The sequence below is a fragment of the Bombus flavifrons genome, chromosome 4 (genome assembly GCF_040668555.2).
Source record: "Bombus flavifrons isolate JBK064 chromosome 4, iyBomFlav1_principal, whole genome shotgun sequence".
Classification (NCBI taxonomy): Eukaryota; Metazoa; Arthropoda; class Insecta; order Hymenoptera; family Apidae; genus Bombus; species Bombus flavifrons.
In genome coordinates, this window is record NC_138445.1 from 18,843,011 (window position 1) to 18,915,099 (window position 72,089).

At 33.4% G+C, this 72,089-nt stretch overlaps 5 protein-coding genes across 13 annotated transcripts; 1 reads left to right on the forward strand and 4 right to left on the reverse strand.

Moving 5' to 3' along the window:
- Positions 1–17,225: 17,225 nt before the first annotated feature.
- Positions 17,226–20,824, reverse strand: CAHbeta (carbonic anhydrase beta). Of its 2 annotated transcripts, none has more exons than XM_069112234.1 (5): positions 20,511–20,647; positions 19,853–19,937; positions 19,379–19,566; positions 19,119–19,310; positions 17,226–18,759 (listed from the first exon to the last, which is right to left on the reverse strand). In XM_069112234.1, exons 1-5 carry the CDS (start codon positions 20,550–20,552, stop codon positions 18,550–18,552), a joined length of 717 nt encoding a protein of 238 aa, XP_068968335.1. In that variant the 5' UTR covers positions 20,553–20,647; the 3' UTR covers positions 17,226–18,549. The 2 variants fall into 2 exon arrangements, with proteins under 2 accessions (XP_068968335.1, XP_068968334.1); XM_069112233.1 differs by having other exon boundaries at positions 17,227–18,759; positions 20,625–20,824.
- Positions 20,825–20,898: 74 nt separating this feature from the next.
- On the reverse strand, positions 20,899–25,990 carry RagA-B (Ras-related GTP binding A/B). Of its 5 annotated transcripts, XR_011173054.1 has the most exons (8): positions 23,303–23,594; positions 23,134–23,215; positions 22,932–23,031; positions 22,464–22,848; positions 22,179–22,394; positions 21,994–22,109; positions 21,741–21,928; positions 20,899–21,019 (listed from the first exon to the last, which is right to left on the reverse strand). XR_011173054.1 is itself a non-coding variant. In XM_069112232.1 (7 exons), the coding sequence occupies exons 2-7, from the start codon at positions 23,143–23,145 to the stop codon at positions 21,837–21,839; spliced, it is 921 nt and encodes a 306-aa protein (XP_068968333.1). In that variant the 5' UTR covers positions 23,146–23,215; positions 25,854–25,990; the 3' UTR covers positions 20,899–21,836. The 5 variants fall into 5 exon arrangements, 4 of the variants coding, with proteins under 4 accessions (XP_068968333.1, XP_068968331.1, XP_068968332.1 ...); XM_069112232.1 differs by lacking the exon at positions 23,303–23,594 and adding an exon at positions 25,854–25,990 and having other exon boundaries at positions 20,899–21,928; XM_069112230.1 differs by lacking the exon at positions 23,303–23,594 and adding an exon at positions 25,137–25,289 and having other exon boundaries at positions 20,899–21,928.
- Positions 25,991–26,301: 311 nt separating this feature from the next.
- On the forward strand, positions 26,302–34,350 carry Pak (serine/threonine-protein kinase PAK 3-like protein). 3 transcript variants are annotated; one of them, XM_069112226.1, is made up of 10 exons: positions 26,302–26,443; positions 26,696–26,804; positions 27,568–27,763; positions 28,982–29,150; positions 29,234–29,387; positions 29,458–29,575; positions 29,675–29,958; positions 30,050–30,545; positions 30,653–30,871; positions 30,989–34,350. In XM_069112226.1, exons 2-10 carry the CDS (start codon positions 26,749–26,751, stop codon positions 31,070–31,072), a joined length of 1,776 nt encoding a protein of 591 aa, XP_068968327.1. In that variant the 5' UTR covers positions 26,302–26,443; positions 26,696–26,748; the 3' UTR covers positions 31,073–34,350. The 3 variants fall into 3 exon arrangements, with proteins under 3 accessions (XP_068968327.1, XP_068968326.1, XP_068968329.1); XM_069112225.1 differs by having other exon boundaries at positions 26,306–26,443; positions 26,616–26,804; XM_069112228.1 differs by having other exon boundaries at positions 26,409–26,804; positions 29,255–29,387.
- Positions 34,351–34,509: 159 nt separating this feature from the next.
- SelR (methionine sulfoxide reductase SelR) lies at positions 34,510–38,037 on the reverse strand. 2 transcript variants are annotated; one of them, XM_069112235.1, is made up of 3 exons: positions 37,800–38,037; positions 37,008–37,180; positions 34,510–35,328 (listed from the first exon to the last, which is right to left on the reverse strand). In XM_069112235.1, the coding sequence occupies exons 1-3, from the start codon at positions 37,892–37,894 to the stop codon at positions 35,138–35,140; spliced, it is 459 nt and encodes a 152-aa protein (XP_068968336.1). In that variant the 5' UTR covers positions 37,895–38,037; the 3' UTR covers positions 34,510–35,137. The 2 variants fall into 2 exon arrangements, with proteins under 2 accessions (XP_068968336.1, XP_068968338.1); XM_069112237.1 differs by having other exon boundaries at positions 34,510–35,292; positions 37,800–38,036.
- A 9,769-nt stretch (positions 38,038–47,806) lies between these two features.
- Positions 47,807–49,249, reverse strand: LOC138178731 (alpha-ketoglutarate-dependent dioxygenase alkB homolog 4-like; the record flags this gene model as incomplete). Its single annotated transcript, XM_069110913.1, has 4 exons — positions 47,807–47,985; positions 48,205–48,635; positions 48,751–48,843; positions 49,124–49,249. Coding segments are annotated over 4 exons (801 nt in total), but the record flags the coding sequence as incomplete, so codon positions are not given.
- Positions 49,250–72,089: the final 22,840 nt, after the last annotated feature.

Genomic DNA, 72,089 nt, shown 5'->3' on the forward strand with positions numbered 1-72,089 from the left:
CGCAAGCTCGGTACCTTCGTTGCTGTTAACCGTTGGGAAATTTTATTGTTCGCCGTGATAATCGTTCTACAAGGTCAAGAGATATCGCACGATACCTCCTTCGAAGGAATCGAGCTACCGAAACGAAACGAAACGAAACGAAACGAACAGAAACGAACAATCAGATTATTGTACCTACCATCAATTAATTAATCCTTGTACGAACGATCAGAAAATTTGATGCTTATCCAGCAAGTGTACAAGCGTATATACAAGTTTCAATCGCTTTGATACTTTACATTTTTCCATAACTTTCGATGTAAAATTATCCATAGATACAAAGCGGTTCGCTTTATATCCTCGCTAGAAAATTTAAAAGTTGCTAAAATAAATATGGAAATGGATCTATATTGGAGCTAATGATCGCCGATAACGTAAATTTCTATGAATATTTCATGGAAAGATTAGGTAGAGGGAGGGGGCTTGATTCGTTCACTTACTCGGTAATGATAGAAAAATTCGTTCCTTCTACCAATGAACCCTGACGCACCAACTTCGACCTATCAACTTCCTATAAATACCAACATCGGTATTTATAGGAAACTTTTCTTAATCTTAATCTTAATCTTAATCTTAATCTTAACGTATTTTTCATCCGTTTATATACCTATAAACAATTTTGTCATAAATTGCAAACGTCTAAGATTCCGTACCTTCTTTGCTTTCTACGCGTCGATGGAGTGGAAATAATAACGCTGTAAATGTGTAATTCCGTTTTTACCACAGTCTGTAGTCCCCAGCTCGAGAATTAAATTGGCGTTACTATCAATTTTAACAAAACGTAAAGAATTACGTTTAATAGCAAATTAAAATTTTCACTTCTATCAACTGCGATAAACTATAAACACTACGTAGGAATTTTCTTTTCAAAAATACCGGTTAGTCCGAAACAATGTTTAATTTCATTGAATTTAGTTTAAAAGTAATTAATCGAAATATTTTATTCGATAAATAATTCAGTACTTCTCAGGCACTTCTCCTACTTCTCGTCACGATCAACGATGCATACAAATATTTAACCAAGCCGAAATCAGTCGGAATAGAAATTCGCGCAAAAGAAAAAGTACAGGATAAAAAGAGATTCGAAAGAACGAGGCAATTCGCAAACACACGGCGCGGTCGGAGACGCGTGCATTTGTTCGTAGGAAGTCGGTTGCCGATTACCAGACGTCCGCTAATTGGAAAAAGGTGGCTGGATGATGTCTCGATCGGCCTTGCCAAGGACTTGGCTGGCCATTCTCCGATTAAACGGCCGGTAACACGCGTACGAGCTTCAACGTACGTGTGCTTGCAGGCAGACAGATACACGCAATTTGCAACGTACGTTTACCTATACACGTAATCGAACTTGCCTGCAGGTAACACAATAAGGAACACGCGAATTCGCCGTTCGCGCACACACGTACGCGTTTACGTACGTACACATAATGGGAACACGAAAACTCGCTTACATACTTATACGGCTAACGCATAATACACATATACCCATACGTAGACGTAATTGGAACGCTCGAGTTTTCTTGCACGTATACATATACGTATACGTACACGTATATGTGGGAAAGAATCGTGGAGTCGTGGTGAGCACCAAGTGAAATTTCTTGGTGGTATACTGGAGCATGGAGGATCCTACCCCTACCATACACATTGGCCGATGACTAGAGATAGGCGTTAAGTGTAACGCAGACGCGGACACACGCGTGGCAGGCATACGTGCTGGTGCACAGGTGTACAAGGCAAGAAGTCTGTAGCCTGTAGCCTGTAGCCTGTAGCCTGTAGCCTGTAGCCTGTAGCCTGTAGCCTGTAGCCTGGGTGGCGCGTGCACACATAGGCTGTCGATGCGGATGTTATACACTAGCTCACGAGGAAACTTACTCGCGTTGCCGTTACACGCTCGTGGTCGCTAAGCCTGTGCAGCCGTTACATAAATATGCGCAAGCCGTATTACTTCCTTTTTTAACAATCCGTTTCGTAATTGTTTATCGCGCCGAGACGAGCCGCTGCGCCGCTCTGATCGCCGGTGAACGGCCAACTCGTTGTTTCGAGGCTGACGCCCCGTAATGCACGATTCAAACGTGCACTTACTCCGAATAACAGCGTTTCTCCCATACAAAACCATTTTCTACCTATTTAAGCTTATTTAAGTAATTTTACGTATTTAATAATTCACCGTATTTATTTCTGTTTTCCAAGTCAATATTTGTAGGCTGCGTTCATTTAGCAACGTTTCACGGCTATGATACCAGCCAAAAATGTTGAATCGCTCGATTGTACAGTCGCTAGGAACGAAAGTAGTTGAATACGGATAGACGAACAATTCATTCGCTTTGGTCTACGATTGCCAAGCTGAAATCCTTCGGCTTCGCGACGGAACGGCGGAAGAAAATTCTTTCCAATCCGTCTGCTTGAATTCGCGAAGCGGCATTTGGCCTCGGTACATAACTTTGAAATGCCTCGGAAACGCTTAATCGGCAACTACGTACGATACAAGGCGTAATATTGCTCGTGTTAAGGAACACATTTAATTTATCGTTTTCAAGAAATTCGCTCAACGTAGCATCGGCAAACGAACCTCCACCGCTGTTTTTACCATATCTGCCATACATACGCGAGAAACGGACACGATGACTGATTTGGAAGTTGATGGCATCAATTCGAATCAATTGTAAACGAACGTGACGATACGAACGACCAGACAGGCGATAAGAGCGATCGAGGATGCAGACAAGCAGAGAAAGCGAGAAACGAAGAAGAATATTTATGAATAAAACGGATAGGTATAGGGGGAGTAAAAGGCAAAGATATCACCAGTGTTGAAACATTTGCTTTGAAAAGAGTCCGCTTCCGCGAATAAATAACCCAATACAACGATGGAAAACATTTTTCTCGAGTATCGCAACAACGGTAAACAATTTTTCACGATACTGCCAAAAAATTGCAAAATCACAAATATCCTCCATCGTCGGTGATCTTGAAACGAAAGAAATTCTACAGTACAAACACTTTCACCGCCTAACGCGTCCAAGCAACCTCGACTGTTCTTCTTCGCTCTGCACCAATATCGGCAATCGATCCGCCACAATTTCGGCAAACACGTCGCACTCCGTCATACAGCGCGCCATGTCTTTCGTTATCGACGATATCATCGTCATCCACGATACCACTATATACCCATATACATACTACGTAAAAGTGTTAGCAAAGTGTCAAAATGTTTCGTATAACAACGCACACGATACATTCACGAAATATATCGTTTATATCGTATATCTTTTTTGTATTAGGTGTACAACTCTTTAACAATGCCTCCAATGACACCACACGTTTGTACGATCCAAAAGAAGCTAGCGCACAGAGTTGTTCGATATGATACCAATAAAACGTTGAAAAAGCTCGTGATATTATCCATTATGGCGAATAAGTCAAATATTCGTATGACTTCTCATCAGTGGATTGCGCGTAGAAATATAGTATATCCAAGTAACGTATAAATGTCGTATTAGGTATTAGATAATTAAACCAATACCCAAGTAATTTAGATGTATTTGTAAGTATTATAACAATTTCTAAACATTATAACGTTATAATATCTGGCAAATGTATAAATCCGAAGGAAGGCGGAATATTTGAATTATCGATGATAATGTTTCAAATCTGGAAAGATATTACCGGGAATAATCCGCTGACGAACAGTAAGAGAAATATCATTTCAAGTAAAAGTAAGCTATTCCGTCATTAGTCGTCACTAGGCTCAAATAAGATGAGTAAAGAAAATGAACCAATGCCTTCCGCATTGGTTATGCGACATATTTACAGAAAGTTTGACGGATAGAGAGATAGCTACCAACATTATTTTAAACACTACTTAAAATTTAACAACAAACAAACCGTACATGCGATTCAAAAGAAAGAAAGAAAGAAAATTCGAAAGAGAAAATGACGATTGTTTAAAAAATTCAAGGAAGAAAAAGGTTTCCTACGATCCGAGACTACCGTTTTACAAGAGAAATTAACACGACACGGAAATATAATACATAGATGGAATGCGTGTGAAATTAACAGAGGAGAAGCCGGCGATCGTCAGATCCAGTTAGGTAAAATCGCACATTTCGTTCATTAATCGCACATATGAAAATAATGACTGTACCAGAGTGTAGTAGAAAACTGAAACAAGACATCGCACATAATCGCATGTTTCTGTGAAAGAAAGCGAAGAAATTTGTTTAACGATATAGCATATTAACAACTAGCTTTTCTACGTAATACGTATCAAACGCGTTAGAAAATATAATAATAGAGCTTTCTGTATCCAAAGTCCCAAATTGTTCGAATACTGTTATCCGGAGCAGAATCCCTACCGATAATAGATGCTTTCTTTCTGTTAGAAACATTATTACTACATACGTGTATCAAAGCATAAACAGCTAACGAAAATGATAAGAAGACACGTTGTCACGTGAAATTACGGTATGAAAACGGTGGTGGTACATATGAAATTCGAAATTGGAGTTGGTAGTTGGAAGAGAAGCTCACCAATTTCCCTCGCTACGTATCTATTGTTTTTCGTTCACGCGATAGGAGCTGCTGTCCGGATATCAATGAATCGAAGCAACAAAGAACGGTAAAATTAGCCGCCAGAGAGATATCACGTTCACGGAATTCGAAGGGACGAATTGGAAGTTCACGCGAGCCTATGTCGCGTCGTAGCTCCCAGTTGTTACGTTGTGGAAGTCACGCGGCCCTCGAGGCCCCAAAAAAAATGAGGACATTCTGTCAAGTGTGTATGGAGGGGGGGGGGGAGGGGGGGCGGTCCCCTGTACGACTAAACCAGGTTCCGAATTTGGGTATGCAGAATCAACGAGAGAGGGAGAAATTTGGGCAACGGAACTCCGGTGTCATCCGAATTCTGCGTTAAGCGTAGCTAGGTAAAGGTTGCTCGCTATCTATTGTCGTGGCATCGCGAAGGAAATGTGACCCGGTTCGATTCGTCGGACGAACGAAAAGAAAAAAAAAAAGAAGCGTAGAAAGGAATCGATAGCTAGTTTGTGTTGCTTCTGGTATGCGCGGTTGGTCGGCACGATCGTAAAAATAAGCCCGATCTCATAAAAATAACAGATCGCGGCTTCTCGTAAAATCTTTTTATCAAGAACCGGCAAAAAATGTCCTAAATTCCAAGATAAAAGAAGGAGACTACCAGGAGGCCATTCTTCATTAATTATAATCCTAACTGGAAGTGGAACGACTCGTTCGAAGGAGAATTAACGATTGACGAGAATCGAGAGTTTTCCATTCTGAAGAGTATATAATAGACGGCGATCTTCATAATATAATTACGAATCATTTAAACATACGAACGTATCATTGAATAGATGGCCATTGTGTTCGTTGTGTATAATCGTAAATTGTGTACAACGATCGTATTATAAGAGACGTTAGGCTTAGTGTTACATTGTATATGACAAAATCTAACTAATTAAGCGAAGCAAGAAATAGCGACAAAAAGATATTTTAAAATATTCTTTAAGCTTCCTCTCTCGATCACGGTGTGTACAACCGTGGAATCGATGGAACTCGATAGCGTAAATGAACTAAAAGAGGAAGAAGAATTGCAAATAATTCATCGTAAAATGTTTCCTGGTTAACGCGACGTTATCCCGTAAAGAATTACTACTACTACTAAACTAACTAATTTTAACCACAATAATTACCAAATAGCCTGAAAACTCAGAGGGTTATCTAAATTAGAAAAAAGAACATGTCTCATCGCTGAATGATCGGGTTATTAATAATTTTTTATAATTATTCTATAATTTAATATAATTATCCTATCTCAAATCGACTTTCGTCGAAATTTAGTTTTTCTAATTGCACCTCTGCTTCGCTAAATCGACCATATATGATCGACGATATGTTAGGTTGTCCGAAAAGTGTCTTTCTTTCTTATTTACGTGTTTCTTATTTGCAACAGTGTGCCTTCATACAAACCAGGTGAAACCAAGTCTGTGAAACCAAGTCGCGGTGTTTATCTCCACATAACAAAATGGATCGCACGTAATACGACAAAATAATATAAAACAAAAAACGTCGTGCGTCTATCGTATAATAGACGGAAAACATCATAAAACGAAAGAAACTCTTCCGACAACCTAATACATATGTATATTTATCGGCTCCACGGTCGAATCGATCGCAGCGCAAAGTCAAATCTGGTCGAAGAGGTATGAAAAAGTTAGAGAACGAAGAAGAAGCAGGAAGCAACGGTGGAGAGGGGATCAGATTGTTTCCATTTTGTTTGGCATCGGAAACCAAGAGTGGGTCGAGGCGTTCAAAGTTGTAACGGCGATAACGAACTGTTCGCGATCTTAACGCGGCTGGTTCGGTTTCCTCTTCCGTCCTGTTGCTTACTTTACTGCCTCCTTCCAACACGGCGACTCTCGTCTCGGATTCGTGACGATGCGATGGTAAAAAGTCGAGCGGATCGACCACCTCTTTCCGCTTTTGCCGCTCTCCGCCACCGGCAGGACCCCAGCCTTGCTCTTCCAGTTTTGTCCTGTTTACCAAGTGGGACAATCGAGATGGAGAGTAAAACGCGGGAGTACGTAGACGCGGATTACACGAGGCTACGTTCCTGCAGACACAGTTGCGCGGGCGGATTCGTACGAATTTTATCATACTTTTCCACGAGTTTATGGTTAAACTCAAACAGTATGCAGTCTCCCATACGTTGTTTACTGGTCGTTCTATCGTCTTACCAACTTATAAGGTTACGAATGCGGCGATTGTCATATTTGTCAACGTAGACCGGCCCTCTAAAGGGGAGAAGCACTCTCGGCATCGCTATTACATATTCTACAAAGACTGAAAAATACGATCGTTGAATTATTCGTTGTAATTATTCGTTTGATAGTCGTTCGATGGCTTATACGATAATGAATATATACAGTTATACGATATGATTGAAAGATCAATTTGTCGTTTATACAATGTCAGATACACGATTTATACAAAGTAGCAAAGATTTATCGACAGTAGGAGGTGTGCGAAGACTTTCAAGCGGAAGTGCTCAAAATGCGAAAATGAAAAAACAGCGAGACTGATTTTACCGATTATGCATGTCTTATAGAAACGAATAACGATACATATTCTGATTGTGAAACGTTTACCGTAAAATTACTGCCCTGGTTGCTCGATACGAAGTTACTTTCGGTTCACGGTAGTGCAGGTTCCGATGAAAAATTCAAGAAGCTCGGCATCGGCAGTACGATCAGGTCCGCGAGTAAATCTTCCAAGGACGACATACACAAACACGTTCCGAGAGACGGAAACGCGGTGTGTATGGGCATTAAGGTATAGCGACAATGGCGCGGCACGGCATAGCAGAACAGTGTATATAGCAGCATAGTACCTATAACATAGGTAAGTGTGTTTGTGGGTCAGTGGCACGAGAGCTGGTCGCTGCCACCGCCACCGCCACCGCCACCGCCACCGCCGCACCATCACAATCACAATCAGCCGGCACCGCCGCCTCGTAAAATCCTATTGTACCTACATTATACAGATCGTGAAGCGCCATTGTTCTTGAACTTGCACGCTCACGCACCGGCGACCTACGCACCGCCACGCGTCCACCGACCGCGATGTACGTTTTATACTACTTATACCTATACTCACAGACGCGACAGCTGCACGGAGAAAACCGCAGCGATCCTTCATAAGGTGAAATTGGCCCTATTACAACTTCTCCAACCGCCCTCTTTTTCTCTTTTTTCCTCGTACTCGTGATCGATCGCTATATCCTTACCAATGATTTACGTTGCGCCCTTACGCTTCTACGATGTTACATATTTTAGCTGATTCGTCGCGATCCCAGGCTCTACTGAACTAAACTAAGCTAAACTATACTAGACCAAATTAAACTAAACTAAACTAAACTAAACTAAACTAAACTAAACTAAACTAAACTAAACTAAACTAAACTAAACTAAACTAAACTAAACTAAACTAAACTAAACTAAACTAAACTAAACGCTACTAAATTCAAGTATCGATGAAATTTTAGATTTACCGAATGAATATCGTTCCCTAACAAGAAAGGCTAGGGTTACAAGTTATAACGATACGATAACTTTGCGATATCAGCCTTTCACAAGCTAAATAGATCGACTTAACTTAAATTCTCAATTCCATTGTACAAGTACACGCCGCTTAATACATTCGATTTTCGGCTTTGAATTATTTTCCCATCCAAACGTATTTTTCGATGGTTGCCAAATTTGTTAAGCTCGAAGAACGAAACGAGATAATTATTCTTGACGCGTGAGATTGACTTTGTCGAGACAAAGTCGACTCTCTCCCACAGATTTTGCAAAAATATTAAATATCTTTTTGTCCGTTAAGAGGAGAGCGTGATCGAGCCGAATTAATAACCTAAGCAAAAATCAAATAGCACCGAGAGAGGACAATTTCGAAATTAATTTAATTGATTAATTAATTAACGTATAACGCCAATGTCGCGATATCGGAAAAATAAATCGAGGATGGAAAAAAGAAGCGGCGATTCGAGAAGGCACGAACCAACACCAACGATCGTGACCAATCGGCCAGGTCGTGGTGGCCAATTCCTCGGTAGCGTAGGCAAGTAGGTATCCTCGAGGTTCCCAGCAACTGTAGAACGCGGTTTTTCTACGTGGCTGAAATTTTTGCTTCGATTTTACATAACATCGTTCCCGTGGCCGCCGCGCGTTGCGCCATGGCCCTGCGTAAAATACTCTCGCTCTGTGACCGTACCGTTTTTATTTATTTACCTGCCTACGCTACATTTACAGTGGTTACAAAAAGTATTTCTACGTCGCTGCGTTTATCATCGTACTTGTATTATTAATCGATCGGATTCTGCTATAATAAATTTCAATTTTTTTCTCAATTTTTCAAATTTATAATAAATACCGCCGATGTACGGAAATATAATATACATGGAACATAATAAAAAACGGAATAAAAATGGAAGAATGGGTACGTTTCTGCCCATTGTCCAACAATCTATCTAATAATCTATCGCTTCAATCAATTCGCTAATGTTATTAGCTAATAAATAGATAAAATATATATCTTACTCTCATTTCATACTTCTCGATGGCGCATGATTCTTCTTAGGCTATTAGTTCGAGCAAAAATAACAAAGAAATTTATTCGATTCATTCGATTTATTCGAAAGATACGAGCAAGTTTTAACGGACTTTGTCAATTTATCCGTGTCCTTGCGCTGACAAAATTCCTGCAATTCCGTAAAAATAATACATATCGTAACATTGATTTGCTAAAAGAATAACACAACTAGGAAACGTAAGTTTCTTTAGGGAAACTCAGGTTGAAACGTAAAGTTTCGAACGGATGAAAATGAAAATGATAAAGCGATCATCACGACTAGGTATCCTTTGCATTTTGCAATCATTAACGAAATATCACAATGTAATATAAATAACGAATAAAAAATATAATAAACGAATAAATTTACGGGGCAAAATAGAACAGCATATAAAATGAATAATCTTTTAATTATCTGAATTATTACTATTTCCAGTAGATGATATGCATACAAAACGATAAATTAATTGTGTCATCGAAACTATGTGTATGTATATTTTGCATATTCCGTAGACTTTCAATTGTTTCAATTATTACAAATTTATTGCAATATTTTAATGTTTTAATACCATAATAATAAAAATTAAATATAAATGACAAATAATCAGAAAGAAAGAGAGAGAGAGAGAGAGAGAGAGAGAGAAAGAGAGAGAGAGAAAGTAATATTCTTAATTTTCTAACAAAAAATTATATAATACATCACGGAGAATTTAAAAAATTGAATCTTTATAGAAATAAGAAAAGAATCGCTAACTCTTTGCTTTGTGCATTTGCAAGTAACAGGAAAATCCTTTCTACCTAGGTATTCGTCATTTGTATCGGACGTTACTCTGATATCGCAGGACTCTAGTTAAAGTAATTTCAACGTGCCTAAAGTAATGCAAAATAGGATGTGTCGTTTATTAAAATTCGATATACTTGCAGAAACGTAACGTTTGTCATCTAAAATATTGTCGAATGAAAAATATTGCTTAAATGACCTTGGTACTTGAAGGATTAAACGTTCGCAATGCCTGAAGTCGGTTTCGGTGTTGTATTTTATCGTAGTTCTCCATCAAGCTGAACGGGACGGAAAACTTTCTAAAAATTATTTATACGCGATATTTCATTATACCAGAAAATGCTATTGAGAAACGTGTATATCCGACTAAAAGAAGAATGTTTCTATTTCATCTAATTTGAAACAGTTGTTAACTTGTGTTTGTTCCAAATGCGTACAATCCCTGTACAATGGGAATTTTTATTACTTGACAGAATTATTGGAATTAATTGCACCAATACAACGATACGATAACAAAATATAACGACTTTTACACGCTAAACAATTCGTAATTTCGAAACTAATAGTTGTTGAACTCGTGTATATTAAAACTTGTTTGCTTGTTTTCACGAGTACTACTACATGCTCCTAGATAAAGTCTGCCACGAATTTTTCTATACACCTGGTACACTAGAAACAACTAATCGCAAGTAAACCTAATCTTCCGTCAATAATATTCCGAAATATAACTATATCAGTTGTCATATAGTTACATATAGTTAATCAGTAACGAATAATAAACAACTAATACGAGCCTACAGTTTATTTTATCGCTTTCTCGTGTACTGGGATTGAACGAAGGCTAGATATTTCGAAGATTGATAACAGCGAAGTACTGTTATTTTCCAAATCTCAAGACAGTCGGCCACTTGTTTACTGTAGATATAACAAATTACGAAAAAATACAAATGTCGCGTTTTAAATTAAACGATAATTTAGTTAATTAATCTACTATATTTTACTACATCTACTTGATACAGTAAAATTTCATACGTATAAACACTGAACTCGACATTATGCAGACATTATAATAAGATTATAAAACTATTATAATAAGATATACAATTTAACGATATTTACATTTAGAATAAGACGGAATTATATTCTATAATTCAAATTCTGTTTCACGGAATCTATATTTGATACGGTAATATAATACTCGATATATGAACGAGATATGAAATTGGCTAATATCCAAATACGTATATAAAAGTATACAATTATTCGTATATATCGTGTATATACGACGAAAGCTTATACTATAATCGGTATAATTAATCGGTAAATTGTTATACAAGCCAATACAGATATTGAATTTACGTGGTGGGCAGGTGGAATGATGGAGCAGGAGGAGGGATGGAGGATTATGCAGCGCGGGTATTTTTGCTGCACCATTAAAAAAAGGTTAAGAAACGCGATAAGAACCACTGGAACAAATTTTGTACTACTCTGTCAAGATCTGCGCCGTTTTGTAAGCAACAATTTTATTAGGAAATCCGCAGAGGATAAAGATAAACGTAGGCGTAAGGCATGCGCTCGTTTTGGGGCGAAGTACAAAATTGCTGGACGAGGTAGCCGTTCACGAAACGTATGGAAAGATGTTTCATAACAATTGGACTGTTGGCCGGCAAAGAGTCATGGCACAGTACATTCGTGAGTTCATTGCACCGGCTAGGCTGTTGTTGCAACATTTTATAATTACGCCGTAGCTACGCCAGCGTTACCGTTCTACGAGTAAGTAGCTGGCAAAAATAGACGATACCATTGGGGGACATTCGACACACTGTGCTGCCGAGAATTGGCCAATCGTCGATCTGCGCAAACACGATCATTTTTCTCGCTGCGAACCGATGCGAAACGACTCGCAACTTGCAACGTGCCGCACTGCAAGGACTTGGACATTTATCAAGGGCGTTCTACGTCTCTCTTCTACGTATTCTCTTCTTTCTGGCAAAAGAAAAAAAAAAAAAAAAAAAAAAACACGCCGCTTCGTGTTCATCGTGATGATAAAGACGCTACGATGTCAGTTTCAATGTTTCAATGTCGATTGAAAATCGTGTTATCTCGCGGAAGCAGAAGAAGAAACGATCGTACTACGAAACAGGTAAACGAGACAGCGCGTGTTGTCTCGTTGGTCGATTTCAATGAAGAACGATTATATAGATTATATAGATTCGGGTAAAGCGTTAGGGAACCAGTTTGGCAACCAGGAGTCAATATACGAGAGAAGACTGGAGAATCGATAAACGACTTTCGCCATCGTCGTGGATACCAGCTCATCGTACGAGTTTCTAAGAGTGTTCGAATACCTTGGCAAGCCATCGTATCCTACCTACAACTACCAATTAAGAGTTCAAATCCGAGACGTTGACCCCGATCATAACATGTACCTCGTATTTTATTGCCTTTCCATCTATACCAAATACTATCTTCGATACCTGGTACCCATAGAGGAGACATCCTCGTCAAGATAGATCTCATTAACGAGGCCTATTGTCCGTAGCGGTACGGCGCATTCGTAAGGAGTACAGCAACATCTGACATTACGGCTGGACGAACCTGCGCGCATTAATTCACGAAGCGTCAGAGAAAGGGCGAAGCGAGAGGGCAAGAGAAAGAGAGAGGTTTTTCGTACGGGTTGCGCCACGATTATACAGTTAAACGTTAGGCTAACGGTCGTGCTTAGAATTTCGGGCATTTCGAGACGGCGAATAGACACGCACGCGTCACACTCAAGACTTTTACACCTTGACATTCGGCCGACTCATAGAGAAAATTGTGTCAAACTCGCACCACTCGTCACTTCCTCGACCTAAATCCAACGACCAGCGATTAGTAAGCTCCGAACGAAGCGAGAAATGAAAAGTTGATAGCGGTTATTGTACACGAAACGATTGAGTCATGAATTCCAAAACAGCGCAAGTCCACTTTTTCACGCTGCATACGTATGTGCGTGTACGAAGGTTACTACAGGCCAAGAACGCATAAAGCGGATTTTTTTTTTCTTCTTACAGACAATTTTTAAATTTAACGCGTTGTCGAAATGCAATTCAATGTTAGGAAGATTGCCTTTTTACTTACTTTCGCAGCCAAACATATGTCTTTTTATCCTTTCCAAAATCTTCATGATATTTCTAGTGGTAATATTAAAATTCGTTTCAGCCTGATGATCTAGAAATTGAAATTGATTTTACATAGATTACAAACGTAAATCATTACGGAAGCACACTCAACTCAAACACGCGAACATGTAAAACTACAATAGCATACTCTTTTTTTTAGCGAATTTTTTGTAACTAGGTATGTAAATATTTGCGATAAATCAGTTGCAACTTGTACAATTGTTGCAATTACATTATCACATATGCCGAATATTATTATTTCCCGATCCGTATCAAATGTAATCGCGAGAGTTGCATCTTATTACAGCGCTAACGAAGCTTCGTACAACTCGCGTAACATATTCATAAAGGTTTCCTATAAATGGTATAGGCGTTGAAACCTATCTAAAAAAGAAAAAAGATCGAGAAACCTTTCCCTCGATTACAGTTATCATTTTTCTATATTTATATACAATCATTGGCAAACTATAATCAACAAAGGGAAAACTGAACCTCTAATGTACTACCAATCTGCGGTTAAGGTGAAACTATGTATTTGTAAAACAGTAAAATCAGACGAAAGATATGCACAAAAGAATCGAGATGCGACGTTGATAAACCTACAGTTTGTATTATAACTATGGAGAAACGTGATAAGTCACATTTACCATTTTAGCAGCGGCAAGCTTTAAACTCCACCTATAAAATTCTTCCTATTGGAATTGAATCCTTGGTTTCAAAATTATACATGTATTTTCCCGTTGCCTGCTGTAATTTTAAAAATATTGACTGTCATATCATAATTAGTAAATTAAAATATTACTTCTTTAAATTGATAGTTATACTTTCGCTATTTTCTTACTTTTGCTGCTTTTGAAAATCTCGCTTCTTCCTCTCCTCTCCGTTGCAGCAAAGATCTCCTTTTCTTTCCATTCTCAAATATGTCATATTAGAATAATATACTCGTTTCCAGTGGTAAAGTCATATTTTAAAATGAAGAAACGAACGACGATGTACTTAGTTCTTCCGTTCCTTCCTAACCCTCCTTTCTTCGGTTGTGCCCAAACTTTTGGCCGAGTATATTTCATCTTTTATTTCCATGTTGACTTTCTATTTCGTTCGAGTAAATAACGAGAATGTCGAAACGTTATAGTTGAACAGCTTCAAGTATAACTCAGCGAGTCGAAAAGTCGAATAGATTCGCCATTGAAGCATAGGAGATAGTAACGATGTCACGATTTCGCACGATCTCCTTTTTTTCTTTCTTTCGTTTTAGACTGGCCGAAGAAAAAGAGCGCGTGACCAGTGGTGTGTGCCGAGGCATAACACACTGCAGTCCCCGGTAGCATTACTACAATACATTTACTATTCCGTTCCGCTCGTGTATTTTTCCGAAACCTTATTCCTGTAGGAGCGTTGTTGGCTCGCGGCGAGGAACGCTCGTCGACCGTAGAAAAATTAACAATGTCGTATCCGCGTAATTAATTAACGTACCGAGTAAATTTGTGCAAGGGACGTTATCCAATCCCGCCTTAAAAAAAAAAAAAAAAAAAAAAAAACGACATGACGAATGCATTCTGGCAAGACGAAACAAAAGGTATGAGCGTTCTTTTACTCTTTCGCCGATCTTTCGCCGATCTTTCGCCGCTCTTTCATCGCTCTTTCGCCGCATTTGCAAGTACTGTGAAAATCCTATACAGTTGGTTTTAAACGGTTTGGGTTTAGGGCGAGACAAACAGCTCGTATAGACATATTGTTCATATAAATAGACACGCGATTGATAAGAAAAAAGTGAATTCAAAATAAATGTCTAAAGCATTCTCTGTAGGATTGGACGCACGTATAGATGAATCCTGTCTTTATCAAAATCTCATACTCTATATATATAGAACTATAGGTTAACTACAGGTATTTTTTAGCTATTTAAAGCTATTACAAGTTCAACGTTAAAAAACAAACGTTTCTGTGCTCGATAACGTTGAAGAAATTTCTAAAACGCGAGTGATAGAATAGCTACAGGTTTTTATAAAGCTGAGTTTTGTAAAATACGTTAAATATTTTATAAAGTAAGTCCCTAGAAGAAATGTCTTTCTCTAAAATCATGCATGTCGATAAAATAAATTTAGCTTAACAAGAATATTTCGAAAATTTCTTATTGTAAATTTCTTGTAACAAATCGTGCTAGTCGTTAAATCTGCGGGATTAAATTGCCGAAGCACCTCTCAGAGCATCTTCCAATCTTTGCAAAGAAACTGTCGAGCGATATTTCGGTGAAACTCGTTCCGCTAATTGCGGAACAAAGGCCGAGGCGAACGCGGAAGCGGCGCATCGAACAATTGCGGTCAACAGAGGGTTGAAAGGCCGTCAATCGTTCCTTCTTTGACTTCCTGGTTCAAGAAGAACCCCCGTAGCTCGGGTAGATTCGGCTAGCCCGGCAATTCTGTGCCTCGCCACAAAACTAAAACTACGCAAACTGTCCAGCGTAGCGCAGTGGCAATAAACAATATGTATTCTTCGACTATCCAGGTAAGGCAGGTAAACGAACCACGAAACTACCGGTGCACCTGAATTTCGTAACCGAGTCTAATTTAAAGGTGTCACCCTTCACGGAAGTTCGGTAGTGTTAGTGCACGCTTTAAAAACCTTCTTACGATTCCAACGTAACCCCGGTAACTCCGGCAACTGCATAGCTAGTTGGAAAATGTCTGTTTCGACGATGTAGCCGTAACCAAACAGGACAACGAAATGTTCGACAACTTCGAACGAACTGTACATTACTAAATTACTTATCTTAATATAGCTGTTTTATAAGCGCTACCTATTTTGCTCTATGACCAAGTAAATATTTTCGAGCATAATATTTTCGGGGAAAATCGAGGTACGACGCTTAACACCTTACTTTTCTAATGATGATTGCAACAACGGCATGTCAGAAGGCGAGAAAATCCTGGGACTTTGTTACGAGTGTTTAGACTAGACCTTGGGCTATATATATATATATATATATATATATATATATATATATATATATATAAAGACAAAAGATCACATGATTTTACTTTTTAACGTACAACGTGTGTTATATTTATTATTTACGGTACACGCGTGCTTCCAGCGCCGTGATAGATGCCGCGGAACGATTCAGGCCAGTATGGCAGCGTGATTCGTGGGGTGCGAGTATCGAATGCGAAGGAAAAAGAGGAAAAGAGGAAAAAGGGGAAAAGGAGAAAGAAGAGGAAAAAGAGGAAAAGGAGAAAAAAGAGGAAGAAGAGAAGGAAGATGGACAAGAGGGACGCACGTATCGTTCGTGGAGACCGAAGATCGCGGAGATTCTTTGATCTTGCTTCCACCTTCCGGTTGGTGGGTAAGTGGCAAGTGGCAACCGTGTCAGAGCTCGTCACACTCCGTAGACCGGCCTAACCGGACCAACTCGACGATTCGCCTAAACATAGCAGCGAATCCCCTTCGCTTTTACTTTGCCGCGAAACACGCTGAAAAGCGCGAGCTGCTCGAACCATTTTTCTCATCTGAAACAGCCAACAGAACGTGTACGCGCGCCTCGCACGCTAAACCCCACTGTCCACGAAGCGTCGCTTCGTAGTAGCGTAAGCGTTCTCTATTAGCAAAGTTGGGCAAGTTTTATTCGAATAACGAATGAATTCGCGAATTAGAAATAGCGACTTTATTCGACGAAAAATTATTCGTTAATCGCAAATAAATCGTCTTTTGATTTCACCGCTAACTGCAAATAAAATGGCAAAACGGGAAACTAAATTGTTGCACAGCCAGTCAGGCGATCAGGTGCCGACGCTGCGCCGACTCGAAGCCAAAACGCCCCCGTGCCACTCTGTTTCCCGGCGTGATACGATTGACGATCTGCAAGCGACCGCTTTGTCTTTGTATTTAAATAAACGTTCTAACGATGATTTCCATGCATTGCTACTACTCTTTACTCTCTACTCTCTACGTACAATATTCGAAAACATATTCGAACAAGTCTCTATCCGTTATTCTCGAACAACTTCGTTTATCCGCAATTTTTATTCGAGCAATAATTTATTCGCAATGTTATTCGATTCTGTCTACAAAGTGTACAGTAAAATACATTTTGCCTCGTTATTAAAATCGTTTAAATATAACTGCACGTCTCGCTACTGGCAATGTTAACGCCTGTCGTCATGACTCACGACGAAAACGCGTAGCGACGAAAATGGTTCGCCACTGTTTCGTGGACAGTTGCACTTTACTTCATAACGCCCTCTGCATAGAAACCTACTGTTGGCATCAACCCGTCCAATACACCTGTCTATGAAGCGACGACGTTTCGTGGTTAACAAACGTTCGTTAACGGAAGATGCCTATGATATTGCAGAGCACTGTGATACCATTCGTTACTACGTATAAACATTTCGATGTAAATTTGCACGTTTTACGTTTTTAAATTTACGAAAATTATAAAAGTAAACAACGATTTTTAAATATTTGCGGTAAGTGCAAGTAACTATTGTACATTGCGTTAATAGGACTCGAACATCTGATATTGATACTTATAATCATCCTAATTCTACACCTTGGTTCGTTGTTTTGCTTTCTCTTTCGGGAGTGGCATGCTCTAGTTCGCCTGGCCACGAAATCGTCCATCCGTCAATACGGTACGTCCTCCAGCTCTTATTGCTCGACTTCAATTTTATTTCACGTGATTCAAGCGCAAAGTATACCGAACCAAATCGGTGACAAGTCAAGCGGATCGTTAAATGAATCAAACCGAACATATCAAAAACAATAATTATATTTTGTATACCTATCACAGTGATTATATCAAATTACAAGTAATTATATCAAGTTACATAAATTGTAGAAATATTTACTATCACATGTATAAATTGTTATAAATACGCAGTGGAAAAACCTTGTATATATCGTATAACCATTTCAAAAATATTATATCATTTATTCCAAAAATAACGTTTCATTTTTCTGCTGAGTGCATCTCTTCGATAAATAAATAATTTTTCCTTTGCACCTTACATGTTAACGAACACATGCTATATAAAAAAAAATCTCCCTATACTTCGATAACATACAGTGAAACTAATAATAATATACAATTAAACTACGCATCCCGTATTATTAGAAATAAATCTATATCATATATCCTTATTATAAATTCCTCCAACACTGTCATGGCGATCTATTTTGTGCAAACGAGTTTGTAATATGAATCTTAATAAGAAAAAAGAAAAAAAAAAAAGAAAAATAGAAGAGAATTCACTACTTTCACATCCAGGTACATTACACGGTCTTCGATTGAGCGAGTATCTAACTCGCACCCACTCCACGTTTAAACATTCTAGGGAGGTTCAACGAATCGTAATTATTCAATCTCAACGACGAAACGATTTCCCACCTATATAAGTAAAAGTTACCGTTTTAGCATTAAGCAATTTAAGAATAATATTTCTTAATTTCTGCAAGCAAAGACGCTTCGGTCGATTTGTTTATTTCTACGAATCTTTTATTTGCCCTGCTAAAGTAATAAATATCACCAGTGTAAATATCAAACCACAAAGCATGAATGTGCAAATCATGCCTCTCAAGCCGTTTCTTTAAAAACCCATAAGAAGCTATGTTTTGTAACTGCTGTAGAGTATTTATCTGAAATTAAAATACACGTATTTGTTTAAAATAGACTTCAATTTAAATTTATTAATTACAGAAATTATCGTAACCGACTATATATATATATATATATATATATATATATATATATATATATATATATACTTTACTATAGTATAACCAAATTGGACCAAACAACTTGAGTTTCTTTTCTTTCTATCTTTCTTTCTTCTTTTTCTTCTTCTTCTTTTTTTTTTTTTTTTTTTAAGTTAAGGGAATTAATAAAAATATATTTATATATATATATATATATACACACTGAAAATTTTATCCGATTTATTCTGTTTTAAAAGGTGTTTGGCCAATTATGCGATAATAAATGCATCTATACTAACTTGAGATAACTTATCCTCTATAGCAAATTTATTGTCTGAGTCGATATAGGCCACAAACTTCCGTAAAGGCGTTTCAGCTTGAAATAATATCGGCTCGTGGAAGCCAGCAACTTCAAGCTGTTGAAATTTCGCTAAACTGTTGCTAGCGTGTGCACACAACCATGCTCTTAACGGTGATATCCTCCTGTTCACCTAAGAGGTAACAATTATTATAAATTAAATAAATATGTGAAAAATAGCAAAACTAACAAAGTACACACTTTCGATGCGAATTCTTCGTCCCGCAAAGCATACAGCAAATTCATAGCTTTGCAATCGCTATGGCCACAAACTATAATGTGTTTTATATTGTTTACTACACAACCAAGTTCTAAGGCCGCTGGCTCACACATTGTTAACTCGTCTACGAAATGCTGAGAATGAGGAATAAGATTACCAGCATTTCTTACTGAAAAAAACATAAAATTTGACAAAACTTTAAATTCTTCAAAAACCTAAAAAAAAAAAATTTGTCAAATACTTGTTCTTTGGAATATTTCACGCCATGTTACTTTAGCAAAATCAATGATACATTCAAAGAAAAAATATCTTTCAAATTAAAACATTGAAAACATTAGAAACGTTACAGTAATGTTCCATTGTATTGAACTGCAACGTGAAATTGTCCGGAAAAAAAAAAAAGAAGCAACAAGTTTCATATTCGAGGAGATCAATGTCATGATAAGGTCTCGTACCGACAAACATGTCCCCAACGTTTGTTTCCGTAAATCTAGTTGGGATCATCCGGGAGTCCATGCAAGTAAAGAATACTGCCTTTGGCTGTGTAAGATAAGTAACGACAAAAATCAGTCATGCCAATAAATGTTAATATCGCACCTTACATTAGTTATGTAATTTATGCAGTATATTATTTATAATACTTTTTATACTTTCATATTCTAATAGCTTTTTTACACGTTAAATTATATACACATACGTACATACGTATCTTACGTATATGTATATAGTTTTCATGCATAGCAACAGTTTGAGAAAGAATAAATGCAATAAACATTTAAAACAACAATAAAGCATATTAATAACAACGCGGGTTTTAATATTTGATTTAATAATTTCAACTTTCAAATATTTCAATCTATTATTAAATTAATCTTTATAGATCGCGTTATATCAAAGTAATGTCTGACACATGCTCACACAGATAAAATTTCATCCACATGCATGTATGTTTGATTCTTATGGATGATTCTTTAGTTCAAGGACATATGAAAACAAACTTGTTCTTTTCCAAATATAATAGAAACATATATGAAATAAATACATATTTTACTTAAATTTGATTATACTTTCTCAACATGTATACCTTTTATCACGAATATCAAAAATAATTACCACCGTCTTTCGCAATTTAAATATTAATATCAGACGAAACATGAAACATCATAAAAAGAGAAATATGTCCACAAGTTATCAACAGTGACTTAGAGAAAAAAAATTGTAACGTACTTCGGGATGATCTCGAACTCTTTGAAACTGTTTCACCATTTCTTCCCTATGGCAATTCCTATATTTCGTAATTCCTTTGATTATTCTATCCATGGTAGATACAATACACACTTTGTTACGTTCTATCAACCTAAAATGGTGACAACACACGATTTCGCCATAACCGAGCAGAAGGCGGCAATTTTAAATGTATCACACAACTAAAAAAGGAGTATAAAGATTAGTTCAAAGATTACTTAACTTATTCTACTTTTCATTTAAATACAACATTAAATTTAGATTCAATTCGATGACTTTATTTATTCGCATAATTAAAAAATACAGTCTAGTGATACACGTGAGAGCATAAGCTTTTATTATTCCATGTTCCTTTTATTACTTCTTCATAAATACAGCTGTAAATAAATTCATACACATTTAATATTTGTTCTTCTTTCCGTACGTCAAAAGGTAACAATCAAAATTTTATACAAAATATAACGTGTAATTTAACATTATCGTTATCTAAATCGAAAGATACAATTACGGTTAGCTTGATTGTTGCAATAGCACGGTTTATATAATAAGTATATATGTACACTATTATATCAAGTAAATATAATTTAAGAAAATATATATCTTTGTAACAGGCCAGAGAGAATAATTGCTATACAGAAATAAAATACATAACATCATAGAACCAGAGAAAAGCTTAACCCAGAAAACAATGTATTATCTCTAAGAGCCAAGACAGTATTTACTATAAGCGAACAACGATATATATGTTCACCTAACATGATACTAATAGCGTACAATTTCATACTAACAAGTATAAATATATATATATATATAAATATATATATATATATATATATATATATATTAAATATTATATATATATTTAAATATATATATATATGTTGTATTCATTTATTAACACATACATGCGTAGCAAAATTTTTAAATATTCTTTCAAATTTTGTATAGAATAAACTAAAAATTCCGAAATACAATATAATTCTTTGAAAATGACAGTATTAATAATAGTTTTGTCACAAATTACATATTGAAATTATTCATTCATTAGCAAAATTATCGATTTACTTTAATTAATAAAAGAGGAAAGTTCTCATGCACCTTCATTTTGATGATTCTCTTTTAAAGTGACTCTTAGATTCAATAGCGATTAACAGCCTGGACCCGGGTGACAACGCGCCTGGGTCGAGCTGATTTCTATCTACTTAATGCCGAACTCTGACTAGCACGCTCTAATTTCTCAAAATGTTTTCGTGCATTACGAATATTGATTAATGTTGCTGCTGATGCTGAAACAGTAGGAATAATTATTTCAGTATTTATTAAAAAACGAATTAAGATACTAAATACTTACGGATAGCAGGATCCGACATAATAACCATTACATATGTATTTGATGTAAACACATCAATAAAAGCTGCAAAATTTGTATTTCTAACTTCCATACTTTGAAATTGTGCCGCTAGTTTGCTAAAAATATATAATTTATAAATATATGTTTAAACTAGTTTATATATATACTTTTTATAAGCAAGTTACCTGCAACTAAGTTTGAACTGTTTTATTATATTAGAAACTTTTTCAAATCGATGTATATCTCTATGATGTTGCCTTTGACAATAACTAATTACTAAAAATGTCGCCCTTTCAAATAAGAGTACTTCATCGGCATCAATAATATTTGTAAATTGTTTCAAACTCTGTTCAAGCTCTTTCACATTTGGAATCAACATATATACGATTGAAGACCATGCCCTAAACATAATAGCTTGCATGGAATTATAAAATAAAGATTGAAATCATTGTACAGTTACAAAGATATACCTATATAATGTTTCATCCCATATACTAGTTCTAAAACAAGTACATTCAAGTGGCAAACTGAGTCTTTTCAGATCTTCTTCTCTTTCTCTAAATATCAAATCTCGTTGATCCTCTTGTACCAAATCCATCTTATGTACCAAACAGAATATCTTTGCTTCTGGACTATTTTGTAATATTGCTTCTAAGCAACTTTGATAATAATGCATGTCTTTATCTAATTCTCTGGATTCTACGTCGAAAACATAGATCAAAACCTCTACGTTCCTAAATATATTGTCACGTTGCGACGCAAAATAATTTTCCATGAACGCTTCTTGACCACCGCAATCCCAAAGATTTAACACCAAATTACCAAGGAATCGAACATGACTATGTTCTACATCAACTATTAAACATACCAGTAAATTAATAAATAATGCATAAGGTACAAATATTTGATAAAACTGGTATAAGCCAAGTATTACACACTTGTTGCTCCCAGACGACGTGTATCACGAGCAATATAATTGGCAAAAATTATGCTGCGCATACTAGTCTTTCCTGAACCGCTCTTACCCATCAACAGAACCTAAAAAATATAGAATATTCATTATATGTAAAACTTACACACACGCGCGCGCGCACGAACATCTATTAATAAACGGTACAAATTAATTTAAGCGATTAATACCTTCTTCTTCATCTTGAATTGATAATGTTATATCTAAGAATTAGTTAAAAATCGTATGCGACAGTTGATCAATTGTTGTGTCCTGCAACAAATTATTGAATAGTATGATACAGTTACACAATTAAACAGTTTCCATTACACTTATAACAGGAGTACATTCTGAACATACGTCAAATACGTGGTCAGATGTTAAATTCATAGGTTATTTCACACTGTTCGATGAATCACATAGTACAACTCTATAACCTGTAATAAACGCACACCAATTTTCTTGTCAGTTAACAAATGGCATTAAATATCATTTACAGATACTTCATAATATCAAAAACATGGGTTGTTCAAAATGAAAATAACGATCTCCTTAATAGTAAACAGTCTTATGTTATGAATTATAATAATTGTGATTACCCTCTACCTTTTTTCTATGTGATTAACTATTAAGCTAAGTATGTAGCTAACTTCACACATGTTGTCATTATTCACGTATCATTGAAAGATAAGATAATTGAGCCAACTGTACTTAATAAAATGTATGATAAACAATGTATTTATCATTAATGCATATTAATACCTTTAATATTATCAAGTATTATTTAATATTTCTGTAACATTTCGCAAATTTAACCAATCTTTATCTTTTCTAAGTTTCTAAATTATTTTGATGTACGTGTGTATATATATATATATATATACACACGCGCGCGCGCACACACGCACACACACAAATAAATAAATTATAAATTTTTAAGCTTTTAGACTATGCAGCACTGGAAAGCACTTATATCGAATAGAAATGTAATTAATCTAACATTATACACTTCTGAAACTATTATTTTCTTTAATATAATTGCAGTAAAAAATCATTTATAAAAGAATTGATATCATTTTACTTATATTAATATACATTATAAATACAACTTAATCATGCGGAAGGCTTATAACCATACTAAATGATGATTGTATACATAAATAGAGAATGATAATTCTTATAAATATGAATATGTCTAACGATAAAAATCTGCAAGATTAAAACGTCATAGTATTATGTATTCAAAGTATCAAGAATAACGGAGAAGATAATAAAAAGTACTTTTAAGGGAATTTTGATTTCCAAACAAGCATTTTATATTACAAAACAAAACTTACATATAAATTTACATATGATAGAGCAATGTTCTTACAAATGTTTTGGAATGTAAAACATGTAAGAACTACCTCAAATATGTCATAATATGATTTTTTATACATTTGTTCCTTCTTTTCTTAAGTTACAAAAATATATTACATAGACAGGTATAATATAATCGAAGGATTCATTTTTGAACACACGTTAACAAACTACCTGTAATAGATAACGATAAATATTTATATTTAACAAAAAAAAAAAAAAAAAGTCAGTTAGTTTTATTATGGACTTAGAGGTATACAAGTTATTAAGATGCAATTTCATACATATCAATAATGCTTATGATATCTGAACATTATATTCTTTATATAGTCTTTGTTATGCATATAATTATAAATAGTCCTATATATATATATATATATAAATAAATATATATATATATATATAAATATATATATATATATATAAATATATATATATATATATATATATATATATGTATTTATTATTGTTATTATTATACTCCATGTCTTAAGAATTTAAGTTCATATTTTTTAAATTATTATTTACTTTATTTATAGTATATAGTTAACCCCCATATATGCTTCTTCCAGATAAGTAAGATACTCATTTGTCAGAAATATAAACCGAGATAATACATTTTTAACAAGCACACTTTTTAGTGACAAATATTTTGAAGAGATTTAAACATGTAATTACGATACATAAATTATAAAAATATATATTACATCTATTTTCGAAAGCTAAAGATTGAATAGTTTCGAATACGTCATAAAATTAATTTGTAAAAGCATATTTAATTCATTATATACAAACTCTGGTATAAATAAGAATAAAAATATGAATGGGTACCTACACGAAAATAGCAAATATGCAGTTTTATAATTACTAAACTACGATTTATACACATACGAAATCTTAAGATATTTCAGCACACTCTCTTTGAATATACAAATTTCTAATTTATCTTTAAAAAGTATATAATAATCCACTGAAAGCTTACATTTTAACGAGTAAAACCATATTGAAGTTTACAACAATATGTATTTGTTTCCATGTTGGCTAACCTGTAATTGATTCACTTGCAGTCTTACCACCGTTCCAACCTATATTGTTCTAAATTTCTTTTTAAATCATATACATACACATATATGTATACATATGTATATATATATATGTATACACACAGGCACCCGCACGCACGCATATATACATATATGTACATATACGGACTTACTCGTGTTAATCGACAATAGGTGCGGGTGAAAGTAAGTATATGCGTGTACATACTAAGTACTAATGATCAAACCTTGTAAGTGTATGAACAGAGGAATACATGGTGAAAAGGAGAGAGAAAGAAGCAAATGAAAAAGTGGAAAAGAGGGAAAGAAAGGGAAAGGAAAGGAGGGAGGTACAGAAAGAGAGGGAGTGAACGGTGTTCCAGTAGTAGAGGCGCTGTACAGTGGCAGAGGACCGTGGCAGCGGTGGTGATTCAGACTTCTTATCAACCTTGAAAAAAGTGTGGAGAAGAACAGGAAGAGATTCGTCGTCATTGGGCGTCGATTATACGTACGAAATGAGATACCATTGATAAGACTCAGAGCGCCGCGTGGTTCCGCCTCCGCCGTGCCCAAACACGGCACATCACGGACGTGTGGATAAAGCGGCGCCATATATACACGATATACAATCGTATTTTTTCTTTCGCGAGTGCGAGACGACAGAAAAAGGGAGGAGTGAAAACACTCCGAGAACGAAAGAGTAATCGCGACACTAAAGAACATCCCAGACACGGAGAACGGTGGAAAGTGAGAACAAGAGAAGGAGGGAGGAAGGGAGAGAGAGAGAGAGAGAGAGAGAGAGAGAGAGAGAGGAAGAGGGAGGGCGAGAGGAAGAGAGAACTAGAGATCCGTGGATGCGGCGCGGTGTCTGCTCCCGTGCGTGCGTGAATCACGCTTTGGAGGTGCCTGTCTATCCCTCGTCTTCGAGCACACCCTATACTCACGACATTGACCCGTTCGAAGACGCCGCTATTCTTCAAAATCGAACACCTTTCACAAGTACCCGAAACTGTCACTCACGAGGAGAGGCATTTTTCTTTCGTTTTGTCTCCTGTTCTTTACCGGTCACCAAGACTATATCCATACCTGTGATATAGAGCCGGTAATTTCAAACATCATTTCGATAACGTCTGCTAAATTCAAGAAAGCAAATTCTTTTATCTATAACGAAAGTGAATGGATCTTCAAGTCTCATGTTTTCAACAAACAACTTGGTGTTTTTGTCAACATAAAGAATTCTCTGTATACTGTGATTCAAACCTTTAGTCTTTTAGGATTTATATAACGTAAGAACGACTAGGATCTCTGAGGCAGGGGCTAATAGTATTAAACAAATCTTTGAACAAAATTATAGAAACGCAGCAACGTAAGGTAGATTGGTAACAAAGGGACAAAAGTAGAAACAACATGTCAGATGAAGAAGACAAACCCCCTGCACCTCCTGTACGACTTACATCAAATAGGTAACTATATATTCTATGCTATATTATTATGTTGTTATAATTTACTAGTACCGAAAAATTTCTCAATGAAAGAATGTATCATTTAATATTAGATATTTTAATATATATATTCAGTAACAGATATGTCTAATGTTTCATTCTCTAGTTCTATACATTTCTATGTAATATAATAGATGTAATATCAGAACACTGTTCTGTAAAACTAAAAGCTGATAAGTTTGTTACACTTTGCATTTTTATTATTTTCTTTACAATAAGTAAATGTCTACATCTTCCAAAAATAGGATAACAGATACTAATCTAGTGGTTGCTAAAAATAAAATCCTACAGTTCAGACACGATGACATTCTGATGTGGGAGACCATCCTTTTAAGTCTTTATATGCAGTCTTACTAACAAACGTATATATATATATATGCATTATACGTGTGAAACATATAATTTTTATATTAATTTTGTACATATTTTGAATGTATTAGACATAAAAACTGTTATAACGAATGTAAAAGTTAGTTATATATTTGTTTGTTCTATAAATAATAGTTTACTACTTAAATATATAAATAATAAAATATATATTAAAGTAACCAATATAACATTTAATCTACAAATTCTATTTATGTATAATTTATGTTTACAGAAGTGAATGTATAACTGTAACATTTTGTATTTTATTTTGTATTTTGTATTTTCATTGTATAATTATGTATTTTGTCCCATTTGATATCACTAGTTAGATAATGATAAATTAAACATGTTTCAGAGGTGAATCAACACCTAATTTACCAGTGGATATGCGTCCACTACCTAAGGAACCTGATTCTGATGAACGTAAGAAGAAAACATTGAAAAGCAAAATGAAGGTAAAAGAAAATAAGGATAAACCCAACATCAGTTATCCCACCAACTTTGAACATACTGTACATGTTGGATTTGACGCTGTTACTGGTGAATTTACGGTAAGTCAATTCACTATTTGCAATTTGTTACTATTGTTCAAGATGCACTTGCTTTCCGCTTTGCTACTATACAATGGTACGGAGTATCCAAATAGACATTACATAGTAATTCTTTATTGCATTACATTACTGGTTACATAAATTCTCCAAGATCCCTTCTGACAATTCAAGAAAAAAAGAACTAATTCTTAGATATGAAACATCTCTGATTGAATTTTTATTTGTTGTTTTCACCAATGGAACATTACTAAATTGATATTTATTAATAGGTAATATTTAGCAATCGCTTTGCAATTTTCATTGGCTCATTCATGTATTAATATATTGCATAATAAATGATAATAAAAATATGTGGAAATAAAGTAAGTTACAGTACTACAACCTGGATAGAATTTAATTTACTTTGTAGTGCAATTTTTATTATATTTCAATAAATTAAAATTGTGCGTACGTGCGTGCGTGCGTGTATGTATGTGTGTGTGTGTGCGTGTGTGTGAAGAATAATTCATTTGTGAAACGTGTGTCATCGTAAGAGCAACTAGTAATGTATTATTAAATATTAATGCAAACAATTTTCTTTGTCTAAAAAGTATATCTCAAATGGATCTTTCGTACCGAAAAAAAAAAATAAATTTTCATCACTTGTTCACATATGTATGGACATTGTGGAAAAGTAATTTGGTAATTTGTCTGATGCTTCTTATACCTATTATTTTTTCACATGAAAAACTAACTAGACACGTATTTCTTTCAAGCTGCCATTAAAAGTAAGTAATTTAAAATGACCACAAAAGTAGTTTGTTTATACTCCTTCTTATTATACATACACTTAATTTAACTGTTTGTTTTTGTTGCAATTAACAGGATTAAGTTGTTATATTTTATTTCAAAATTTAGGGTTTATCATAGATTAGAAGCATATAGCTGCTTTAGTAGATTTATAGATGCTTTAGTCAACGTTGCATTTAATATTATTGCCTTCTTGCAGAATGAATTTTAACATTGGTTTCAGTGCTTACAATCTTACTATTTATTCAACAACTGTAACAATTGGAGTCTTAAATATTTTATATTTGCACGATGTTCTCTTAGTTTTCAGAACTTTGAGAATTATACTTTTGTAAATATTATATCCTAACCTATCAGTTACATCTTCTTTAAAGTTTTGTACGTGTAAGACTATTAATGATTACTTTGAAACATAACTTTTGTTCTTAGGGGATGCCAGAAGCATGGGCAAGGTTGCTTATGTCTAGTAATATTAGTAAACAAGAACAGAAGAAAAATCCACAGGCTGTATTGGATGTTCTGAATTGGTATGACAGTAGCAGTAAAGAAACAAAAGGTTCCAAATACATGACAACTACAAAAATGGTTGGGGTGGTTGGTAAGTTAATATCATTTACATAAAGATTAATCTATAATGTTGTTATTATCATATGCCAGTTATATATACATTAACGAATGAAGCACAGGAAATTTTATGTGCAGCTCCTATTGAGAGAGCGAGTAGTCCTAGAAGCATGGTGGGTATAGGTGTTGGGACAGGAGGAGGAGGAAATATTCGTGGTCAAGCAATGTCACAAGCTTCTGGAAGTTCTCATTCTCAACATTCGCTCAGCAGGTAAGCCTCATATGCTTCCAAATCTCTTTCTCTTCCTATTTTTGTACTTATTCTGTATATAAAATTATAGAGTAAGTAGCAGTAGTCCAAGTAGTACACCAACGGATGCTTGCGCGACTAGTTCCGAACAGGAAGATGAACCGCCACCACCACCGATTTCTGCTAGGCCCGAACGTACGAAATCGATCGTAAGTAATGACTGTCTGCAAATTGTCAAAAATTAGAATTATTTTTCTATATTTGAGTGTTGTAAGTACTAAACTAAAAAATTAAACACTTTGCGATAGTATACAAAGCCAATAGAAGAAGAACCACCGCCTCCATTAACTACCACGTTAGGATCACCCCAACGAAATGGAACGCCGCAACAGCCACATCAATCACAACTGGATAGAAATAAAAATCAAGCGACTCCTACATCAACGACAACCGATCAAACAAGACCAGCGCAAAGTGATAAAGCTAGAAAGAAAAAAATGTCAGACGATGAAATATTAGAAAAATTAAGAACAATTGTAAGTGTAGGTGACCCAAATAGGAAATATACGAAAATGGAAAAAATAGGACAGGGGTAAGTTATATAATATAAAATAATATAAAATGTAAATATTCTCTTATGGAATTTTTTTGCATATTTATATATTTTTAATGTTATCTTCTAGTGCTTCGGGAACGGTGTACACAGCAATTGAAACATCAACAGGTATGGAAGTTGCAATAAAACAAATGAATCTTTCACAACAACCAAAGAAGGAGTTAATAATAAATGAAATATTGGTTATGCGGGAGAATAAGCATCCAAATGTTGTAAATTACTTGGATAGTTACCTCGTAGGAGAAGAATTATGGGTAGTTATGGAATATTTGCCTGGTGGTAGTTTGACAGATGTTGTAACTGAGACTTGTATGGATGAGGGTCAAATAGCAGCAGTGTGTAGAGAGGTCCTACAAGCTTTGGAGTTCCTTCATTGTAATCAAGTTATACACAGGGATATTAAGTCTGATAATATCCTGCTTGGACTAGACGGTGGAGTAAAATTAACAGATTTTGGATTTTGTGCACAAATTTCACCAGAGCAAAGCAAACGAACTACAATGGTTGGTACACCATATTGGATGGCGCCAGAAGTAGTTACAAGAAAACAGTATGGTCCAAAGGTGAATGAAAAGAATGATACTCTACTACTATTACATTGCAATGTTTATATTGTAATTACTATATAACTATTATATTATAATATTTATAAATTATTTAAATCTTATAGGTTGATATCTGGTCGTTGGGTATAATGGCTATTGAAATGATAGAAGGAGAACCACCATATTTAAATGAAAATCCATTAAGAGCATTATATTTGATCGCGACAAATGGTAAACCTGAAATCAAAGAAAAGGATAAACTGTCAGGAATTTTTCAAGACTTTTTGGATCAGTGTTTGGAGGTCGAAGTGGAGAAACGATCAGCGGCTTCAGAATTACTCAAGGTAATTCTAACAATATTTTATACTAACCTAAAGTACAATTAATATGTGTTTTATATTTAAATTTACGTACATGGAATAAACTTTTAATAAAATTTGTACTTTTATGGCAAATTGCAGCATCCTTTTCTGAAATTAGCAAGGCCACTTGCTTCCCTAACACCTTTAATAATGGCAGCGAAGGAAGCTGCTAAAGGTAATTAGAAGAGTGGTATTATGATATGATCATAAAAATATAATTTTGCAGAAAAATAATGAATCACCCTCCCAAAATGGAACGGCACAATAATTCAATAATATATAATAAATAATGAATAAACATATATAAATAAATAAATAAATAAATATATATATATATATATATATATATATGTATGTATGTATATGTATGTATGTATGTATGTATGTATGTATGTATGTATGTATGTATGTATGTATGTATGTATGTATGTATATAAATATATATATGTATATTTATAAACATATATATGTATATTTATAAACATATATATATATAAATATATATATATATATATAGGTCATAGATAGATAGATAGAACTTATCCGATACCTTGAAAAGTATCGAGAAATGGTTTCAAAGTTTTTAAATTGCTCGATTCTCGCATGTTGCGAGGAAATCAAGTTAAATCAGAAGAACTGTGAACGATCTGACGGCAGAAATCTTGTATTCCTCGATGGGTATATATTAGTTACTAAGAGTTCAACATTTTATTTAAATAGTCTTCAAAGTAAAAGATAAACTGTACGAGTGGGTTGTTGCCGGAAGAGCTCTTGTACTAATACCGAACTGTCATCGGGGATTCTCAAGCGACTGTCAGTTATTTTCTAAAAATATAAAGCTAGTATTACTGACTCTAAAATTGAAGATCAGAGTTAGCTACAAACATACATTATTTATAGCAAAAACCTTATTAGATAATACCACAAAACAAATGTGAACAAGTACATAGGACCTATTCTAATATATTATTATGGTTTAACAAAAAAAAATCGTAGAAGAGGAAAATTGATCTTCGTGTCAAACTTATATTTTTTGAATGAAGATATGGAGAGCAGAGCAATATGTTTTCAGTCTTTGGTCTGTCAGTATGACGTAGATGTATAAGCGATAGCCTAACTTGTTTTAAACGTTCTCAAGAATCACGTTCTTGTCAATTGGATGTTAGTAAACTTCATTATGTTATTATATTAAACTGAAGTTTTAATGAATCTTTTAAGTATTTGGACACTGTAACTTTTGCATTATTATGTTAATTTGTATATAGTATAGGCAATTAATTTCATACATAATGAAATTTATGATGAATTTAATACACGCGATTCTTATTTAAAGCTGTTCATTTATAATTGTAGGATAAAATATAAGTACTTTTTCTCATTTGCATCGCTGACGGGACACGTTAAAATATCGACCCTGTTACTAAAGTATATTATGATGTGAGAACATCTTTCTATAGACGAATGTCTAGTTACGTGTGTTCTTCGATACAGGTCAAACATAAGTTGTCTTTAACGTGTCTTATTAAGAAGTGAACGGATGATGGACGAAATTTTAAAACAAGGTTCAGATATAGGAACATTTTGTGACACTATAAAGTGCCTGTCTTGTCATGTTTAGAGACGTGAAAAACTCGCGCTAGATTCCTTATGATCTTGAACCATCAACAGAATAATTTCATATTTTGTTTAATACAGATACAGATTGAGAAAAAATATATAAATTTATGTTGACGATGATTATATAAGACAAGGTTTCTACGTATGGTTGTACTACATTAAACGTAATAATTAATGTCTTTCCTAATTATATTATATCTTAAACATATATTACTGAGAATGAAACCTTGGATACTTTTAGTTTAAGGAATACGAACTTTCGAATTTGTTACTTTTATTCTTTGCATCTTCGTTACGTATAGGAGTTTATCGTAAACTAAAGCTAAAGAACGCCACGTAAAATTATAATAGATATTGAAGAAATTAACATATTACATATGAAACAAAAAAAAAAAAAAGAAAAAAGGAAAAAAAAAAGGAAAATGCATACGTTATTTGGTAATGAACAATCGTATATGTAATAATATATTCATTATTTACTGAGTTTATTACTTTCGTAATATTAAAAAGCCTGATTAGTTTTTTATAATAATCGATAATGTCTAATTATACTTGACAGACGAAGCAGCTCAGTTTGTATTGTGCGCTTACGCCTAAATTTGGAGTTGTATGCTGAAGGGTAAATCTACTTACCTGTAAAGAATCAGGGATTATAATATATAATCGCATGGAATTTGTTTCAGTATTCTGTAAGAACGAGCTCTTGCATTATTTTGTTTCAGCATCAACTTCAAATTTTCTAGGAATTGTAAGCAATTATAAGAGGTATAGAAAACGAAATAATTGTGCACGTCTAGTATTAATAAATATACATTTCTGTAAAAAAAAAAAAAAAAAGAAAAAAAGAAGAAAAGAAAATGAGATTCAGGGTCAAAATTGACGTTAACAACTCGATCAGAAATACTGAACGAGGTCCTGCATTTTCACAAATATCTTTAGAAAAAAGAAGTAACGTCCATTTTATGTCTATTATATTACTGCGACAGTTATTAAGCATATTTCAGCTACAAGTAGTAGCTATCTATAAGATTCATTTTTATTCGTAAATCGAGGCAAGTTAGATGCAAAATTTTACTTGTCCATATTTTGAAAAATTTGTATAGAAACGTATGCAAATAATAATTAGAAATATGAATATTTTGAATGAATCCTGTTGCTTATGTATAGAGAATAAACAAAAGTACAAAAGTTGTATTAATATGCCTTACTGTAATAAAAGTAAACATTATTTATAAAATTAGCAAGCAATCGTCATTATTTTAATATTGATAAACAATACAAAATTACGTATAAAACACATAATAGAAATGTGGACAAGTGTAAATGTTTTTGCATCTTCATCTTGATTACCGTTACAAGTGCATTTATGTATCCTCATAAGGAATGTATTATTGTCAGTTTAGAACTATGAAATAGGTTCCTATACACAAATCAAGTTAAGTATGTATATGCATGTTTTCAATACCTTTTTTATGATGTTTTTGAAAATGCTTCGAGATCTCAATTATAAAATAAATTAGGCCTACTGATACTGAAGCCGCTAGTTCATTTATACATGTCACAGTAAATGTTTTGGCTTCAAATTTTTAATAAAATTTCCCACTTCAACTGTACCTCTATTTGTATAAAATTGGCTTTTATTATCTAATGAAAATATTTGGTAAAATTCTGGTTTCTCAGGAAAACTAATACTTAACAGTGTCGAATTTAAAAATGAAAGAAAGCAGCAAATGGATAATGAATTATTGTAAAAATTATGCCTAGAATTTGCGTATATATTGTACTGTAACATCTTTTAGTTTGTTTTGAAACGTTAAAATATAAGGAAACATTTTATAACAAAACGTCCTAGTTCTTTGAATGAAATCATCCTTCCTTCTATTTTATAATATTGAACGATAAAATATTTCTTCTATGGATACAGTAAGAGTAGAGTAAATTTATGAAACTCAAATGTAGTTAGATTTCCTTTTTGGATATAAAAGACTGTGCACCACAAATAATTACAAAGTATAACAAACTTTTTATATTATTAGTATATATATTCAGACAAATAAATAGTACTTATTATTTACACGTTCTGTTCATGAAATGCGTAACATGAAAAAATAATAGAATGTTTTTATAAGTTAGTTGATAAGTGTTTTACATTAATTTTTTATATTTTATACACACTAAATGTATTATTTTACAGTCATTTAGAGTGTATGTACAGAATCGAATTTATTCTAAGATTATAATAATGCAGATATTCACTATTATTCACTAGTATCCCATTAATAGATTTGTTGCTATGGATGTACATCTGTGTATTATATTCTATGGTTTCTAATAAATGTTATTAATCTCAGTGTTTACGACGCATAGACAAGACATATATTCATAGCAACTATGGAATATGTATGCTAAGGTTTAACATAAAAATATTTATTGTTTTTTAATAACATGATTGCTTTTGTCATTAAAGGAACTTTATAATTCCAAAGAGTAACAAAATAGTAACAGCAAATTACAAAATATCAAATAGAGTCATATTTTATTAAGAAATATAAATTCTTTCTGTCAATAAGATAAGTTACATATTTTAAACATTTTCAAAAATTTTATTAAAAACTTATGCCCTCCTTAGTTTTATGATGTCATCTTTTTCTCTTCTCCCGCTGAATGAAAGTTTATGGATGCCGAGTTGATGCAAAATCGCTTCCTTGTAGGTTTTGGCCCGTCATTAAATACATGTCCCAAATGTGCACCACACTTTGAACAGGTCACCTCGGTCCGCACCATATCTGGGTTTGCGATCAGCAGTAGTAGATTTCCACCAACTGTACGTCAATTGTCGACGCAGTTTTCGTGTGTCAATGGTGAAAGTGAAGTGGTGGTAGCGGAGCAATAGGAAGACAAAGGAAATAGAATAATAGAGTGTGATTAAACGCAGACCAACACCTTTGTTTGTTCACTCTAAATATTTTCCAGTTATAGCAGCACCAAAAACAGTAAACTAATATTAATAAAAGCTATAGACTGATAGTAACGAAAATTAAAATCAATTACCTAAATAAGTATTAACTAGAAATAGAAGTTTTAAGTAAAAATAAAGATATATCTGTGATTATTAATTATATCCTTAAAATAATGCGTAAAATAAGAAATAGCTACACATTCTAATCAATACCCGTAATCTTGTTCCTTGCTTTACTCATCCATCGAAGCTCTGTCCAAATTTCCCTTTGATATTTAATTGTCTTGATATTGTATGACAAAATTAAAAGATATATTAAAATAGTTCAGAGCAATATTTGCCTCTTTAGTCAAATATTTTTTATGGTACTATTTGAAAGAAACATTTTCATTTGATTAACATGATTTAAACATATTGCCAAACCTACTTTTATGAATAAATTACTACAATATTGTTATCTGTAAGTGGCATATAGAGTAACATTCAAATAACTAATCAAATATTCTACTCACAACCTGGTTAATATTACGTGTTATACATTATTATTTGCCAATGTATTTCTACATGTATAAGTAAGATTCAACGTAACTAGTACCAACAAACCTATGAATTATTTATTAATCGATATAACAAAAATTATAAAACGCATACTCTCTTCTAATGCAAACTTAAACTTGTAATTTTATTATTTAGTCTTCATATAAGCAAAGTATATAATAATTATAATAATTTTATTAAAATCCTAATGTTACATAAAGCAAAGCTATATGTAAAGTATTATTACATGATTAAATACCAAAAGAAAAAAAAAAAAAGATTAATTCTATCTTTTTCATATATACAGAAATAAGATATAGAAAGGATTATTTTTAATGGATAATTACGACCTTAGTTTATACAATAGGCGATGTAAGTCTAACACAAATCACACTCTAAGCATTAACATGCGAGGTAAAGGATACAAGGAATATTGCCTCCCAAGTATTATAATTTTAATATAAATAAATTATACAAATAGTTATATTATAAATGTGTAGTACAAGTCATTTTGTTCTTATACATTAAAAACATGTATATATCTGTGACAAAAATTGAATTATGTTTGTATCAATATATTTTACTAACTGATATTATAATACTTTGTATGTCTGTACACTACATGTAAAATATTGCAAAGATTTGACCAAATAAAATGATGAACAAATTACAGAAGACTTAGGAGACTAGGAGACAGTAGCAGAACTAAAAGTTTAGGAAAGGTTTTGTGATAGAGTAAATGTAAGAAAAAATGAAGAATGTACAAGAATGGTAAACAGATAAAACTCTAATGTTTGTGATGTGATATGATATGATATTGTGTTATATCTCAATCTGTCATATAAGTCAAATTTGATAATAAGAAGTTTATCTATGTACCATTTAAATAGATATATGTAATTAATGTAAAATGATACGCATGATGAATACTATGTTATTGTATTAAGAATCCGAGCATAATTCTAAAAGTGTTGTCAGTAAATCAAAATTCATATATCCACTTACCATGTGAAGTATCTTTGGTTAACTTGACTCGTCCCTGTTCTAATACTTCATTGAATGCAGGCCAACCACAACCACTATCGTACTTTGTGTCAGAAGAAAATAATTCTTGATCACAGATTATGCAGGTGTACGTGCCTTTCTCATAGAATTTATTGTAGCAACCAGAAAAAGGCCTGCATGGAGAAACAAAGAACGATTAGAAGCATGAAGATGCATGTACACTAGGAAGTTAATTGTGAGGACCTATACTTTATTTTTAAACCACTCGGTCATGACGCAAAGTCAAGCCAATACATGCTCTTGAAAAAGTTATTTTAGTCTCACATCACCTAAAAGTAAACCAGTTTCGATCGTACGACAATATTTTTGGAAAATTGTATCATGCGACTGTTGCAATTTACTTAAACCTAAGTGACTAAAGGTTCAATAATGCGACATTGTTAGTTGATAATTATACGTAACAAAAAATCGAACTCGTCGATTATAACATTAATCCTTGGGAAATTACAAGATGTATAAAACGTATATTATTAATAGGTTACACGTTGCAGGATTTAAAAGCATCGTTATTCAAGTTTGTATAAAAAAATTCAGAATTTTGTAAAATATTGTTTACATGTATAGACTCGTATGTAACGATATAGCGGCGTACATTTATATTTTACACGAAATTTTACTACAGCTGCAACTAATTTTCTAATGAAATCGAGAAACAACATAGACCGATATAAAGATCGACACGATTCAATTTTTAATTTCATAGCAAGTGAATTAAATTCCCGATATACGTACCTCTCTGTACCCTTTTCCTGCGTGACGTGCCACTGTAGCGGTGTCAAACGTTTTTTTAATTCTTCTTTATCGATTTCCACAGTCATTCTCCTCATTAGCCTTTGAAACAAGTTAAGAAGAATGCAATAATAGCAACTTTAACAATAAAAAAAGAACGCAGTCTGGTTGCCGCGCTTTCCTCAGAACTTCGCAACTATACACCGAGAGAACAGAAGCGGCACTGCTGCCTGCTCCTTTGAAGCATGGACGATCAGATTTCGTGACCTTGAGTTAACCAATCAGCTTCTCTGGCAAATAGATTTGATAATCACGCTTTCGCAGTAACACGTGGCTTTTATAAAGAAAAGCTATATGATGTGACCAGGCCGTACGATCTTTTTTCATTATCACTGTTTAAATTATACATACAAAAAATGTAAAAAATATGTACGTATTCAGTGTGCGCTATATATATATATATATGTATAAAAATTAATGAAATTTCAATTATTTACAATATACGAAATAAATTCCATACTTCACGTATAATATAAATGAAAATTATAATTTTCTATTAAAATTAGCTACTGTAATACATTAATAGTGAGAAATGCAATGCATATTTCATATTTGAAAAAAATACAAATCAGTCAGTTTTTATCCTTTACGCAGTTTGCGATCGATACTATAATGTTTTGGAAAGAACAGGAAACATTCATATTCAGAATTAAGTAGCGTTATGAATTAATAGCGTTCAAGTGTTTGAACATATGTAGTCACGAACAAAAGTATTGATACACTCTTTAAAACAGAATAACTTTTTTAAAATCAGGCCAAACGATTTGAATTTATTTAAAACAAATTAGGAGGATTAGTTTACTACATAATGCGTAGAGAAAGATTTTGAAAAAATTGCAGTTGATCGCAATCGCGAAGAAAACAGTAAAGGCTACACTTCTTACAACTTCTTCATCTGAGCCTGTAATACAAGTTTAAAAAGTACACTTCCTAAATTTATTAGTTATATACAGTCTGTACATGTATGTACTAATGTTGTACTAATGTACATATGTACATTACTCAGTTTCCATTAGTTAGTACTCTCTTCTTGTTGTGGCCTACTTTATTTATTATCCGTTTTATTCACTATTTTATTATTTCAACTATTTATTACAACGACGTGGTATTCTGACATACGTACTGACAAGGCATATGATATCTAATAACTTCAACGTAATTAAATTACAAAAAAAAGAAAAAAAAAAAAAAAAACAAATGTCGTGATTGCTATTCAAAAACGATAAAAATTATAATCTGCGAATGCTCTAAAGTAAGAACCAACATTGGATTCGTTATAACATTTAATAAACTTTGTCAATAAATGCAATAAAACCAAAAACTAGTAATGCGTTGATCAACGGAACGCTTTCTCTGACTTCGTTGAACCCTCAGATCCAACTTAAAATCTGACTTCGTCGAAGATATTATTCTTTTTCCATCTTTTCGCTTTAGTTATTTAGTTGCTTATTTCTCCTTTGGAACTTTTCCTTTTCACTTTTCGCTTAAAGTAGATACATATATGTAGCATGTTACTGATACTTTGATCGTGAGACATGCATGAACCTGGATGGAAGTGAATACTGGAAAGGAAAACTTCTATAACAATTGCAGGAAAAGAATTTACTCTTATTCTTGGTAATCGCACGGATGTCATCCCCATCATAGGGACGGGAGGGTGGGGATCAAATTACAGGTAGGCAATCATGTGAAATCTACATAACGCGCCGGTAAGTTCTAGGGTCAGCCGCGGTCGAGTAGTGTAACACGATCCAGTGTCAGATATCGTTCAGATGATGTATGTATGTATGTCAGTACTAATCGAAGAGTGAAATTTTCTTATCTTTGGCTTTTTTTCATTTAAACTTTGTCAGCGTATTTGTAAGAACATTTTAATTAAAATGAGACCAAACACGGTACAACTTGAATTTTGTATTTACTTACTGATATGTATTTAATTATTATTTATGAAGTAAGCGAATATGTTTGCAAATTATAGCAACCAGAAACGCGTAAAGAAACATGTTGATAAAGGTTCTATTCATCACAAATGAAAAATAAAAAAGTTTGATATTTCAGTTAAAGATTTCAGCTTGTAGCGTGCCTTCCTACTATTTGATATGGAAGCCAAACGTTTCGACTCCTAGTCCCACTTTCTTTTTCACTTGCATTATCCTTTTTTACGTTCGATACGTCTAACATCCATCGGCAGTCTCTACAGGAATAGAGAAGAATCTTGAAGAGAAACTTGAATCTAGAAACAGTAAACAAGCGTATAGGCAAAATTCAATGTAGTAAGAAGAACACTTTTTTTTACAAATATAATAATTAAGCAATAAATTGCTAACAAAGCAATAATTAGACCACCGATGAAGTTATCAGCAAAAATTTACTCAGAATCAAGTACTTAACGACATATGTGAGAATCAACGTCATCGGCGTTGGTGTTCCTTAATATAAATAATTACCAAAATCCGATGACAACTACGTATGCAAGATTGTAAGAAACATCTGTTATAATTCAATTAGAAACGAATATCATCAGTGTATTGGATTTGTGTTTCGAGATAAGTTTTTTCAATCCGGCGACCGACGACCCTTGACTATAAAATAATAACAAATTAATTATAAATATAGTAGACGATTAAACAATCGATATTTGTATATTGAATTTGTAGGAAAGTTACTTACTCTTAGATTTCAATGACTTTTGGATACGTTCGATATTTCGAATATAGGACATTTTGAACAACTTTTCCCTGTATGTATTCTGTCTATTCAGTGTGTACACTATGACAATGTATTCTGTCTATATATGTTGTGCGTTCATGTGACGTGCAGCGCACGCGTTAGTACCTTGGTCGTTTTACTGCTGCGGAAATGTAAGACACTGCGTTGTCTTTCTTTGTCTTTCATACGATAAACTTTGGAAGATTAAAGTTGCAATATTTTTTAAATCAACCGTTTCTCGGCCCCAATATCTTCATACATTCTTCGTAGAGAATAAAAAAATGTATCTAGAGGTGTACAAAAAAATATACAGTACCATTAGAAAAAGCTATACATTGGCATTGAAATCTCTTTAGATAAGAACGTAGAAAGAAATGGAAATATCTTATTAATTTTCCCCCGTCAAGTGTCAAGCAACTTTTATACGAAACATTCTTTTCGCTTTTCTGATGACTTGGAGATATGTTAATGCGTGGACATTTAAAACGGACATACTGCATTTGGACATTCCGGAAATCGAGGATTGCACTGGGTGCTTAACGTTAATTTATGTTTATACATAAATGTATGCTATAAAACAATAAATATGTATTTATTAATAATAAAAAATGTATTACGAAAATTATTCATTTGCCTACTACAGTAATAGTAATAAGAGTAATTTAATGGCCTTTTTAAATAAATAAAAGTATATGCGCGCTTTAAATTGTCGAAGTTGCGCAGGATCTGCTGGATTTCCGCTGCCTTTCTGCCGTCTGATTATGCTACGCAGAGTCTGTTACGCTCTGCTGCCAATCTACACGCAAATGGTTATCAGCGTAGTTTTATTAGGCCAGTGTTTTAACGGAGAGTGTAACGACGAACACACAAAAGTTTATACTAGTTTATACTTAACAATTTTATAATTTTATATTCGCTACTTTGTACCGAAGGGAACGGAAAATGAAGAAACAGAAAATTACAGATATAACTAGAAGGAAAAAAACGGATAATGAATGGAGTTAGACTAAGTAAGACGATACTAAAACAACATGGAAGACAAAGAAATAAGACTAATAACGTCGACGCGATAACGTAACAAAGACAATAAGGTTGATTGGGTCTTTCATACGGGTTAAATTTATTCGGAAGTACTAGAATAATTTATTGGACGGAGTGGTTGATCTGAACTCTATGTAGTTCATGACCGGACATCTTGTCCGCGGTGACTCGGCCATCTGACGAGCGCATGTTCCATAGTTGCAGACGGACGTCACGTGGTCGAATCTGTGTAAGATAGTTTTGTATCCGGAAGTTTCCAACATAAAGGTATATTGATCAAAAATTCAGGTAAATATAACGCTAAGGGTAATTCTAGTTGTCATATATACGGTTATAGGCTATACTGATTTGTTTTCCTTAGTATAAATTGTAAAAAAAATAAAAATTGTAAAAAATGTGGTGCAGCACAGGCGAAGTGAACTGTGACGAATAACAACAAGCAGTAGCAGAAGGGTGAAATAAAGAAGAACAGGAAGAAGAAGCGCGTGTATATGTCAAATATGTAAAACCATTGTTGTAGGTTAGACGCGTGAAATTTTAAACAAGTAAGAAAGGAACGAAAAGAGAGAAGAAATTGAGGTTTGTTTGCAAAATGGGAATAGAATAGATAATAGGTAATACGTAAGGCAATATAATTTTGTGGATGGTAGAAGAATAGATTTGTTTGAATTCTAGGAGACTAAAGAATAAATAAAGATACATTTAGGAGATATATGTGTGCCTTGTTTATTTGTCCATTGACCATAAATTGTGAAATTAGGCTTGAAAAATATAGATGACAGATAGAATAGTTTTGGAAGGTTAAGAATATGGTTGCGTTAAAAGAGGTATACTTGTGAAATGTACAATGGAATTGGGCAATGGAATAGAACACCATTATGAAAGGTAGTAATTATGATCTGGAAATATATTAGTAAGGAAGAACACGGTTGGAATCTTTTAATTACATGGATGCTATGTGGAAAGTGATTAACGTTAAATGAATTCTATTTAAAGGAATGAAACTTATTGGTAATAATATAGAATGGTATTATTAAAGCTAGTAATTATATAGAATTATATAGAATTACTAGCTTTAATAATATCTTTCTATGGTGAGTTATAAGGATGGATGAGAATTGACGCATTACGGACAGAGACAGTGAAGAAAAATGTATCCGTTGGAAGAAGGTTGAGCGGGAGGGAATAGAAAAAGGAAATTATTGAAAAGCTTAATGTTATTTGAGAAAGGAAAGTTGAGGCTGAAGAAGAATGAAATGTAATTTATTAAGTGGAAAATGGCTGGTGAATGGAAGTAACAGTGTAGGATAATAGGATGTATCTAAAATATTTTTTTGATGAAAAGATAGAAGAAAAAAAGAGCCGTGATTGGGGTTAATCATAAATGTATGTTGTAGTAAGCGATACGTAAAGAGCTCGGTTAGCTCCGCGATAAGGTGTCGGACTCGTAATCTTTTGGTGGCGCATTCGATTCTTGAGACAGCAGAGCCCTGCTATTGTTGCAAGGTACTCGTTTTTACACCCTGTGGTCTTTTCCCCGGGGTGGCGTGTTCGAACTGGATCGAGGTAGCGTGAATGCTACCCCATTTTGCTTCCGCAAACAATTTTTGTTGTACGATTGGTAGGTATAGTAAGGAAGAGAAGAGTACCGTGGCACAATTTGTCGCAGACTATGGGAGCCGACTGGAACTGCGAGAAAGTAACAGGAGTATAGAATGTGCGTGGAGGTATCTCAACTCCTGTTAGACAAGGAGAACTATATTGTGCGACAAGGACAGACATACTTTCCCAAAAATTTCACGATTATTCCTTTATTACTATTATTATTATTATTCCCGAAATTTGATGCGCAACGCTAATAAATATTAATCTACGCACTCGTATTTAAGCAATACGCAAAATTAAAGCAATCTATTAATATTTAATATTAAATATAAATCGTATATCGAATGTTACCCATGTTCGAATAAAAAGAACGATAGAATCGTTTATACACAGCTGTCTTAGTTAAGATAAATTAAACGTTACCAAGTTTCCATGAAAATTAAATTAATAATCGATACGCTGTTGGGTGACACATACACGTCTACTACCACCATTCCTGCCCATTCGACCGCTACGTATCCGTTGCCGCGTTCCAGTGGATCCCCGTGGACGGACGCTCCCGGCGCTGATGTCCAGGTGACAGCCATCCGTATCTCCGCCCCAGTCCGGAGCGTCCAGGATTCTGTATGGCTCGGCCACCACCGCTAGGGCCATCGTGCTCTCCAGGATGGTTTAAAAGAGCAGGTCTTGTGCCCGTCTTGACCGTCCCAGATTGGTCTGGAGGATGCGCATCTTCTTAATCCCCTAAGTTCATGGCTTCCATCGCTCCCTCCGCTCCAACCTCCTTGCTCGCGGGTTTAGAGTCAGGGATTTTCTGCGGCGAGCCTTCCTTGTTACCGTTTCCTACCGCGAACTCATCGGTCCCGGGTTTGGTTCTGTATAAAGAAAAACTTCGAAACGAATTAATCGTTGTGCGCAATGTCTGTCGTGATCGTGAGGGATGTGAGACTTTTCAAAGTCTAATTAGTCGTCAGTTGAAGTTGATCTTGAGTTGACAGGCCGAGCCTATAATTCAATGTTTACTGCGATACTCGTCTTAGAATGAGAATGGAAACTAGACAATTTGAGACGAAGATAAAGATGCGTCAGACTTTCGCCAGATTCGAGAATGATCGTTACTCTTTCTCCGTTTTTCGTTTAATTTCTCAATGGCCTAATCGCAGCAAGCTGGAGTCCATACTGAACGTGTATCGTAGTTATTAATCCATGTGCCATGTGATTTGCCAGGAATAACATGAAATAAATTTTTATTAAAAAAAAGACAAGCTACAATAGATCGAATCATTTTATACCTTTCTACGAAAATTCACACCCACGAAATCCCCGACAAGTTCACTCCTGTAATGATTAATTACCTAAAGATTTTTAAAACAGTACGAGTTTACGGTTGTACGAACTACTTTACGAAAAAGATAGTTATCCGACGATGTTAAAAATCTGAGCATAATGGAGATGTACGTACAACAGATACTCACGGGAAAAACCAACGAGACTAATAATAAAATCAATGAATTAGAAGAATAAAAGAGCTATAGGCAAATATCTTATAATATACAGTGGCATAATCAGCAATTTATTATAAAATTATTGATCCGAGCAAAATTTATTATGAAAAAAGGTTGCTAAATATGATAGACATTGTCGAATACTAATCGAATAAAATCATTTAGTTAATTTTCATAGAATTTGATACTTCTTCAAGCCTAATAAATCCTTTGATACATCTAACGAAGAATATTATTCGCTACATAATTAATATCTGTATCACGTACATCGATGCAAGCGCTATTAAAGAAGAAAAAGCCATTTTATGTTACAGCTATAACGAGTAAATTTACTCGTTCAACTTGAGAGGAATTAAAAAAGAACCTGACTTTTAGGTAAGTATTAAATAAGAATTTTAAATATTGCATACAGTGAGTAGGTGCCATTCAAGAAAAAAGAACATTTTATTCTTCAATTAGCACGAGTAAATGAACGAATATCGATAATATAATATAACGCTTAATATGAATGTTATCTGTCTGATTATTTGATACCTTAACTAATTTCGCAGTAACGTCATCGACTGCTGTTAATTCGTTCAAACTAATTGATAGTCGAAAACTAGTATCAAGGAGGTGTGAATTTAGTCTTAGTTCGTAGAAACCATTAAAATGATAAAAATGGATATCGTATTAAATCGTTAAAGGTGCCAATTTACGATAAAAATTGAGAAACCGTTCAATTTGATTTTGTTATAATGGAAAAACCGTCTCCTGCTATGTCAAAAAATCGTTACCGTTTGATAAACAAATCGACGCCTTGTCGTAAGTCATATAAGGAACACGGAAGTCGCGCGCGAGCTCTTTTGTACCTGAAATTCCGGAGAGTGAACATCGAAGAAGAACATAAATATCAGTTAAGTAAGAAAAAATATCAAACAACAACATTGTAACGAGTAATTTATAACGTCTAAACCATTAATTTACAACACTTAAGCTATTAATTTGTAACATTCAAGCCATTAATTTATAATATTTAAGGAATTAATTTATAACGTCTAAACTATTAATTTATAACATTTACGTTATTAATTTATAACATTCAAGCTATTAATTTATAACATTTAAACTGTTAATTTATAACATTTAAGCCATTAATTTATAACATTTAAGCTATTAATTTGCAACATCTAAGCCATTAATTTACAACATTTAAACTGTTATTTTATACATTTATGCCATTAATTTATAACATTTAAACTATTAATTTCTAATATTTAAGCCATTAATTTCTAACATTTAAACTATTAATTTATAACACTTTAGCCATTAATTAATAAAATTTAAGCTATTAATTTACAACATCTAAGTCATTAATTTACAACATTTAAACTGTCATTTTATACATTTAAGCTATTAATTTATAACATTTAAGCTATTAATTTGCAACATCTAAGCCATTAATTTACAACATTTAAACTGTTATTTTATACATTTATGCCATTAATTTATAACATTTAAACTATTAATTTCTAACATTTAAGCCATTAATTTCTAACATTTAAACTATTAATTTATAACACTTAAGCCATTAATTTGTAACTTTTAACCTGTTATTTTATATATTTAGCCGATAATTTATGACATTTGAACGGTTAATTTATATCATCTAAGCCATTAATTTATAACAATTAAGCTATTAATTTACAACATCTAAGCCACTAATTTACAACATTTAAACTGTTATTTTATGTACCATCGACCGTGATAAGATCCAGACTACTTGACAGGAATCGAGAGAAGGTCAATGCTTGGGCTTTCCGCCGAGCCTTAGAGTTATCTGGTGCACGGGATTACGTCGCGTAGGTTGGTTAGTTCCCTTCTTCATTTCTTGTTAATGAAGATCGATTTTTATATATTGCTCTAAATTTAATACTTTTTTTCGTCAGTTTCTTTTAGAAATTAAATACCTAATAGCAGATATCTAATTTCATTTATTATTACGTTTCTATAAAACTGTAGCTGTAGATATATATGTGTGTATATATATATGCTTATATTTACTTATATATATATATATATATATATATATGTCGGAGATGAAAGGAAAGCCGAAGCCGTTCCTTGGAAACTTTGGGAACATCTTCTAGTAGTCTAGCCTGGATTTTATCATAGCTGTAATTGTTCGAGATTTGTGATATCAAGATTGGGTTCGAGGCGACAATTGGTCGCCGAACGTAGCCACGGTCACGGGATGGATGTTTTATCTAACGGAGGTCTGGAGTGGTTGTATGTGTTTTCCGAGAAATGTGGTTGTGGCGGCATGCGACCTCGAGAGCGGGCCTAGCCACGTGTGATGTTGCCTCGGAGGTGCCGATGCAATGGGACATACATTGTATTAGTAATCAAAACTCCAGGCAGAAACTGCCTAGCAACGGCGTTTGGAACTTTCTCGATGCTTCCAACGAGTGTGCCTAGCAACGGCGTTTGGAACCTTCTCGATGCTTCCAAACGGGTATAGAAAACAAAATGCAATCGTACAGGGAGAAAAATCTCCACGAGACTGGCATTCGTCTTGTGACTGCTTTAGAGAGTGACACGTCGTGTTTCTGTGCTTAAGATCAGTCTGCGCTTAGTAAGGAGTCATCCCGTTGATCGTGGATTCGTTTGAACTCAAATTATTGTTTATAACGATTATTAACTTATTGTTTGTAAACCATATTATCCATTGAACTTACTATCCGTTAAACGTATTATTCATTAGCTTTATTATCTGTTAGACTTACTAACCGTTCAACTTATTATCCACTAACTTTATTATTTGCTTAATTTATTATTCGTTCAATATATTTTCCGCTAACTTCATTATTTGTTAAGTTTATTATTCTCTAGACTTATTATTTGTTAATCTTTGTAATAGACTTGTGTATACGTGAAAATATAATCTTAGTTGTGTTAAACAATGGATAACTCACGTGAAGAATTGTCACGCGCCCAAAATTCCAATCACACCCCGACATATATATATAGAAGGATCTAATATATTTTCATAATACATAATGAAACGTACAAATATTTCGTACAAATTTTATATTACATACTTCGTTGGAATAAATTATTTTCAAACCTTAGTCACACTTCATTGAAAGACCGAAGCTCTCTTTAAGAGTTCTTTGACTATTTCATTATTTGTTGAGGTGCATAAATATGGAGGAGTTAATTCGCGATAAGCCAAACAAATTCGCTTAGAAGTTATATCTTCTCTTAAAACACAATGTTCCCATTTATACCTACAAAAAATATAGAAGAGAATCTAGTAATTATGTAAATAATGCAATAAAATTCACATTCATTATATTCTATTTTATCTATGTTATAAAATACTTTCTCAAGTTGTACCTGACAATTAAAATAATTGTATAACTAAATTTGCCAAACAATTACAGAAATATAATACGATATAGATGTTTAAGTACTAATTCGCCATGTCTGTAAGAAAAATTTCTTGCCTTGCACTATCATAAAGAATCATAAGCGATCCCTCTGGCATTGGGAGCCTTACAACGATATCTTTATTACTTTCATTTTTATCATTTGTATCAAATTCGAAGCCTTCGAGTATAGTGGAATACTCTGCAACGCTTTCTAAATTATATTTTGTATCTGGACCATGGTAAGGACTCATTGTTAAAACTGAGTTACCCATGACATTCACAGTAACTATTCTTTCACCCCAAATCCAGCAGTCATCGATATGTGGATCTATTGAAGCTCCTCGTAGCGAATCATACTCTAAAGTACATTGTTCTACCGTTTGGAAATTATTAAGCATGGGTACTTGGCAAAATTTTTGTTGCACAAATTGAGTAGACTTTGGAAAACCATCAAAAAAACCCAACTGAAGCTTTCTTTTCTTGAAGTTGCATTTTGGACCAAAATTCTGGAGTTTTTAAATTATGTCTTAAATCTTCCTATCTTATCTATTAATAAACTTTATCGATATCTCAAAATTTTATAATAATAAATGTAGTTATATATTAAACTGTTTGAAATACCTGTTTCCTTCTTCCACTCTGAGAAACTTCCCAAGGTATTTTTTCAAGCGCGTTCTTCAATGAATTAATTTCCCAAGGATTTAGAAAATCTAGCTTTGTATAAAAGTGAATATAAAACAATAGGTTAATATTAATTTCTTACGAATATTATCTCAAATATAAATAATAATAATAAAATTATTATTCTAACAATACTTTTTATCAAGTTCTCTTCACTAAAAAATCTTACTTCTTTTTTTATAATTGATGGTTGATAATCTCTTGTTATATTCTTAAATGTAAATTAGTTTGAAAGGGAAAATTAACGAATAATATTACCATGAATTAGAAATTAAATAATGGAAGGATGTATCGGATACAGGTAAGTAAATACCTTTATATATACACCAGGAAATTCTATGGCTGTTCCTCGATGATACGGATGATTTTTGTAAAGATCAGCATCCCAACCAGGCCACGATTTGTCACAGTTTGGACAATATACATAACTGGAACATTTCTAAAATATTATAATCCTAAATATTATAAATATATATATAATATTTCGAACTATATTCATATGTACATATGTATACATATTTTAGACACATAGTACGTGAAAGTCAGGGAACTAAAGGACAATGTCGATGCGATAGCATAAGAAGGGTAATACGTTGGTTGGGTCTTCTATACGTGTTAACTTTATTCGAAATTACTAGAATAATTTACTATCGACTATAAATCTCCTCGTTTATAATAATGCCTTTATAATAAACTTTTCAACTGATAATCTTTTTACAATCTTCTTTTGACAGAACATTAGCACATTGCCAAGTGTATACCAACAGGTATACAAGGAACACACGACTTTCGTGCGATGTCATTTGTGTTTCAACCATCGTACAATGAACATCGAAGAATTGAACTTTTTCGAATTAAATTATCAATTTACAACATTTGTGTTATTAATTTGTAAGATTCAAGCTATTAATTTACAACATTTAAACTATTCTTTTCTAACAATTTACTATTAATTTATTAACTAATTCAATGGATTAATTTATTAACATTTAAACTATTAATTTGAAACATATAAACTATTGTAGTATCGTGGTCAGATTGTCTAAGAAATATCGGGTGAACTATAAACAATTTTGCGAGAGAGCCTAAGTGCCGACAGGCCGAAAGGGTCGGGAAACTTCAATGGGCCAAGCGGCCCATCAATGTGTCGTCGGTCCTTCAGTCTAGTGATTACGCGGAAAAAGGCGACGTGATCAGGATCGCGGACGGTTACGGAACACGTACGTGGTGGGGGTATGAGAAGAACAAAGGGATGCTTAAGGAAAAAAGGCAAGTTAATCGGCAGTCGTGAATTGACAGTCGAATTGTGAGGAGGTAGTTAGTTGCGAGTCGAGAGTTGAGCTGAGAGAGTTGAGTCGAGACAGAGTTGCCGAGTTGTCATGAGTTGTAAACTATTAGTTGTGAGTTATTAATTATCAATCTAATTGTCTTGGTTATATCGTATTACTACATTAAGTTCACGTTAAATAACCATCGTTTCCTGTTTAATCCACTGTAAGTAGATCCATCTATCGATAAATTTATCATATAGAATAGAAATCATTGGAAATCCTAATTTCTAATATTTCTGAATAAATAATCCTATACTATTAATTTACAATATTTAAAATATTAATTTATAACATTTAAACTATTAATTTGTAACATTTGGAACATTAATTTATAACATTTAAACTATTAACCCTTTGCGGACGGGGCCGCGTATCTTGTCAGGTTCAAAATAATGTTCGTCACCACTATTATTACTATCGAACATGTTCTTTCTGGAACTTTTAGGCATCGTGTATAAGGTATTGTAAAAAATATATAAAAAGCTTTGTGATTCATCTGGTAATGCCATTGAAAGATTGAAATTTGTTCTGACTCGACTATCATCCTGCATCGCAAGTTTACGTTAAACGGAAGATAAGTTTTTTGAAGATCTAAAATCTTCATAACATAATACTGTTTAGTTTATTATACCCATGCCCAAATACGCATAAGATTATCGCTCAGAAAAATAGAAGTACGCCAGCCATTTCTAAATAACTGTCCGGAACTGTGAACAGATTCAGGCAGCTATATGTCGACACGCGTCCGCAACGGTAAAAAGACTTGGGCAGCTATTTGCCGACACTCGTCCGCAAAAGGTAAATTTAATACATTTGGAACAATAATTTATAACTTTTAAACTACCCTTTGTACTCGACCGCCTTTTCGGTTGGTCGTAGCAGCAGCTCGAGACAATTTTGCGCGTATGTGACGAGTGTATTGTAGGTAATATAATATGATTTTATATAAAAATTAATTTAAAAAGACATTATATTTTAATAATTCATATATATTTACATCTTTGAAAGTATAATTTTTTAATATTTTTTTGTATCTTTTTATTACGATAATTTATAAAACGTCTGCCATGATGCATCCTTGGCTTGTCGGGACAAGTATCGTAATAATAAGTTGTTTCGCGTCTTTCTCCTGCTTTGTTTCGGTAAGAACACACATAACAATACTTTTTTGTTCTTGTTAAAATTACATGGAGCTTTCCATTTAACCGAATTTCATCACAATTAGCAGTCGATGTCGAAGCTCGATCTCGTGGTTGTCCAATATCTCCTCTTAACTGGTCTACTAAAGTTTTTGTAAATCGCAGGTGGTTAAATGGCTTTTCGTTCTTTTGTCTTTTTTTTATAGAACATGTGAATTAATTAAACAAATTTCCAAATCCATTTTTTTAGACATTTTTACAACATTTAAGCCATTAATTTTCCTTTAAGCTGTTTATTTACAACATTCGAACATTTAATTTATAACGTTTGACCTATTGATTTGAAGCATTTAAAATAATAATTTACACCATTTAATACATTGAATTACAACGTTTGAGTTGTTAATTCAGGGCCTTTGAATCATTAATTTATAACATTTACGCTATTTATTTGTAACATTTATACCATTTATTTACGACATGTAAAAGGTACACTTGTGATATCTGCAAACCGTTTCTGTTTGTTCGACCGTTGGCAGTTTGCCACGTGTATACCAACAGGTATGCAAGGAACACATTTACCCTCGTGCGACGTCAGTTGTGTTTCAACCAGTGTACAATGCAGCTCGAAGAATTAAACTTTTACGAATTAACATATTAATTTATAACATTGCGGCTATTAATTTGTATCATTCAAAGTATTAATTTACAGTGTCTACCTATTCTTTTCTTACAATTTACCATTAATTTATAACCATTTAAACTATAAATTTATAACGTTTGACCTATTGATTTGAAGCATTTAAAATAATAATTTACACCATTTAATACATTGAATTACAACGTTTGAGTTGTTAATTCAGGGCCTTTGAATCATTAATTTATAACATTTACGCTATTTATTTGTAACATTTATACCATTTATTTACGACATGTAAAAGGTACACTTGTGATATCTGCAAACCGTTTCTGTTTGTTCGACCGTTGGCAGTTTGCCACGTGTATACCAATAGGTATGCAAGGAACACATTTACCCTCGTGCGACGTCAGTTGTGTTTCAACCAGTGTACAATGCAGATCGAAGAATTAAACTTTTACGAATTAACATATTAATTTATAACATTGCGGCTATTAATTTGTATCATTCAAAGTATTAATTTACAGTGTCTACCTATTCTTTTCTTACAATTTACCATTAATTTATAACCATTTAAACTATAAATTTATAACGTTTGACCTATTGATTTGAAGCATTTAAAATAATAATTTACACCATTTAATACATTGAATTACAACGTTTGAGTTGTTAATTCAGGGCCTTTGAATCATTAATTTATAACATTTACGCTATTTATTTGTAACATTTATACCATTTATTTACGACATGTAAAAGGTACACTTGTGATATCTGCAAACCGTTTCTGTTTGTTCGACCGTTGGCAGTTTGCCACGTGTATACCAATAGGTATGCAAGGAACACATTTACCCTCGTGCGACGTCAGTTGTGTTTCAACCAGTGTACAATGCAGATCGAAGAATTAAACTTTTACGAATTAACATATTAATTTATAACATTGCGGCTATTAATTTGTATCATTCAAAGTATTAATTTACAGTGTCTACCTATTCTTTTCTTACAATTTACCATTAATTTATAACCATTTAAACTATAAATTTATAACGTTTGACCTATTGATTTGAAGCATTTAAAATAATAATTTACACCATTTAATACATTGAATTACAACGTTTGAGTTGTTAATTCAGGGCCTTTGAATCATTAATTTATAACATTTACGCTATTTATTTGTAACATTTATACCATTTATTTACGACATGTAAAAGGTACACTTGTGATATCTGCAAACCGTTTCTGTTTGTTCGACCGTTGGCAGTTTGCCACGTGTATACCAACAGGTATGCAAGGAACACATTTACCCTCGTGCGACGTCAGTTGTGTTTCAACCAGTGTACAATGCAGATCGAAGAATTAAACTTTTACGAATTAACATATTAATTTATAACATTGCGGCTATTAATTTGTATCATTCAAAGTATTAATTTACAGTGTCTACCTATTCTTTTCTTACAATTTACCATTAATTTATAACCATTTAAACTATAAATTTATAACGTTTGACCTATTGATTTGAAGCATTTAAAATAATAATTTACACCATTTAATACATTGAATTACAACGTTTGAGTTGTTAATTCAGGGCCTTTGAATCATTAATTTATAACATTTACGCTATTTATTTGTAACATTTATACCATTTATTTACGACATGTAAAAGGTACACTTGTGATATCTGCAAACCGTTTCTGTTTGTTCGACCGTTGGCAGTTTGCCACGTGTATACCAATAGGTATGCAAGGAACACATTTACCCTCGTGCGACGTCAGTTGTGTTTCAACCAGTGTACAATGCAGATCGAAGAATTAAACTTTTACGAATTAACATATTAATTTATAACATTGCGGCTATTAATTTGTATCATTCAAAGTATTAATTTACAGTGTCTACCTATTCTTTTCTTACAATTTACCATTAATTTATAACCATTTAAACTATAAATTTATAACGTTTGACCTATTGATTTGAAGCATTTAAAATAATAATTTACACCATTTAATACATTGAATTACAACGTTTGAGTTGTTAATTCAGGGCCTTTGAATCATTAATTTATAACATTTACGCTATTTATTTGTAACATTTATACCATTTATTTACGACATGTAAAAGGTACACTTGTGATATCTGCAAACCGTTTCTGTTTGTTCGACCGTTGGCAGTTTGCCACGTGTATACCAATAGGTATGCAAGGAACACATTTACCCTCGTGCGACGTCAGTTGTGTTTCAACCAGTGTACAATGCAGATCGAAGAATTAAACTTTTACGAATTAACATATTAATTTATAACATTGCGGCTATTAATTTGTATCATTCAAAGTATTAATTTACAGTGTCTACCTATTCTTTTCTTACAATTTACCATTAATTTATAACCATTTAAACTATAAATTTATAACGTTTGACCTATTGATTTGAAGCATTTAAAATAATAATTTACACCATTTAATACATTGAATTACAACGTTTGAGTTGTTAATTCAGGGCCTTTGAATCATTAATTTATAACATTTACGCTATTTATTTGTAACATTTACGCTATTTATTTACGACATGTAAAAGGTACACTTGTGATATCTGCAAACCGTTTCTGTTTGTTCGACCGTTGGCAGTTTGCCACGTGTATACCAACAGGTATGCAAGGAACACATTTACCCTCGTGCGACGTCAGTTGTGTTTCAACCAGTGTACAATGCAGATCGAAGAATTAAACTTTTACGAATTAACATATTAATTTATAACATTGCGGCTATTAATTTGTATCATTCAAAGTATTAATTTACAGTGTCTACCTATTCTTTTCTTACAATTTACCATTAATTTATAACCATTTAAACTATAAATTTATAACGTTTGACCTATTGATTTGAAGCATTTAAAATAATAATTTACACCATTTAATACATTGAATTACAACGTTTGAGTTGTTAATTCAGGGCCTTTGAATCATTAATTTATAACATTTACGCTATTTATTTGTAACATTTATACCATTTATTTACGACATGTAAAAGGTACACTTGTGATATCTGCAAACCGTTTCTGTTTGTTCGACCGTTGGCAGTTTGCCACGTGTATACCAACAGGTATGCAAGGAACACATTTACCCTCGTGCGACGTCAGTTGTGTTTCAACCAGTGTACAATGCAGATCGAAGAATTAAACTTTTACGAATTAACATATTAATTTATAACATTGCGGCTATTAATTTGTATCATTCAAAGTATTAATTTACAGTGTCTACCTATTCTTTTCTTACAATTTACCATTAATTTATAACCATTTAAACTATAAATTTATAACGTTTGACCTATTGATTTGAAGCATTTAAAATAATAATTTACACCATTTAATACATTGAATTACAACGTTTGAGTTGTTAATTCAGGGCCTTTGAATCATTAATTTATAACATTTACGCTATTTATTTGTAACATTTATACCATTTATTTACGACATGTAAAAGGTACACTTGTGATATCTGCAAACCGTTTCTGTTTGTTCGACCGTTGGCAGTTTGCCACGTGTATACCAACAGGTATGCAAGGAACACATTTACCCTCGTGCGACGTCAGTTGTGTTTCAACCAGTGTACAATGCAGATCGAAGAATTAAACTTTTACGAATTAACATATTAATTTATAACATTGCGGCTATTAATTTGTATCATTCAAAGTATTAATTTACAGTGTCTACCTATTCTTTTCTTACAATTTACCATTAATTTATAACCATTTAAACTATAAATTTATAACGTTTGACCTATTGATTTGAAGCATTTAAAATAATAATTTACACCATTTAATACATTGAATTACAACGTTTGAGTTGTTAATTCAGGGCCTTTGAATCATTAATTTATAACATTTACGCTATTTATTTGTAACATTTATACCATTTATTTACGACATGTAAAAGGTACACTTGTGATATCTGCAAACCGTTTCTGTTTGTTCGACCGTTGGCAGTTTGCCACGTGTATACCAATAGGTATGCAAGGAACACATTTACCCTCGTGCGACGTCAGTTGTGTTTCAACCAGTGTACAATGCAGATCGAAGAATTAAACTTTTACGAATTAACATATTAATTTATAACATTGCGGCTATTAATTTGTATCATTCAAAGTATTAATTTACAGTGTCTACCTATTCTTTTCTTACAATTTACCATTAATTTATAACCATTTAAACTATAAATTTATAACGTTTGACCTATTGATTTGAAGCATTTAAAATAATAATTTACACCATTTAATACATTGAATTACAACGTTTGAGTTGTTAATTCAGGGCCTTTGAATCATTAATTTATAACATTTACGCTATTTATTTGTAACATTTACGCTATTTATTTACGACATGTAAAAGGTACACTTGTGATATCTGCAAACCGTTTCTGTTTGTTCGACCGTTGGCAGTTTGCCACGTGTATACCAACAGGTATGCAAGGAACACATTTACCCTCGTGCGACGTCAGTTGTGTTTCAACCAGTGTACAATGCAGATCGAAGAATTAAACTTTTACGAATTAACATATTAATTTATAACATTGCGGCTATTAATTTGTATCATTCAAAGTATTAATTTACAGTGTCTACCTATTCTTTTCTTACAATTTACCATTAATTTATAACCATTTAAACTATAAATTTATAACGTTTGACCTATTGATTTGAAGCATTTAAAATAATAATTTACACCATTTAATACATTGAATTACAACGTTTGAGTTGTTAATTCAGGGCCTTTGAATCATTAATTTATAACATTTACGCTATTTATTTGTAACATTTATACCATTTATTTACGACATGTAAAAGGTACACTTGTGATATCTGCAAACCGTTTCTGTTTGTTCGACCGTTGGCAGTTTGCCACGTGTATACCAACAGGTATGCAAGGAACACATTTACCCTCGTGCGACGTCAGTTGTGTTTCAACCAGTGTACAATGCAGATCGAAGAATTAAACTTTTACGAATTAATATATTAATTTATAACATTGCGGCTATTAATTTGTATCATTCAAAGTATTAATTTACAGTGTCTACCTATTCTTTTCTTACAATTTACCATTAATTTATAACCATTTAAACTATAAATTTATAACGTTTGACCTATTGATTTGAAGCATTTAAAATAATAATTTACACCATTTAATACATTGAATTACAACGTTTGAGTTGTTAATTCAGGGCCTTTGAATCATTAATTTATAACATTTACGCTATTTATTTGTAACATTTATACCATTTATTAACGACATTTAAAAGGTACATTTGTGATATCTGCAAACCGTTTCTGTTTGATCGACCGTTGGCATTTTGCCACGTGTATACCAACAGGTATGCAAGGAACACATTTACCCTCGTGCGACGTCAGTTGTGTTTCAACCAGTATACAATGCAGATCGAAGAATTAAACTTTTACAAATTAACTTATTAATTTATAACATTGCGGCTATTAATTTGTATCATTCAAAGTATTAATTTACAGTGTCTACCTATTCTTTTCTTACAATTTACCATTAATTTATAACCATTTAAACTATTAATTTATAACGTTTGACCTATTGATTTGAAGCATTTAAAATAATAATTTACACCATTTAATACATTGAATTACAACGTTTGAGTTGTTAATTCAGGGCCTTTGAATCATTAATTTATAACATTTACGCTATATATTTCTAACATTTATACCATTTATTTACGACATTTAAAAGGTACATTTGTGATATCTGCAAACCGTTTCTGTTTGATCGACCGTTGGCATATTGCCACGTGTATACCAACAGGTATGCAAGGAACACATTTACCCTCGTGCGACGTCAGTTGTGTTTCAACCAGTGTACAATGCAGATCGAAGAATTCAACTTTTACGAATTAACTTATTAATTTGTAACATTGCGGCTATTAATTTGTATCATTCAAAGTATTAATTTACAGTGTCTACCTATTCGCTTGGCCTCAGGGTCGTCGAGGCCGTCCTACCAAACTGGGACGATTGGTTGGACGGCGGCGGGCCAGCCCTGACCTATAGGGCGACGCAGGTACTTACCGGGCATGGATGCTTCGGTGAGTGTCTGCACAGGATAGGACGGGAGGCGACAGCGCGTTGCCAGCATTGCAACGGGGGCGTGGACTCGGCGCAACACACGCTGGAGCACTGTCCGGCGTGGGCGTTGCCTCGCAGCGCCCTCGATTCTGAGATAGGGGGAGACATCTCTCCGCCGGCGGTGTTTGGTGCGCTGCTGGCGAACGAGAGGAGTTGGAAGGAGGTCGCCACATTCTGCGAGCAGGTGACGCTGCGGAAGGAGGTGACGGATAGCGAGAGAGAGAATGGAATTCCCATCCCGAAAGGATAGGCGGACGGCGGCGGGGTGGGGGTGGGGGGCGTGTGCACGCCACTTCCAGGCGAGCTCGGACCGCTTCGCCGTCAGGTGGGTCTTACGCGTCGGCCGCTTCGGCGCCACGGTGCCGCTGAATCGCCTGGTCGGGGAACCAGGAGGTCTTGCATGGCGGCCCGTCGGGGATGGCGCGATGCGCGGTGGCAGCATTGCAACGGGGGCGTGGACTCGGCGCAACACACGCTGGAGCACTGTCCTTCGTGGGCGTTGCCTCGCAGCGCTCTCGATTCTGAGATAGGGGGAGACATCTCTCCGCCGGCGGTGTTTGGTACGCTGCTGGCGAACGAGAGGAGTTGGAAGGAGGTCGCCACATTCTGCGAGCAGGTGACGCTGCGGAAGGAGTTGGCGGATAGCGAGAGAGAGAACGGAATTCCCATCCCGAAAGGGTAGGCGGACGGCGGCGGGGTGTGGGGGGGGGGCACGCCACTTCCAGGTGAGCTCGGACCGCCTCGCCGTCAGGTGTGTCTTAGGCGTCGGCCGCTTCGGCGCCACGGTGCCGCTAAATCGCCTGGTCGGGGAACCAGGAGGTCTTGCACGGCGGCCCGTCGGGGATGGCGCGATGCGCGGTGGCAGCATTGCAACGGGGGCGTGGACTCGGCGCAACACACGCTGGAGCACTGTCCTTCGTGGGCGTTGCCTCGCAGCGCTCTCGATTCTGAGATAGGGGGAGACATCTCTCCGCCGGCGGTGTTTGGTACGCTGCTGGCGAACGAGAGGAGTTGGAAGGAGGTCGCCACATTCTGCGAGCAGGTGACGCTGCGGAAGGAGTTGGCGGATAGCGAGAGAGAGAACGGAATTCCCATCCCGAAAGGGTAGGCGGACGGCGGCGGGGTGTGGGGGGGGCACGCCACTTCCAGGCGAGCTCGGACCGCTTCGCCGTCAGGTGTGTCTTAGGCGTCGGGCGCTTCGGCGCCACGGTGCCGCTAAATCGCCTGGTCGGGGAACCAGGAGGTCTTGTACGGCGGCCCGTCGGAGGTGGCGCGATGCGCGGTGGCCGCGCATCGCGCCGTTAGTTATAATTGCATAACTCGAGGTGGACTCGGCGCGGAGGGGACTCGTGATGGCATGCTAATGAGCGTTTCTAGGGTCCTCACCGTAATGCGCCAGGGACGGCCACCGTGGAGGTTTTAGCCGGTACGAATCCGGCACTACCCAGCGCTCTCTCCCCGGAGGGCGCGGGGCGCCTATGAAGGTTTCCTCCACGAAAAAAAAAAAAAAAAAAAAAAAAGTTTTTTGAAGACCTAAAATCTTCATAACATAATACTGTTTAGTTTATTATACCCATGCCCAAATACGCATAAGATTATCGCTCAGAAAAATAGAAGTACGCCAGCCATTTCTAAATAACTGTCCGGAACTGTGAACAGATTCAGGCAGCTATATGTCGACACGCGTCCGCAACGGTAAAAAGACTTGGGCAGCTATTTGCCGACACTCGTCCGCAAAAGGTAAATTTAATACATTTGGAACAATAATTTATAACTTTTAAACTACCATTTGTACTCGACCGCCTTTTCGGTTGGTCGTAGCAGCAGCTCGAGACAATTTTGCGCGTATGTGACGAGTGTATTGTAGGTATTATAATATGATTTTATATAAAAATTAATTTAAAAAGACATTATATTTTAATAATTCATATATATTTACATCTTTGAAAGTATAATTTTTTAATATTTTTTTGTATCTTTTTATTACGATAATTTATAAAACGTCTGCCATGATGCATCCTTGGCTAGTCGGGACAAGTATCGTAATAATAAGTTGTTTCGCGTCTTTCTCCTGCTTTGTTTCGGTAAGAACACACATAACAATACTTTTTTGTTCTTGTTAAAATTACATGGAGCTTTCCATTTAACCGAATTTCATCACAATTAGCAGTCGATGTCGAAGCTCGATCTCGTGGTTGTCCAATATCTCCTCTTAACTGGTCTACTAAAGTTTTTGTAAATCGCAGGTGGTTAAATGGCTTTTCGTTCTTTTGTCTTTTTTTTATAGAACATGTGAATTAATTAAACAAATTTCCAAATCCATTTTTTTAGACATTTTTACAACATTTAAGCCATTAATTTTCCTTTAAGCTGTTTATTTACAACATTCGAACATTTAATTTATAACGTTTGACCTATTGATTTGAAGCATTTAAAATAATAATTTACACCATTTAATACATTGAATTACAACGTTTGAGTTGTTAATTCAGGGCCTTTGAATCATTAATTTATAACATTTACGCTATTTATTTGTAACATTTATACCATTTATTTACGACATTTAAAATTTACATTTGTGATATCTGCAAACCGTTTCTGTTTGCTCGACCGTTGGCATTTTGCCACGTGTATACCAACAGGTATGCAAGGAACACATTTACCCTCGTGCGACGTCAGTTGTGTTTCAACCAGTGTACAATGCAGATCGAAGAATTAAACTTTTACGAATTAACTTATTAATTTATAACATTGCGGCTATTAATTTGTATCATTCAAAGTATTAATTTACAGTGTCTACCTATTCTTTTCTTACAATTTACCATTAATTTATAACCATTTAAACTATTAATTTATAACGTTTGACCTATTGATTTGAAGCATTTAAAATATTAATTTACACCATTTAATACATTGAATTACAACGTTTGAGTTGTTAATTCAGGGCCTTTGAATCATTAATTTATAACATTTACGCTACTTATTTGTAACATTTATACCATTTATTTACGACATTTAAAAGGTACATTTTTGATATCTGCAAACCGTTTCTGTTTGATCGACCGTTGGCATTTTGCCACGTGTATACCAACAGGTATGCAAGGAACACATTTACCCTCGTGCGACGTCAGTTGTGTTTCAACCAGTATACAATGCAGATCGAAGAATTAAACTTTTACGAATTAACTTATTAATTTATAACATTGCGGCTATTAATTTGTATCATTCAAAGTATTAATTTACAGTGTCTACCTATTCTTTTCTTACAATTTACCATTAATTTATAACCATTTAAACTATTAATTTATAACGTTTGACCTATTGATTTGAAGCATTTAAAATAATAATTTACACCATTTAATACATTGAATTACAACGTTTGAGTTGTTAATTCAGGGCCTTTGAATCATTAATTTATAACATTTACGCTACTTATTTGTAACATTTATACCATTTATTTACGACATTTAAAAGGTACATTTTTGATATCTGCAAACCGTTTCTGTTTGATCGACCGTTGGCATTTTGCCACGTGTATACCAACAGGTATGCAAGGAACACATTTACCCTCGTGCGACGTCAGTTGTGTTTCAACCAGTATACAATGCAGATCGAAGAATTAAACTTTTACGAATTAACTTATTAATTTATAACATTGCGGCTATTAATTTGTATCATTCAAAGTATTAATTTACAGTGTCTACCTATTCTTTTCTTACAATTTACCATTAATTTATAACCATTTAAACTATAAATTTATAACGTTTGACCTATTGATTTGAAGCATTTAAAATAATAATTTACACCATTTAATGCATTGAATTACAACGTTTGAGTTGTTAATTCAGGGCCTTTGAATCATTAATTTATAACATTTACGCTATTTATTTGTAACATTTATACCATTTATTTACGACATGTAAAAGGTACACTTGTGATATCTGCAAACCGTTTCTGTTTGTTCGACCGTTGGCAGTTTGCCACGTGTATACCAACAGGTATGCAAGGAACACATTTACCCTCGTGCGACGTCAGTTGTGTTTCAACCAGTGTACAATGCAGATCGAAGAATTAAACTTTTACAAATTAACATATTAATTTATAACATTGCGGCTATTAATTTGTATCATTCAAAGTATTAATTTACAGTGTCTACCTATTCTTTTCGTACAATTTACCATTAATTTATAACCATTTAAACTATAAATTTATAACGTTTGACCTATTGATTTGAAGCATTTAAAATAATAATTTACACCATTTAATACATTGAATTACAACGCTTGAGTTGTTAATTCAGGGCCTTTGAATCATTAATTTATAACATTTACGCTATTTATTTGTAACATTTATACCATTTATTTACGACATGTAAAAGGTACACTTGTGATATCTGCAAACCGTTTCTGTTTGTTCGACCGTTGGCAGTTTGCCACGTGTATACCAACAGGTATGCAAGGAACACATTTACCCTCGTGCGACGTCAGTTGTGTTTCAACCAATGTACAATGCAGATCGAAGAATTAAACTTTTACGAATTAACTTATTAATTTATAACATTGCGGCTATTAATTTGTATCATTCAAAGTATTAATTTACAGTGTCTACCTATTCTTTTCTTACAATTTACCATTAATTTATAACCATTTAAACTATTAATTTATAACGTTTGACCTATTGATTTGAAGCATTTAAAATAATAATTTACACCATTTAATACATTGAATTACAACGTTTGAGTTGTTAATTCAGGGCCTTTGAATCATTAATTTATAACATTTACGCTATTTATTTGTAACATTTATACCATTTATTTACGACATTTAAAAGGTACATTTGTGATATCTGCAAACCGTTTCTGTTTGATCGACCGTTGGCATTTTGCCACGTGTATACCAACAGGTATGCAAGGTACACATTTACCCTCGTGCGACGTCAGTTGTGTTTCAACCAGTGTACAATGCAGATCGAAGAATTAAACTTTTACGAATTAACTTATTAATTTATATCATTGCGGCTATTAATTTGTATCATTCAAAGTATTAATTTACAGTGTCTACCTATTCTTTTCTTACAATTTACCATTAATTTATAACCATTTAAACTATTAATTTATAACGTTTGACCTATTGATTTGAAGCATTTAAGATAATAATTTACACCATTTAATACATTGAATTACAACGTTTGAGTTGTTAATTCAGGGCCTTTGAATCATTAATTTATAACATTTACGCTATTTATTTGTAACATTTATACCATTTATTTAGGACATTTAAAAGGTACATTTGTGATATCTGCAAACCGTTTCTGTTTGATCGACCGTTGGCATTTTGCCACGTGTATACCAACAGGTATGCAAGGTACACATTTACCCTCGTGCGACGTCAGTTGTGTTTCAACCAGTGTACAATGCAGATCGAAGAATTAAACTTTTACGAATTAACTTATTAATTTATAACATTGCGGCTATTAATTTGTATCATTCAAAGTATTAATTTACAGTGTCTACCTATTCTTTTCTTACAATTTACCATTAATTTATAACCATTTAAACTATTAATTTATAACGTTTGACCTATTGATTTGAAGCATTTAAAATAATAATTTACACCATTTAATACATTGAATTACAACGTTTGAGTTGTTAATTCAGGGCCTTTGAATCATTAATTTATAACATTTACGCTATTTATTTGTAACATTTATACCATTTATTTAGGACATTTAAAAGGTACATTTGTGATATCTGCAAACCGTTTCTGTTTGATCGACCGTTGGCATTTTGCCACGTGTATACCAACAGGTATGCAAGGAACACATTTACCCTCGTGCGACGTCAGTTGTGTTTCAACCAGTGTACAATGCAGATCGAAGAATTAAACTTTTACGAATTAACTTATTAATTTATAACATTGCGGCTATTAATTTGTATCATTCAAAGTATTAATTTACAGTGTCTACCTATTCTTTTCTTACAATTTACCATTAATTTATAACCATTTAAACTATTAATTTATAACGTTTGACCTATTGATTTGAAGCATTTAAAATAATAATTTACACCATTTAATACATTGAATTACAACGTTTGAGTTGTTAATTCGGGGCCTTTGAATCATTAATTTATAACATTTACGCTATTTATTTGTAACATTTATACCATTTATTTAGGACATTTAAAAGGTACATTTGTGATATCTGCAAACCGTTTCTGTTTGATCGACCGTTGGCATTTTGCCACGTGTATACCAACAGGTATGCAAGGAACACATTTACCCTCGTGCGACGTCGGTTGTGTTTCAACCAGTGTACAATGCAGATCGAAGAATTAAACTTTTACGAATTAACTTATTAATTTATAACATTGCGGCTATTAATTTGTATCATTCAAAGTATTAATTTACAGTGTCTACCTATTCTTTTCTTACAATTTACCATTAATTTATAACCATTTAAACTATTAATTTATAACGTTTGACCTATTGATTTGAAGCATTTAAAATAATAATTTACACCATTTAATACATTGAATTACAACGTTTGAGTTGTTAATTCAGGGCCTTTGAATCATTAATTTATAACATTTACGCTATTTATTTGTAACATTTATACCATTTATTTACGACATTTAAAAGGTACATTTGTGATATCTGCAAACCGTTTGTGTTTGATCGACCTTTGGCATTTTGCCACGTGTATACCAACAGGTATGCAAGGAACACATTTACCCTCGTGCGACGTCAGTTGTGTCTCAACCAGTGTACAATGCAGATCGAAGAATTAAACTTTTACGAATTAACTTATTAATTTATATCATTGCGGCTATTAATTTGTATCATTCAAAGTATTAATTTACAGTGTCTACCTATTCTTTTCTTACAATTTACCATTAATTTATAACCATTTAAACTATTAATTTATAACGTTTGACCTATTGATTTGAAGCATTTAAAATAATAATTTACACCATTTAATACATTGAATTACAACGTTTGAGTTGTTAATTCGGGGCCTTTGAATCATTAATTTATAACATTTACGCTATTTATTTGTAACATTTATACCATTTATTTAGGACATTTAAAAGGTACATTTGTGATATCTGCAAACCGTTTCTGTTTGATCGACCGTTGGCATTTTGCCACGCGTATACCAACAGGTATGCAAGGAACACATTTACCCTCGTGCGACGTCAGTTGTGTTTCAACCAGTGTACAATGCAGATCGAAGAATTAAACTTTTACGAATTAACTTATTAATTTATAACATTGCGGCTATTAATTTCTATCATTCAAAGTATTAATTTACAGTGTCTACCTATTCTTTTCTTACAATTTACCATTAATTTATAACCATTTAAACTATTAATTTATAACGTTTGACCTATTGATTTGAAGCATTTAAAATAATAATTTACACCATTTAATACATTGAATGACAACGTTTGAGTTGTTAATTCAGGGCCTTTGAATCATTAATTTATAACATTTACGCTATTTATTTGTAACATTTATACCATTTATTTACGACATTTAAAAGGTACATTTGTGATATCTGCAAACCGTTTCTGTTTGATCGACCGTTGGCATTTTGCCACGTGTATACCAACAGGTATGCAAGGAACACATTTACCCTCGTGCGACGTCAGTTGTGTTTCAACCAGTGTACAATGCAGATCGAAGAATTAAACTTTTACGAATTAACTTATTAATTTATAACATTGCGGCTATTAATTTCTATCATTCAAAGTATTAATTTACAGTGTCTACCTATTCTTTTCTTACAATTTACCATTAATTTATAACCATTTAAACTATTAATTTATAACGTTTGACCTATTGATTTGAAGCATTTAAAATAATAATTTACACCATTTAATACATTGAATTACAACGTTTGAGTTGTTAATTCAGGGCCTTTGAATCATTAATTTATAACATTTACGCTACTTATTTGTAACATTTATACCATTTATTAACGACATTTAAAAGGTACATTTGTGATATCTGCAAACCGTTTCTGTTTGATCGACCGTTGGCATTTTGCCACGTGCATACCAACAGGTATGCAAGGAACACATTTACCCTCGTGCGACGTCAGTTGTGTTTCAACCAGTGTACAATGCAGATCGAAGAATTAAACTTTTACGAATTAACTTATTAATTTATAACATTGCGGCTATTAATTTGTATCATTCAAAGTATTAATTTACAGTGTCTACCTATTCTTTTCTTACAATTTACCATTATTTTATAACCATTTAAACTATAAATTTATAACGTTTGAGCTATTGATTTGAAGCATTTAAAATAATAATTTATACCATTTAATACATTGAATTACAACGTTTGAGTTGTTAATTCAGGGCCTTTGAATCATTAATTTATAACATTTACGCTATTTATTTGTAACATTTATACCATTTATTTACGACATTTAGAAGGTACATTTGTGATATCAGCAAACCGTTTCTGTTTGATCGACCGTTGGCACTTTGCCACGTGTATACCAACAGGTATGCAAGGAACACATTTACCCTCGTGCGACGTCAGTTGTGTTTCAACCAATGTACAATGCAGATCGTAGAATTAAACTTTTACGAATTAACTTATTAACTTATAACATTGCGGCTATTAATTTGTATCATTCAAAGTATTAATTTACAGTGTCTACCTATTCTTTTCTTACAATTTACCATTAATTTATAACCATTTAAACTATTAATTTATAACGTTTGACCTATTGATTTGAAGCATTTAAAATAATAATTTACACCATTTAATACATTGAATTACAACGTTTGAGTTGTTAATTCAGGGCCTTTGAATCATTAATTTATAACATTTACGCTATTTATTTGTAACATTTATACCATTTATTTAGGACATTTAAAAGGTACATTTGTGATATCTGCAAACCGTTTCTGTTTGATCGACCGTTGGCATTTTGCCACGTGTATACCAACAGGTATGCAAGGAACACATTTACCCTCGTGCGACGTCAGTTGTGTTTCAACCAGTGTACAATGCAGATCGAAGAATTAAACTTTTACGAATTAACTTATTAATTTATAACATTGCGGCTATTAATTTGTATCATTCAAAGTATTAATTTACAGTGTCTACCTATTCTTTTCTTACAATTTACCATTAATTTATAACCATTTAAACTATTAATTTATAACGTTTGACCTATTGATTTGAAGCATTTAAAATAATAATTTACACCATTTAATACATTGAATGACAACGTTTGAGTTGTTAATTCAGGGCCTTTGAATCATTAATTTATAACATTTACGCTATTTATTTGTAACATTTATACCATTTATTTACGACATTTAAAAGGTACATTTGTGATATCTGCAAACCGTTTCTGTTTGATCGACCGTTGGCATTTTGCCACGTGTATACCAACAGGTATGCAAGGTACACATTTACCCTCGTGCGACGTCAGTTGTGTTTCAACCAGTGTACAATGCAGATCGAAGAATTAAACTTTTACGAATTAACTTATTAATTTATAACATTGCGGCTATTAATTTGTATCATTCAAAGTATTAATTTACAGTGTCTACCTATTCTTTTCTTACAATTTACCATTAATTTATAACCATTTAAACTATTAATTTATAACGTTTGACCTATTGATTTGAAGCATTTAAAATAATAATTTACACCATTTAATACATTGAATTACAACGTTTGAGTTGTTAATTCAGGGCCTTTGAATCATTAATTTATAACATTTACGCTACTTATTTGTAACATTTATACCATTTATTTACGACATTTAAAAGGTACATTTTTGATATCTGCAAACCGTTTCTGTTTGATCGACCGTTGGCATTTTGCCACGTGTATACCAACAGGTATGCAAGGAACACATTTACCCTCGTGCGACGTCAGTTGTGTTTCAACCAGTATACAATGCAGATCGAAGAATTAAACTTTTACGAATTAACTTATTAATTTATAACATTGCGGCTATTAATTTGTATCATTCAAAGTATTAATTTACAGTGTCTACCTATTCTTTTCTTACAATTTACCATTAATTTATAACCATTTAAACTATAAATTTATAACGTTTGACCTATTGATTTGAAGCATTTAAAATAATAATTTACACCATTTAATGCATTGAATTACAACGTTTGAGTTGTTAATTCAGGGCCTTTGAATCATTAATTTATAACATTTACGCTATTTATTTGTAACATTTATACCATTTATTTACGACATGTAAAAGGTACACTTGTGATATCTGCAAACCGTTTCTGTTTGTTCGACCGTTGGCAGTTTGCCACGTGTATACCAACAGGTATGCAAGGAACACATTTACCCTCGTGCGACGTCAGTTGTGTTTCAACCAGTGTACAATGCAGATCGAAGAATTAAACTTTTACAAATTAACATATTAATTTATAACATTGCGGCTATTAATTTGTATCATTCAAAGTATTAATTTACAGTGTCTACCTATTCTTTTCGTACAATTTACCATTAATTTATAACCATTTAAACTATAAATTTATAACGTTTGACCTATTGATTTGAAGCATTTAAAATAATAATTTACACCATTTAATACATTGAATTACAACGCTTGAGTTGTTAATTCAGGGCCTTTGAATCATTAATTTATAACATTTACGCTATTTATTTGTAACATTTATACCATTTATTTACGACATGTAAAAGGTACACTTGTGATATCTGCAAACCGTTTCTGTTTGTTCGACCGTTGGCAGTTTGCCACGTGTATACCAACAGGTATGCAAGGAACACATTTACCCTCGTGCGACGTCAGTTGTGTTTCAACCAATGTACAATGCAGATCGAAGAATTAAACTTTTACGAATTAACTTATTAATTTATAACATTGCGGCTATTAATTTGTATCATTCAAAGTATTAATTTACAGTGTCTACCTATTCTTTTCTTACAATTTACCATTAATTTATAACCATTTAAACTATTAATTTATAACGTTTGACCTATTGATTTGAAGCATTTAAAATAATAATTTACACCATTTAATACATTGAATTACAACGTTTGAGTTGTTAATTCAGGGCCTTTGAATCATTAATTTATAACATTTACGCTATTTATTTGTAACATTTATACCATTTATTTACGACATTTAAAAGGTACATTTGTGATATCTGCAAACCGTTTCTGTTTGATCGACCGTTGGCATTTTGCCACGTGTATACCAACAGGTATGCAAGGTACACATTTACCCTCGTGCGACGTCAGTTGTGTTTCAACCAGTGTACAATGCAGATCGAAGAATTAAACTTTTACGAATTAACTTATTAATTTATATCATTGCGGCTATTAATTTGTATCATTCAAAGTATTAATTTACAGTGTCTACCTATTCTTTTCTTACAATTTACCATTAATTTATAACCATTTAAACTATTAATTTATAACGTTTGACCTATTGATTTGAAGCATTTAAGATAATAATTTACACCATTTAATACATTGAATTACAACGTTTGAGTTGTTAATTCAGGGCCTTTGAATCATTAATTTATAACATTTACGCTATTTATTTGTAACATTTATACCATTTATTTAGGACATTTAAAAGGTACATTTGTGATATCTGCAAACCGTTTCTGTTTGATCGACCGTTGGCATTTTGCCACGTGTATACCAACAGGTATGCAAGGTACACATTTACCCTCGTGCGACGTCAGTTGTGTTTCAACCAGTGTACAATGCAGATCGAAGAATTAAACTTTTACGAATTAACTTATTAATTTATAACATTGCGGCTATTAATTTGTATCATTCAAAGTATTAATTTACAGTGTCTACCTATTCTTTTCTTACAATTTACCATTAATTTATAACCATTTAAACTATTAATTTATAACGTTTGACCTATTGATTTGAAGCATTTAAAATAATAATTTACACCATTTAATACATTGAATTACAACGTTTGAGTTGTTAATTCAGGGCCTTTGAATCATTAATTTATAACATTTACGCTATTTATTTGTAACATTTATACCATTTATTTAGGACATTTAAAAGGTACATTTGTGATATCTGCAAACCGTTTCTGTTTGATCGACCGTTGGCATTTTGCCACGTGTATACCAACAGGTATGCAAGGAACACATTTACCCTCGTGCGACGTCAGTTGTGTTTCAACCAGTGTACAATGCAGATCGAAGAATTAAACTTTTACGAATTAACTTATTAATTTATAACATTGCGGCTATTAATTTGTATCATTCAAAGTATTAATTTACAGTGTCTACCTATTCTTTTCTTACAATTTACCATTAATTTATAACCATTTAAACTATTAATTTATAACGTTTGACCTATTGATTTGAAGCATTTAAAATAATAATTTACACCATTTAATACATTGAATTACAACGTTTGAGTTGTTAATTCGGGGCCTTTGAATCATTAATTTATAACATTTACGCTATTTATTTGTAACATTTATACCATTTATTTAGGACATTTAAAAGGTACATTTGTGATATCTGCAAACCGTTTCTGTTTGATCGACCGTTGGCATTTTGCCACGTGTATACCAACAGGTATGCAAGGAACACATTTACCCTCGTGCGACGTCGGTTGTGTTTCAACCAGTGTACAATGCAGATCGAAGAATTAAACTTTTACGAATTAACTTATTAATTTATAACATTGCGGCTATTAATTTGTATCATTCAAAGTATTAATTTACAGTGTCTACCTATTCTTTTCTTACAATTTACCATTAATTTATAACCATTTAAACTATTAATTTATAACGTTTGACCTATTGATTTGAAGCATTTAAAATAATAATTTACACCATTTAATACATTGAATTACAACGTTTGAGTTGTTAATTCAGGGCCTTTGAATCATTAATTTATAACATTTACGCTATTTATTTGTAACATTTATACCATTTATTTACGACATTTAAAAGGTACATTTGTGATATCTGCAAACCGTTTGTGTTTGATCGACCTTTGGCATTTTGCCACGTGTATACCAACAGGTATGCAAGGAACACATTTACCCTCGTGCGACGTCAGTTGTGTCTCAACCAGTGTACAATGCAGATCGAAGAATTAAACTTTTACGAATTAACTTATTAATTTATATCATTGCGGCTATTAATTTGTATCATTCAAAGTATTAATTTACAGTGTCTACCTATTCTTTTCTTACAATTTACCATTAATTTATAACCATTTAAACTATTAATTTATAACGTTTGACCTATTGATTTGAAGCATTTAAAATAATAATTTACACCATTTAATACATTGAATTACAACGTTTGAGTTGTTAATTCGGGGCCTTTGAATCATTAATTTATAACATTTACGCTATTTATTTGTAACATTTATACCATTTATTTAGGACATTTAAAAGGTACATTTGTGATATCTGCAAACCGTTTCTGTTTGATCGACCGTTGGCATTTTGCCACGCGTATACCAACAGGTATGCAAGGAACACATTTACCCTCGTGCGACGTCAGTTGTGTTTCAACCAGTGTACAATGCAGATCGAAGAATTAAACTTTTACGAATTAACTTATTAATTTATAACATTGCGGCTATTAATTTCTATCATTCAAAGTATTAATTTACAGTGTCTACCTATTCTTTTCTTACAATTTACCATTAATTTATAACCATTTAAACTATTAATTTATAACGTTTGACCTATTGATTTGAAGCATTTAAAATAATAATTTACACCATTTAATACATTGAATGACAACGTTTGAGTTGTTAATTCAGGGCCTTTGAATCATTAATTTATAACATTTACGCTATTTATTTGTAACATTTATACCATTTATTTACGACATTTAAAAGGTACATTTGTGATATCTGCAAACCGTTTCTGTTTGATCGACCGTTGGCATTTTGCCACGTGTATACCAACAGGTATGCAAGGAACACATTTACCCTCGTGCGACGTCAGTTGTGTTTCAACCAGTGTACAATGCAGATCGAAGAATTAAACTTTTACGAATTAACTTATTAATTTATAACAT

Coding starts and splice junctions, on each gene's coding strand:
- CAHbeta (XM_069112233.1), bottom strand. CDS start 20,717: ATGGATAGAATAATCAAAGGAATTACGAAATATAGGAATTGCCATAGG. Junction 19,567..19,852: donor CGTTGGGGACATGTTTGTCG/GTACGAGACCTT, acceptor TGTTTTTTTCAG/TAAGAAATGCTGGTAATCTT. Junction 18,760..19,118: donor TAGAGGATAAGTTATCTCAA/GTTAGTATAGAT, acceptor TTTTAATTTCAG/ATAAATACTCTACAGCAGTT.
- RagA-B (XM_069112232.1), bottom strand. Junction 22,849..22,931: donor ACGTCGTCTGGGAGCAACAA/GTGTGTAATACT, acceptor TATGTTTAATAG/TTGATGTAGAACATAGTCAT. Junction 22,110..22,178: donor CAGTTCAAACTTAGTTGCAG/GTAACTTGCTTA, acceptor ATATATTTTTAG/CAAACTAGCGGCACAATTTC.
- Pak (XM_069112226.1), top strand. CDS start 26,749: ATGTCAGATGAAGAAGACAAACCCCCTGCACCTCCTGTACGACTTACA. Junction 27,764..28,981: donor CTGTTACTGGTGAATTTACG/GTAAGTCAATTC, acceptor TTTTGTTCTTAG/GGGATGCCAGAAGCATGGGC. Junction 30,872..30,988: donor CGGCTTCAGAATTACTCAAG/GTAATTCTAACA, acceptor GGCAAATTGCAG/CATCCTTTTCTGAAATTAGC.
- SelR (XM_069112235.1), bottom strand. CDS start 37,894: ATGAGGAGAATGACTGTGGAAATCGATAAAGAAGAATTAAAAAAACGT. Junction 37,181..37,799: donor CAGGAAAAGGGTACAGAGAG/GTACGTATATCG, acceptor TTCTCCATGCAG/GCCTTTTTCTGGTTGCTACA. Junction 35,329..37,007: donor AACCAAAGATACTTCACATG/GTAAGTGGATAT, acceptor ATTGACGTACAG/TTGGTGGAAATCTACTACTG.